This window comes from Bos indicus x Bos taurus, chromosome 5, assembly GCF_003369695.1.
Source record: "Bos indicus x Bos taurus breed Angus x Brahman F1 hybrid chromosome 5, Bos_hybrid_MaternalHap_v2.0, whole genome shotgun sequence".
NCBI lineage: Eukaryota > Metazoa > Chordata > Mammalia > Artiodactyla > Bovidae > Bos > Bos indicus x Bos taurus.
In genome coordinates, this window is record NC_040080.1 from 74,736,051 (window position 1) to 74,808,139 (window position 72,089).

The following is a 72,089-nucleotide window of genomic DNA, read 5'->3' on the forward strand; positions in this document are numbered from 1 at the left end:
GTGAAGACTAGTGATAGTTAAGGGCCTGATGATGAACTTTGGATATCAGGCAAAGAATTTGGAAGATGCTCATGCTATCCCATGGGGTTATTTTCAAGGTTAACAAAATAGGGTGCTCAGAGTGCTCTGTAAGCCATCATGTTCTAGCATGATGTATATCTATATCATTACCCAGCTGGAGATTGATCTGGTGAAAACTCTGTGTTAAACCATGCATTTAACCAGGTGCTAACAGACAATATATTTCTGAAGATCACACAGTGTGTTAGAATTTAGGAAGCAAGGTTGTGGGGAAAGTAAAAAAGCCATAAAATAGATTAAGCACCATGAAGAAACAGACCTGTTTCGCACTTTAAGAACAGAAGTTGCTAGATTAAATGATAAACTCAATCTTTCCCAAACTGGAGCCAGACCTTTAAAAAACTAATCAGAAACTAATGAAACATTCTTCTGTTACCTCACTGAGAAGTTGTTAGGTGGAAAATGACAAGTGACTAGAGGAAACTGCTGTCTGTAAGATCCAACGTCTACTAGAAAATACAGAAAAAGCAAATCTGTGTCACATGCCTCAGTGCACTCTTCTACCACAAATTAACCAGTTTAACAGCATGAATAATTTTTCTCAAAACATCCTTATTGGTTTTATCCTCAGAGAACAGATCATGCCTTTTTTCATTCTGACAAACTTGTCAAAACCTTTGCTACCTGTAATGGAAAATCCCTCACTGATTCATCCCTGTGATTTTTAAGCCTCTACTATGTTCCAGGCTTTCATTAAAGGTTGGCAATCAAAGATCAGTGAGGCATAACTCCTCCTCTTAATGAGTCTTAATTTGGTGAGAGAATAGACATGGGAGTCAAAGGTTACAGTATGCAGTGATAAATGGCATATTGTAAGTATTTTGCAGGTATTCTGGCAGCAAGAAGAATCCAGGGGAAGTATCTGACAAGACCAGAGATGGGAGTAAGAATATAAAATAGACAGATAAGGTCACAAACTATTTGGACGAGACCTCTGTTCTTATGAAGATGGTCAGTCATGTCTTCTGCGAGAAAGGGACACTTGAGCTAAGATCTGACCGAGAGGAGTCAGTTTTGCAAAGAACTGGAGGAGAACCAAGTAAAGGAAGTAGCAAGTGCAAAATCCCCAGACAGTGAACTTGAATGTTTCAGAAACAGAAAGATCAGCAGAGATGAAGTCAGAGTGTTCACGTAGAACCTTTTAGATAAGACAATAAGGTTTATTCTAGGTGCAAAGGAAGCCACTGCTGCTGCTGCTGCTAAGTCACTTCAGTCGTGTCTGACTCTGTGCGACCCCATAAATTTGATCACTTAAAAATTGTATTAAGCCAACAAAAATTGATTTGTTTTTCTCATGTGTCAGAGTCTGTTTTGAAGGTTAAATAGATGAAAATATCATTCTAGTTGGGGGTGTATGAAAAATAAACAAATAAGTAAGTATAAAGGCAATCTATGGAATAGGAGAAAACATTTGCAAGGCACATATCTGGTAAGAGGTTAATTTCCAAAATATATAAAGAACTCATATAACCCAATAGCAAAAACAACAAGCAAATGATTTGATTATAAAATAGGCAAAGAACTTGATTAGATATTTCTCTGAAGAAGACATACAAATGGGCAATAGGTACCTGAAAAGGTGCTCAACAGTACCAATCATCAGGAAATGCAAATCAAAATACAAATCAATATCATCTCATACCTGCTAGGATGGCTATGGTCAACAAAACAAAAGAAGAGATAACAAGTGCTGGTTAGGATGTGGAGAAATTGGAAGGTTTGTCCTGTTTGATAGGAGTGCAAAATGGTACAGCCACTTTGAAAAACAGCATGAAAATTCCTCAAAAAATTAAAAATAGAACTACCATGCTGCTGCTGCTGATGCTAAGTCACTTCAGTGGTGTCCGACTCTGTGTGACCCCATAGACGGCAGCCCACCAGGCTCCCCCATCCCTGGGATTCTCTAGGCAAGAACACTGGAGTGGGTTGCCATTTCCTTCTCCAATGCATGAAAGTGAAAAGTGAAAGTGAAGTCGCTCAGTCGTGCCCGACTCTTAGCGACCCCATGGACTGGAGCCCACCAGGCTCTCCTGTCCATGGGATTTTCCAGGCAAGAGTACTGGAGTGGGGTGCCAATAGTATCAAAAGGGATACTTTGATACTAGGAAGGGATATACTTTGGCTTGCACTTTCTAAGTTCTCTCTGTAATATATGTTGAGGCTGGTTTGGGGGACAGGAGGTGAGTGGGCACAGTGGGACCCATAAGATGTGAGGCTTTTATAGAGATGTCAGTGTATACCAACTGGGAAAGGAGAAGCAGAAGGATTTGGGATGTATTTGGGAGACAGAACTGAAAGGACATGATGGTGAATTTGGTCTGGATATGGGGGAGAAGAAGAAGCCAAAGATAACCCTAGACTGTTGGCTTTAGCAGTTGAGTATGTACTAATTTATCATATCGTAATAATAACTCATGCTTTGTTATTTTTATTATGCACCACTCAGAGCTCTAACCACTATATTACCTCATGTTATCCTCACAAAGAAAGCCACAAAATAGGTACTATTACCATCAACCTTATTATACAGATAAAGGAAGGGAGTAATGGAAAGATTAAACTTACTTGACTTTTAAATTTCAGCTTATGTTTGAATCCAGGCTCTACTCACTCCAGACTTTGTGTGCTTAACCAAGACCTCATTCTGTCTTATATTCCACAGTTTCTCAAGGCTAGAGGATGGGCTGATTTTAGGAGGTGACACGTTACATTTGAGATGCCTTACATGGAAATGTCAGATACATGGTTGGATAAGTGAGTATGGAAGTCAGGGGACAGGTCAGCCTGGAGACATCAGTGGAGTCATGGCACACTGATAGAATTTAAAGCTGTGAGGTTCAACTTGATATATCTAACAGAAATCTCTAATACAGCTTAGTAGATGCTCCAAACCAAGCCTTGGAGTCCTCCAATTTGTATTTCTCAGACAGAAACCCACTTGAGAAACTGAGAAGCAACATTCAGGTGAGGTAGAAAGAACCTCGGGAGAAGGCAATGGCACCCCACTCCAGTACTCTTGCCTGGAAAATCCCATGGACAGAGGAGCCTGGTAGGCTGCAGTCCATGGGGCCGCTAATAGTTGGACACGACTGAGCGATTTCACTTTCACTTTTCACTTTCATGCATTGGAGAAGGAAATGGCAACCCACTCCAGTGTTCTTGCCTGGAGAATCCCAGGGACGAGGGAGCCTGCTGGGCTGCCGTCTATGGGGTCGCACAGAGTCCGACACAACTGAAGCGACTTAGCAGCAGCAGCAGCAGAAAGAACCTCAGAGGAACAAAGATTCCCAGAAACCGAGCAATTAAAGTATTGACTTGTTTTCAGCCAGGCTCTGTCCTCATGGTGGCAACAGGGATGCAGTGGCTCAGGCTATATCCTTTCAAACTTAAGGTTTATTGAAAAAGACAGACTGTGTGCCCAGGGAGCAAATCTTGGGATTCTATCTGACTGGATCTTCTTAAATCATGGGCCCATTTCTGAATTCTGCACCAATCACTGCAACTAGGGATCTCTAAGGTAGGGTCCCAACCATGATATACAGATGAAAAGTGGGGATGCCATCACCCACTGTAGCTTGCGTTTTGTATGAAACTATCACCAGAATTTTGAAAATTACTATGGATGAAAAGTATTATAACGATCTGATTTCTATGAAGACAATTCTTTGTCATCAGTTTCAAAGAATCTCAAAATGTTGTCTTACCATCCAAAGGCTGCTGACACTCATGGTTGCCCGTATCTTAACCCCCAAATGTGACTTCTCATTCTAAGCCTGATCTCAAGTGGGCAGGACTCAACCATGAATGATATGGGTAAATGGAAAATAGAAAATCACCAGAGCCTCATTTCATACCAACTGCTCTGCAAATAGTTCTATTTAGAGGAAATGTAACCACATGATTGGGAAGCCATTTCACCCACTCTCTTGCAAGAGTTTCTATCATAGAAGAGTTTCTGTTGTAGAAAGTAAGTTTAAGAACCAGCCATGGTTAGAATTTTCAACATCCTTGGCAACAGGGGTTTTCTGGTTCCTTCTCCTTCTCTCTGAACACATCCACCCACTCATTTATTTATTCAACAACAGTTTTATTGAGCACTTATTTGGAGAAGGCACCATTTAAGTACTGGAGATACAACAATAAGTAAATCATGCAAAAATCCTTATCATGAAATTTAAATTCTAGTAGCAGGAGACAGGTAACACTAAATAAAAATAATATATAAGTAATTTATATAGTAGTTTACTATAGAGAGGGGGAAAAGGGCTGTGCAGGGCCGTGATAGGAGTTGTACAATTTTAAAGAGGCTGTCTACCTCTCTTAGACAATTTTTTCTATGTCAAGTACCTTTATTTATGAAGAATTTTTTCCTAATCAGTTAAAAACATAAAATCAGTGATGCAGGAAGCACTTCACAGAGGGGAGAGGTGGGGCCTTAGAGGACTCCAGTTTATCAGCCCTGGTTTTCAAAGCCTTCTGGGAGTGCAGGGATCAGAGTTCATTCTTGGGAAAGTGAAATACTCATGATTTATTCCAAATCAGGTGGGATGATCAGTGTTTCAGATGGTAATGAATCTGCCCGCAATGCAGAAGCCCCGTGTTGGATCCCTGGGTGAGAAAGATCTTCTGCAGCAGGAGTGGCTTCCCATTCTAGTATACTTTCCTGGAGAATTTCATGGACAGAGGAGCCTGGCAGGCTACAGTCCATGGGGTCGCAAAGAATCTGATATGACTGAGCGACTAACACTTTCATTTTCGCTTTCATTCCAAATCAGCTGGGATGATGGGCTGTCTTGTTTTAGCAGGTGGGGAGCAGAAGGAGTTGGTAAAACTTTGGACTGAGCTAAAAAGGCAAGTTGCCGGGGGGAGGGGCGTTCTTTACTCCCTTGAGGATTCTGAGGCCCCCATTTGTGCCTCCCGCAGCAAATGCAAACACTTCCATTTACAGCTGAGCTTTTCTGTTTCCCTTGCACACCCAGAGCAACAGAGGGATGGGGCAATACACTCCCCACCTTGGGGACACAGGCAGAAACCATCCACGTTGCTGTTGCTTGCTGACACTATGGACTTGGTCGGGGTATAGAGGAAGCACAATACTATCCAAGGCATGTGGCTCTCTAAGTTATTTGAAATGTTAAAATCAATTAAAATGTATTATTTTTAGTTAGGTTTGGGGAAGTTTTCAAACTTATTTATTAAATAAATGGCCTGACATTTGGGGGTACGTATTTCTGCTTTATTGACTATGCCAAAGCCTTTGACTGTGTGGATCACAATAAACTGTGGACAATTCTGAAAGAGATGGGAATACCAGAACACCTGATCTGCCTCTTGAGAAATTTGTATGCAGGTCAGGAAGCAACAGTTAGAACTGGACATGGAACAACAGACTAGTTCCAAATAGGAAAAGGAGTTTGTCAAGGCTGTATATTGTCACCCTGTTTATTTAACTTATATGCAGAGTACATCATGAGAAACGCTGGACTGGAAGAAACACAAACTGGAATCAAGATTGCCCGGAGAAATATCAATCACCTCAGATATGCAGATGACACCACCCTTATGGCAGAAAGTGAAGAGGAACTCAAAAGCCTCTTGATGAAAGTGAAAGTGGAGAGTGAAAAAATTGGCTTAAAGCTCAACATTCAGAAAACGAAGATCATGGCATCCGGCCCACCACTTCATGGGAAATAGATGGGGAAACAGTGGAAACAGTGTCAGACTTTATTTTTCTGGGCTCCAAAATCACTACAGATGGTGACTGCAGCCATGAAATTAAAAGATGCTTACTCCTTGGAAGGAAGGTTATGACCAACCTAGATAGCATATTCAAAAGCAGAGACATTACTTTGCCAACAAAGGTCCGGCTAGTCAAGGCTATGGTTTTTCCTGTGGTCATGTATGGATGTGAGAGTTGGACTGTGAAGAAGCCTGAGCACCGAAGAATTGATGCTTTTGAACTGTGGCATTGGAGAAGACTCTTGAGAGTCCCTTGGACTGCAAGGAGAGCCAACCAGTCCATTCTGAAGGAGATCAGCCCTGGGATTTCTTTGGAAGGAATGATGCTAAAGCTGAAACTCCAGTACTTTGGCCACCTCATGCGAAGAGTTGACTCATTGGAAAAGACTCTGATGCTGGGAGGGATTGGAGGCAGGAGGAGAAGGGGATGACAGAGGATGAGATGGCTGGATGGCATCACTGACTCGATGGATGTGAGTCTGAGTGAACTCCGGGAGTTGGTGATGGACAGGGAGGCCTGGCGTGCTGCGATTCATGGGGTTGCAAAGAGTCGGACACGACTGAGCGACTGATCTGATCTGATCTGATCTAATCTCAGAAAAAGAAACTGTAAATGGAGTATACATAGGAAAAGATGATCAATTTAACAAGTTGTCAGGGGCATGTAAACTAAAACAATGTGATGCCCTTTACTACCATCAGGCTGGCAAAAATGGAAAAATGCCAATGATATCTGGTGCTACCAAGAACTTGAAGAAATCAACAAAGGAAGAGTTGTGGGGGGAAATTGCCAGTATTTAGCATATCTTCTAACCCCTTAATATTACTTCTAGAAAGTATTCCTATAAAATAAAAGCACAGATCAGGATATACATACAAAGATGCTCATTACAGCCTGTTTTATGTGGACAGAAAAATGAAACAACAAGCAAATTGGAATGGTTAAACCAACTTTGCTGTACTTATTCCTTGGAATATTTTGCAGTTAACTAGTCAAGGCTATGGTTTTTCCTATGGTCATGTATGGATGTGAGAGTTGGACTGTGAAGAAGCCTGAGCGCTGAAGAATTGATGCTTTTGAACTGTGGCGTTGGAGAAGACTCTTGAGAGTCCCTTGGACTGCAAGGAGATCCAACCAGTCCATTCTGAAGGAGATCAGCCCTGGGATTTCTTTGGAAGGAGTGATGCTAAAGCTGAAACTCCAGTACTTTGGCCACCTCATGTGAAGAGTTGACTCATTGGAAAAGACTCTGATGCTGGGAGGAATTGGGGGCAGGAGGAGAAGGGGACGACAGAGGATGAGATTGCTGGATGGTATCACTGACTCGATGGACGTGAGTCTGAGTGAACTCTGGGAGTTGGTGATGAACAGGGAGGCCTGGCGTGCTGCAATTCATGGGGTTGCAAAGAGTCGAACACGACTGAGCGACTGAACTGAACTGAACTGAAAATGAACATATACATATATAGAATGATATCCCTGATGTGTTTTTATCTCTAAAAAAGGGAAAGATATGTATACATATATATTATTGTTGTCAATGAAACTAGAAACATTATGGGAAGAGCTCTAGCCAACCATCACCATAGGATCACTTGGGAAGTTGAAGATAGAGAAGTAGAGAGATTTTTTTTTTTCCTCTTTATGCTTTGATAGCATTTCAGACTTAAAACAAGCATATATTAGGCTCGGCTAATGAACCAAGATACCAGCCACCAGCAGCAACAGTGTTCACAGGACTGAATGTTCCTTAGTATGTCTGCCACCAGTGTCTGTGCCCTTAGAGTGCATAGCAGCCACCCTCAAACCCAAGCCCACACCCCTTTCCACCACCACCCCCACCCCAACTCTCCCAGAGACTCTCCAAGACTCATAGGAAGGTCTGGCCCAGGCATCTATCAAATTACTGCTTTTGCCCTGGGGTCCTAGTGCGTGTGAGATTTTGTGTGCATCCTTTAAGAGCGAAGTCTCTATTTCCCCCAGTCCTGTAGGTCTCCTGTAATTAAGCTCCACTGGTGTTCAAAGCTAAATGCCCTAGGGGCTTGTCTTCCTAGGCGCTGGACCCCCAGGCTGGGGAGCCTGATCCGTGGCTCAGAACTCTCACTCCTGTGGGAGAACCTCCGTGATATAATAATTCTCCAGTCGCCCACCCCAGGAGGTATGGGATTTGATTATATAGTCAGTCCACTCCTACCCATCTCATGGTTCTTTCCTTATGTCTTTAGTTGCAGAAGATCTTTCCTGGTAGGTTCCAGTCTTTTTCATCAATGGTTGTTCTGCAGATAGATGTGATTCTAGTGTGCTATGACAGGTAAGCTCAGGGTCTTTCTACTCTGCCATCTTGGCCTCTCTCTACTCTTCATTTTGAGTTTAATTTTTCCTGCAAATTGATTTTATATACTGTTTCCAGGAAGTGAGATACTCCCATGTCTTGGCTGTGTGACTTTTTTAAATGAATGATCCAAAACTTTCCTCTTCAGTAAAAATGAGGCTATTAACACTGTTTTTAAAAAATTCTCCAGGAATTTCTTCTGTGTGAAATTCATCTTAACATGAACTCAGACCAAGGTTTTTGTTTTATGGGATAAAATATCCAATATGTACTTAAAGCTGGTGTTTCTAAATCCAGGTCTCCTGCAGCAGCAATTTCTTCCAGCCCCTATTTTTATAATTTTTAAAAACACTAATAAAGTATAAAAGAGAAAAGCAAGGGGAGGACCATGATAAAACATGGCCCCAAAAACCCAACAAGGATTCATTAGGAACAGTTGGGAATTTAATTGGAAGAGAATAGGCTTTAGCTGTTGAAAGCACACCAAGCCATGCCATTTGAGAACAGGTGGGAAATTTGAAGCTGTTTATTAGAGAAGAGCTTAGTGGGGAGGGGATGATTAAGCTGAAATGGAAACAAAAGGACGTGGTGAATGCCTGCAAATAGTTAATGTATGGCTGCATCACCCAACATCCATTCTCCCACCCCTCATGGCATGGGACCCTTAACTTTTACCTGGATGCAGTCTACCCCAAATAAAGGCTGTATTTTTCACCTTCCTTGCAGCTGAGTAGGACTCTGTAAGTCCTGGCCCTGGTCTATGCACACAAAAGCTGTGCTTCCAACTTGAAACTTTGAGCTTCTTCTCCCCCAACATACCTCTTAACTAACCCACCTGTCCTGTGGAAGATGGGTCACGATTACTCAAAACCCCAAATTTGGAAACTGGGAAAAATAGATAAATAGATAAAATTCAAGAGGATAGATTTTAGATCAATGTAAATGATTGTCTAATGCTAATAGGTGAGATTATTTAGAGAAAGAGAGGGATGTTCCAGGAGGTAGTCGTTCTTAATTGTAAGGAAATGCTAGGTGGGAACAGTGTTATAATGAAGGTTCTAGTATAACATGCAAAGTTGGACAGCATGCCCTTATTGTTCCTTTCAAATTATGAGAGTCTGTCCTCCTATGAGGGCTTCCCAGGTGGCTCAAGTGCTAAAGAATCCACCTGCCAATGCAGGAGACACAGGAGATGTGGGTTCAATCCCTGGGCCGGGAAGATCCCCTGGAGGAGGAAATGGCAACCTTCTCCAGTTTTCTTGCCTGGAAAATCACATGGAGAGAGGAGCCTGGTGGCCTACAGTCCATGGGATCGCTAAGAGTCAGATACAACTTAACAACTAAGTACACACACTCTCACACACACACAAGCATGCTCCTAGGAAGTCCAGATTTCAACACATTTCTGTGTTGGTGAAAAGGAGATGCTAGAATCTCAGTACAGTTTATTGTTCTGAATCCTTGTTTACACTGCATGCCTGCTTGCCGTGCATTGCACCACTTCAGTGGTGTCTGGCTCTTTGTGACCCCATGGACTGTAGCCCACCTGGCTCCTCTGTCCATGGGATTCTTCAGGCAAGAATACTGGAGTGGGTTGCCATTTCCTCCTCCAGGGCTTGTTTACCTTATCAGTAGAAAATGTAAAACCCTAGAATCATCCTAGGCTATTTCTTCAGCAATGATTCCCTGTAAACCAGTTGGTCACTGAGTTATATCAATTTTACCTCCTAAATATCTCCAAAATCCATTTCCCTTCTCCAGCCTCACTGGCATTGTTTTGTTTTTTGTTGTTGTTGTTGTTGTTTTTTTTGGCATTGTTCCATTCTAAAAATACTTCCTGAATGTCTGCTCTAGGACAATGCCATACTCAGGACCAAGGACATGATGTTGAATAAGACTCAGTCTGTCTTCAAGAAAGATATGTGAGCAAATAGAAAATTACAATATGATGTGGTAAAAGCTATGCTTTGCAAGAGACCTATAACCCAGCCTGAGAGTCAGGGCTGGGGGGAGGGGTCATAGAAGGCTTCCTAGAAGCCTGGAAGCCTGGAAGAGGCAACACCTGAGGTGAGATTTAAAGGCTAAATTATCTAAAACTTCATCCATTAGTGCCACGCGTCCTGACCTCCACTCCACTGCACCTTCTCCACGGCTCCATTATTGCTTATATTTCACCATATGATTGCTTATCTATCTCCATTCCTAAGTCCTAAATTGCTAAAAAGCAATTATGAGTTTTATTGATGATTATGACCCCGCTCATGACCATGAGGCTAGCAGACACTAAGCATTTGATGAATATTTACAGATTGATTGGTTTTCACTTTAGTGAACAACTCTCAGGCCTAGCAAAGGATACGATTCTCCTGACTTCTTAGGATGGGTAGTAACTCATAGCACAGTTCTGCAAGTACTTTTTAGAGTTTCTGCCGCTCCTTCCACTCAGCCTGACAGAGCTTTCACTTTTTGTTCCCGGCACTGTGTGCGCATCTGACCTCTCCAGAACCTCCCTAACAGTGACTCCCATAGCTTCCCTCTCTGGAAGCCATGTGGACCACAGCTACCTGGACAGACTGTGCTCCCTGAAGGTCGACCGGGGCAGGACCAGGGCTGTACCACCTTCTAGCATCCCTCGTGGGGAGCCACAGTCATCAGCCCAGTGGAATGACTGACGGGGTGAGTGTGCTTTCGTACCTCCGTCTCTGGAAACAATGACAGGAGCTCTGAAACCAGCTTGAAACCTAAACATCGCGGCTTGGCTTTTTCTAAACTGGTCTCTGTGGGTAGGTCAAAATGATCATGTTCGAATTTCCAACTATTTTTCTAAGTTGGACCAGAATGAGGCAGTGGAAATTCATTAAAATGCAGTGTTTCCCAGTGTCTGAGACACGCTCCACCTGGGGTTAGGAAGATGATTCTACAAGGTACACAAATGAGCATGTTTTAGTTGAGACTGTCTTTGTTTAAGTTTAATGACCTGTGTTAAAAGTCATATGTTTATTTACAGCCACCTCTGAGTTGGGGCGAGTAAAAATGTATGTTAATTTCAATTCCTTGTTGATGTAAATAATAACACAGATGCTCTTAGAGGACTCAGGTAGAGAAGCACTGTTCTATCACAGGCTTCAAATTTCATACCAACCAGTGACAATCCTGACAGCAGATATGCCAGAGCTGAAAGAAACCTTGGAAGTTATCTGCTCCAATTTACTACTTTATTCACTTATTCACTCAACAAATATATATCCGGCACTTACCGTTTAAAAGGATCTGGATAGAACTGCAGCGAATCAGAGAGGGACAGTCTAGTGGGAGAAATAGATACTAAATCTCAGAGGAATTATAATTAAGACAGGTTCTGTGAAGAAGTAAAAAGTGTATGAAACCATTAATGGCAGGATGATACCTGAATGAAACCTTAAAGGATTAGGAGAAACGAAGCAGGCAGAGCAGGGCTTGAGGGTGGTATTGGGAACAGATCGGGGAAGAGAACCGAGTATGTGAGGTCCTTTGAGGGCGTGTATCTGGCATAAAGGAAGACCTCAGTCGATTACCCATGGAAGCTAATTTCAGTCAGGATTCATCCAGAAACGCAGGCCCAGGAAGTGAATTGACCTGACATTAGCCACACCTCCTGAGAGAAGCAGGGCGCAGGCCTTCGTCCATTCTCTCAAGAGTTCATGCATTCACCTTATGCTAATGTAGTGCCCTGCATTTAGACCCCATTCTGGGTGCTGGAGACCCTCCAGGGAACAGAACAGATAAAGGTCCTGCCCCCACAGAGCCTGTATTCTGACATGGTGGAGAGTCAGTAAGTAAACAAGTCAAACCAAGCACATCAGTGAGAGAGAAGTGGTTTAGAGAAAAGTGAGGGGTGGGGGGGATGATGCTTTGGATGGATGGCCCTCGGAGGATGAACGCAGAGACTTGAAGGAAGTTGGGACAAATCAGATCTCTTGGTCTCACTGAGGGCTTGTTTTTACCACTCCAGGCAATGGGGTAGTACTCAGGCTCTTTCTGTTCTCCCTGTGCTAAGAGCAGAGTCAAACCCTTAGCTCTAATTATAAGCTGCCAGACAAAACATTTTAATAGGAAATGTAGTCTCCTAGGTGTGATCCAGGAGGGATCTGCCAGAAGGAATCTTCCCCTAGGAATGCTAAATTGCTTGGGGATTCTAGAGCATCCTGTGGGCATTTGGGGTATGCAGCTACTTCTCAGTATGCAACCATCACTGGTTCTGGTAAAGTCTAGAGTGGGACCTGTAATCAGAGGGAAACTTTTGCCCTGAGCCCACAGTGACACACCCAATATAGTTTCCTCCCTGTGCACCAGGACACCAGCTCCTCTCTGCTTAACTGCCTTTTCAAAATACTAGTCTTTATTCAAACACACTAAAAACATGCTTTTCCCTTTGGTATTTGAAAAAAAGTTTGTGATTAGACACCAGCACAAGGATATTGCTTTCTTGTTCAGGGATGATGTTTAAAATCCTACAGTGCTTCTGAATTTAGCAGCTTTTTAACTGTTCTAGGCAAACAAAAGAATTCAAGAAACAAAAACATCAAATTCATCAGCAGGGAAGGGACATATGTCTACTTGTGGCTGATTCACGTCGTTGTACAGCAGAAACTGACATGACATTGTAAAGCAATTATCCTCCAATTAAAAGTAATTTAAAAACAACTTTGAATTCAATTACTCCAAAGTATTAGAACATAGGTGAAAGTTTATCCCAAAGGACCTAAAGTTGTCTGATTGGCAAATGTGACTATGTCACGTCCCCTCTAATACCTGGAGTTCCAAAGTAATGAAACAGCCTAAGAATGGTAACCAAGATGGGCAGCTCCCAGCTCTGTGGAAGCACAGCACAAATTCAGCTCTGAGGGTGCCCGTTCCTGGAAAACACTGAGGCCCTGAAGGTGAGGCAATGAGAGGCCATGGATGGTTCACCACTTGCTCTTGGGTCCATGGGAAAGCCAGGGGAAAGATTCCTGACCCCCAAGATGCCAGCTCTTCCAAATATTTCTCAACAAGGAAGGCTGCCGCATTACTGATGGCCTCAAAGCCTGCCCTGGGAAGCCCTAAGTCAACAGCACGAAATGAAAGCAGAGTACCCCAGGCTCCCCACCCCCAAACCCCTCCACTCACCACACCTTTCCCTGCCTGTGGACTTGTCTAATAATGAGGTCCCCAGTGAGATAAGACATAGGGCCAGAGGGAAGACAGAAAGGAGAAGGGGCAAGAAACAAAGGGATAATTTTGGAATATGAAAGAGAAGGGAGTCCCCAGTGGATAGATAAATGACTATGTGATTGAAAAGACTGGATGGTGGGAAAACAATAGAAGAGATGCCAAGGATGAAAACCAAAAAGGCCTTCAAGACACCCTGTCTATTCCTATCACAAAACACCAAGTCCTGGAGTTGTCTGTGTGTAGCAGAGATAGAATGGATGCTTTGTGAAAGTGAATTAGCCATCACACAAATTGCTCTCTGAAACTGCCCATGATTACTATGCTGAAGCAGTATTGTTTGATGCAAAACAATACTCAGGCTGTATGACTCATTCAACTGAAGGGCTGCTGTATGGGTAAGGTTTTTAGATAGTATGGCAAGTTTCCTGTGGTAGAATCTGAACTGCATTCAGACTTCTATTTGGCCTTTAATAACATTCTTAATTACATGGCACCTTGAAGGAACATAATCAAGCTTTAGCATCATTTCCAATTAGTTCCTTGTAGTCTATGTAGCTTGAGTTACCTGTTAAAAGTGTATCTAGTAAACCATTCCAAGCAGTTAGTTTACATGTGCAACCATTTGATCTGATCTGATAGTTACCCATTATACTGAATGAAATTCTAGCATACTGTCTTAGAAAGGACATCCAGGACAAAGAAACACAACTTATTTCATTAAAATCAAAATCTGCTAGGGGCTAAGTTCACACTGGGCATAATTAATTATCATCAAGCCCTACGCTATGCTATGCTTACTCCTTAAGTAGACAATAATTATATACATGGCATCTATGTAAGTCTCACTATATTGTATCCCAGAAATCTGTCATTTTCTTTGAGCAAATATTACATGATTTAATTCTGGTTATACCCTTTTAGATTAAACTCATACAGTGCACTTGGGAATGAGAAAACATATTCAAGATGAAAGCATTCTTTGAAAATACAGAAAATGTGCATATTAATAATAATTAATAAGATAAGATAATAAACTTATCTCCAAAATGCTATTGCATTAAATTCCTCTAGTTGTAACTTGCTGTTAGTACTATGTACAAAATATTTAAAAGGAAATACACTGCTGTAAATTGATCTCTGGCTGTGCTTATTATATTTCAAAATAATAATCAAATCAATCTACTTGGATCCTTGAATTACTTAATACTTTCCAAGAATTGTTTAATCCACGAAAGAAGAATATCCAGTTCACTTATGGCTTTGTAGATTCCTTTCTTTCCAATCTGCAGATAAAGTAGAAATATTAGAAGCAGAAATATTTCATATCTTTAAAAAAAGTACTCAAAGACATGAATTTGGTATACTAACCTCATAAAATGTTCTTTTCATCCTAGTAATGGATTTCATCTCTCTAGCTGATGAAGCACAGGAAATCTAAGAAATTAGCAGTAAATACAGAAATATTGCTCAAGAAGGACTAGTATTCACTCTTCCACCCACTCAACCAACAATTTTTGAGCACATTGTGGGCATGAAATACGCTGGCAAATAAATAATACTTGTCCTCTGTCCTAACAGAGTTTACAGTTTCATGAGGGAGAATAATGATATATTTAAAAAAAAAAAAAAAGAAAAATGAAAATTTACAAACCGCAACTAAAGCTGTGTTTGTAATGCATGACTGTATGATAGGGATTTACAGAAATGACCCTCTTTCAAGTGGATGGTCAGAGAAGGTTCTTTTGGGGAATGACACTTAAATTAAGGTCTGAAAAGGGGGGAGGCAGCAGGTATGTGGGGAAGTGAAGAAAGAAAAGAGGGATTTGGAAAGGATACACAGGTGGAATAATTCAGGGAACCTGAGTGAAAGGTGTACAAATGTCCTGAGGCGAGAAAGACTATGCCTTCCAGAAACCTAAAGAAACCATGGCTGGAGCAAGAGAGATGCTAGAAACACAAGAGATGTGGGAATGATGAGAAAAAAATTTTACTTTTTGAAAAATCGCCCTGGCTGTTTTAAATATTGATGTTGATTCCCAGGAGAAAGCACCAGGAAATGAATATTAATTTCTAAATTATGAAGAAGAGTAAGCTAGGGTCTTGAGAAGACAGCTTGTAGCCTGACTTGGGGTGGAGAGATTGGGAAATGCTGGTCTCCTTTGAGGAGGTGAGTTTTCAAATATGAGCACGAGAATCACTTAGGAGTCATGGGGAAGAAATTCTCCATCTTCCTTTCCTCATCTGTTTTCTCCCACAGAGTCCTATAGGGAAGACCTTGCATAGGAAGGTAGAAATTCTTCCTGTGAAAGAGGCTTTTGTGATGAGGCATGGAAGAGCTGCACACAGAATGTGAAGGTTCCATCTGCAGGACTCACAAGCACAAGAGCTGAACCTCCCTGTGATAAGAGCCATCAATTTAGAGGATGTTTCCTCCCACACCAGATCCTGTGAGGCCAAGACAATGTGGAACCGATCCAGGGCAGTGGTAGCCAGAATCAGAGTATACAGTCAGAAAGAATTCATTCCTTCGTTAAACAAGCATTCATGAAGTGCCTACTAATTGTCAGATCATGTGCCAGACTCATAATAATGAGCAAAACAGAGGTAGCAAATAGATAGTGATAGATGGGAAAATCAACAAATACAAGATCAATAATAGAAGATAAAAATCCAGCAGTTCTTCTTTATCCCAATTTCCCTCCATGTGAAGATTGTTAGATAAAAATAATAGTTTTATTAGCATTTTGTTAGCATTCTGTGTCAGGCACTAATATGAAGGCTTTGGTTATATTAACTCATTCAGTCGTCAAAACAACCTTATGAGGTAGGTACTATTATCACTCTCATTTTACAGGTTAGAAAAACCAAGCATTGAAGTTAACATTCTGTCAATGTTCACATAGTATTAATAAGTGGAAGAGCTGAGATCCAAACCCAGGTATTTTGACTCCAGAGTATGTATTTAAAAGCTACTATATTACACTATTTCTACACTATATATGCACTACTATACTATTTTTTATATTAAAAAACCTGCATAACTTGGAAAAGATATTCCAGCCAAGCCATTCTCCTGTTGAAAATCTTAAATATCCAGTTCCAAAGAAAGATTAGTTCAAAGATTTCTGCTGCTGCTAAGTCACTTCAGACGTGTCTGACTCTGTGTGACCCCAGAGACGGCAGCCCACCAGGCTCCCTGGGATTCTCCAGGCAAGAACACTGGAGTGGGTTGCCATTTCCTTCTCCAATGCATGAAAGTGAAAAGTGAAACGGAAGTCGCTCAGTTTTATCTGACTCTTAGCGATCCCATGGACTGCAGCCCACCAGGCTCCTCCGCCCATGGGATTTTCCAAGCAAGAGTGCTGGAGTGGGGTGCCATTGCCTTCTCCGTCAAAGATCTCTACTCTGTATTATCCTAGGGGAAATACTGGGAATGCCTCTAAAAGCCTAAGCTGATTGACAGAGAAAGACACACAGAGACAGAGAGACTTCAACCTGAAAATGCACAGTGTGATAACAAACAAAAGACGAAAAACTCTGTGTGTGTCTATTTGTGTGTGTGTGTTTTGCTCCCTTTGTTCATTTGTTTTCCAGATTGGAACTGCAAAAGTAAATTCTAGAAATACTGTGTCTAGTTCCAGCCAGGAGAGTAGTTCTGGAAATAATTATTATAGAGAAGACTGCCTATCACTTTTTAAATGGAGAATTTGGCTAGATGCTAAATCTGTCCAGTCAGAAATTATCTAGTATAAATGTAGTTGGCCCAAACATTGCAACTGGAAGAGAGGAGTTCATGAGGATAATCAATACTTGCCAATTCCAATATATCCAAAGTTCTTAGATGCAAAGAACAGTCACAAGGAACTGAATAAGCAAGTCATAGGGCACAATATCAAATATGCCTGTGTCCGGATTTAAAATTTTAACGCTAGAATCCACCTGCCAATGCAGGAAACAAGGGTTTGATCTCTCATCCAGGAAGATCCACATGCCACAGAGCAACTAAGCCCATGAGCCATAACTACTGAGCCCTGTGCTCTAGATCCTGGGAACCACAACTACTGGGCCCTGTGCTCTAGAGCCCAGGAACCACAACCACTGAAGCATGCACACCCTACAGCCCTTGCTCTGCAACAAGAGAAGCCACTGCAATGAAAAACCTGTGCTCTGCAACTAGAGAGTAGCCCCCACTGGCCACAACTAGAGAAAAACCCGTGCTGTAATGAAGACTCAGCACAGCCAAAAATAAATAAATATTAAAAAAAAAAAAAAGATTTAACACTGAAAATGTGAGACCAAAGAAGCCAACCAAATTCTGGACATTACAGAAATTAAATGTCATTAAGGCATTCCTTCAGAGAAGGCAATGGCACCCCACTCCAGTACTTTTGCCTAGAAAATCCCATGGACGGAGGAGCCTGGTAGGCTGCAGTCCATGGGGTCGCTAGAGTCAGACACGACTGAGCAACTTCACTTTCACTTTTCACTTTCATGCATTGGAGAAGGAAATGGCAACCCACTCCAGTGTTCTTGCCTGGAGAATCCCAGGGACGGGGAAGCCTGGTGGGCTACCGTCTGTGGGGTCGCTAGAGTCGGGCAGTAGGACAGAAGTGACTTAGCAGCAGTAGCAGCAGCAAGGCATTCCTTAATGATGAGGCCCTCTCCCCAGACAGCTTGGGCCTACAGGGCCTCCCATAAATAAGGCAGGAATTACAAGAAAGGTTTCTGACTTCATTCCATCTAAGGCACATGCTACCCTAAGAAGAACAAAGAGAGTAGAAGAGGAGAAAAACAAGGTTTGGCAAAATATAAAAACCCATCACTTAATAGCGGCAGTGTTTCCTCTAGAGCTCTGTAGGTTTATGGGATTCATTCTGGTGCCTTGAGATCCATTTACTATAAATGACCCCTAGTAAATGCAAGAGGTTTTCATTTTCCTCACTGTTATAAATATGCCTATAGACCCAGTAGGATAGCCTGATTTCACTGCTAATTCAGATTTCTTTGCTTGGAAGGAGGAATTTACAAAACAATGATTCCCTTTATCTTATATTTCAAGGTATAGTTCCATTTGCAGAAAACAGCATGCAAAACCAAAGGGCAGCAGTTTTGTTCTAAGAATGGCTGCATGATTTGACAGACTCAGGCAAAGCAGTCATGATCTGGACAAGAGGCAATGTATTAGTAGGGCTGGAATAACCAGGGATTGGCTCAAAAACAAAAAAATAATGTGTGTGTGATAGTCACAGAATAGCAAACACAAGGCAACAGCCTAATCATTCACCATTAAGTCAATGGATATTTACTGCATACTTACTATACGCTAGGCATATAATCGTGTGTCTGACCACATAGCATTGATTTTACTTAATTTATAAAAGTGCCCCTAAATGCTGAAAACCGCCTTGGGGCACAAGCAATGGCTCATAACTGTCAGAGACAGCGAAGGAAAATCACAATACTACATGATGAATACTGTGATTTAAAAACAAAAACCCATTCTGGGGACACATCAGAGGCCATCCAACTGAGGGATCCCAGAAGGCTTCCAGAAGGAAAAAACAAGAGTTGCATCTTGAAGGGTGACTAAAATGGAGTGGAAGAAACAGAAAGAATGGATGAGTAGGCAGAGGAAGCCCGATGCTCGAAGGTTGGAGAGAACAGAGATTATTTATTTATTTAATTTGTTATTATTGTTATTATTTTGGGGGCCACATGTGGGATGGCCCACATGTGGAAAAAATAGATGTAATCCTTGAACCTGAATCCCTGGCAGCACGTGGGATCCTAGTTCCCTAACCAGGGATCGAACCTGTGCTCCCTGCATTGGCACTGCGGAGTTTTAAGCACTGGACCACGGAAGTCCAGCAGTGATAATTCAGATACCCTTCTGGTCTCAGATTGTTACCTGTGATATGGCCCCCAGCCTCCAACCCTCAGCATCCTCTTGTTTGCTCCCTTCATGGCACCTATCAAAATCTGAGAGTTGCTGGAACTGACTGAGAGCATTCTCAAAAGAGTTCTGTACAGAAAGAGATATTATCTATCAATTTTTGGTGAATTTCCAGCATCTGGAATAGTGTTCAGCAACACTAGATACTCAGGGCTTGTTTAATGAATGAATCAATGAATGAAATGCAAGCATCAGCTTAGAGCTTTGGAGTTCACAAAGCCCACTGGTTTAATATTAATAGTAGTCTGAAGTATATACTGGGCATTAGTGAGCTCTGTTTAAAACAATTTGATGAAAAAATAAATGTAATCCTTAAATCTGAATCCCCAATATCCACAATGTGTTTGAAAAATCATGAAAATATGTATTGTGTATTATATACACTAAAACAAAAATGAATAATCCCTCTTCGCTGATAACTCTGAGGAAATGAAATAGCTTGGCCAGGGAGTGGACCGCTGTACATGTCATAGTCTCTCACCCTGTACTGTTACAAATAATGACCTCAAATTCTTCCTACAAAAAGAGTTTTACTATACTATAGTCCTCTAGGAGCATGTACTATAGTCTTTTATGAGGCTTCCCAGGTGGCGCTAGTGTTAAGGAACCCGCCTGCCAACACAGGAGACCGTAAGAGATGCGGGTTCAATCCCTGGGTTGGGAAAATCCCCTGGAGGAGGGCATGACAACCCACTTCAGTGTTCTTGCCTGGAGAATCCCATGGACAGAGGAGCCTGGCGGGCTACAGTCTATAGGGTCGCACAGAGTCGTATACGATTTAATGGACTTAGCACAGCACAACTAAGGAATAACTTTGACAGAAAATAAGTTCTATAATATAATTAGAAAATATATTTAGAAAAGTTAAAACTGATGACTTATAAATGATCTCTTTATCTTTCACTTAAAGTAACACTATAAGTAAAACACTAACTTTAGGCACTAAAAAGGTATTTGATTGTTTAAGAGAATCTCTCCTTTGGAAATTGTTGAGAAAATGCAATTGAAAGAAAATTAGTGTTCTAAGTATGGAAAAGAAAGATATGAACAATTTTACAGAACTACTACGTATTAGGCACTTTGACATAGTATCTTACTTAATTCTTCCAAAAACCACATGATGAGATTATTGGTATTGTTAAAGACAAGTTTAGGACTTTATAGTCAATGAAAGAATAAACCAGGATTAGTCTTACTTCCTGCTTCAGTTTTTATCAGTTCAGCCAATTATTATTTTTAAAATATTCAAAATTGCAAACATAAATAATTGGAAATGCTTCACAACTTGATAAGCTAGTTGCAGCTGATGATACAAATTACTTTTCAAACTTTCTACAAGAATTAGAGATACAAATATTCTATTTAACAAGACTTACCAAACTTAAAAATTAATCACATACAATTAATGTAAAGAAACAGAGCTCTCTAATTACCAATTATTATTTAGACTCTCAAAATATTAATTAAAGTAGATGATGAAATCTTGAAACTAATGTACTTTTTTTCTAGTTTCAACTTTGAGAACTAGCAATTAGGCAAATTATCCTATGAATTCAACTAAGCAACTTTCAAGTCTGAGAGTTTTTCTATAAGAATCTTTAAAACATCTTTTTACAAAGAGGCACTTTCCAAATATCATTTAGACAAATACCATGGGATCGAAAAGAGTCGGACACAACTGAGAGACTTCAACTTTCACTTTCACTTTTCAGGGCTAACAAAGATTAAAAACAAAGATTAAAAATAAGATATTTGTGTTATCCTTTGCTTTTTTTCTTTAAACAATTATGCCACCTGAATTATTCATCAGACTTATTAAATGTATAATATTTTACTAGGTGCTGCAAAATACCTAGAATGTTCTCAGAAACAATAAGATGACATTCAAATGTAGTGCTGCTGGGATTCCAGGCATTGGAGTCTGTCATGAAAACTGTTGTAGTGTCGTGTCTTAAGAATGGCTCAAGAAGATGCCAGTCTCGGTGGATTTATAGAGAAACCCTAAACTTTAAAGAACCAGAAAGACTTCTCAAAAATGAAAAAAAATTTTTGTCCAGGAGGTAATAATGAAGCTAAGAGAAAATAACAACTCATTGATCACCTTGAAAGAATATTAGAAAATCAATCCTTATATTGAAAACTGATAAATAAAGAAAAAGAATTACATGTTTCTTTTTAACAGTACAGATTAAATTATTGGAGCAAATGAAATGACAGGTTTTAATTAAAAATATGTCATCATTTGGTAACTTTTAAAAATATCTCATATATTTGCATAAACAGTTGACAGTAAATAAAATTGCACACTATCTAGAAAATCACAATATTTAAAACAGGTAAGAACCAGAATTACATGTTTATTCTGACCTTCTTATATGATAAGGTCCTCAGGACAGCCAAACAATTAGTTAGGGGGAGATTTCTTTACATAATTATCCCTATTTATAAATGAAGGAATAGAATTTTAAAAGCATTATTTTGCAATGTTTTATGAATTAATAGATCTAAACAATAATTATCATAGACTGATAACAGAAATAGAGGTCATATAGTACATTCTAGAAGCTAAAGGAAAGATGGATCATGTGAAGTAGGAAAGGGAAAATATTGAACAAATTCAGACTTCTAGTAACAAATGGGACTAAAGTAGGTTAGATATTACAGACTAAAAGATTTGTAAATTTTGTAAACTTGAAGATATAGCAATAGAAACTATCCGCAATAAAACACAATTCCCCTGGTGGCTCAGAGGTTAAAGCGTCTGCCTACAATGCGGGAGACCTGTGTTCAATCCCTGGGTCAGGAAGATCCTCTGGAGAAGGAAATGGCAACCTGCTCCAGTACTCTTGCCTGGAAAATCCCATGCACAGAGGAGCCTGGTGGGCTACATACAGTCCATGGAGTCACAAACAGTCGGACACGACTGAGCAACTTCACTTCACTTCACTTCACTTCACAATAAAACACAGAAGAACACTGCCATTAACCATAAAAATGAGAACAAGGATTTTGAACAATTTTAGCTCCAGCCACTCTAGGAAACAGCTTGGCTGTCTATTGCATAATTAAACACACACCTAACCTATGATCCAGCCTAGGTGGTTACCACTCCTACCTCTCAAGTGTTTACTCAGCAGAAGTGCGAATCTCTCTCCAAACAAAGACTTGCCTGGCATTTCTCCAGGCAAGATTACTGGAGTGAATTGCCATTTCCTTCTCGAGGGGATCTTTCCCACCCAGGGATTGAACCCCCTTTACTGACTGAGCCATTGGGGAAGTATATAAATATTCTTAGCAGCTTTATCTGTGATAATGAAAAACTGGAAAAAATAAATAGCCATCAATAGATGAATAGATAAAGTGTGGTATATCATTACAGTGCAATGCTAATTGGCAATGAAAAAGGGAGAAGTAATTGATACATTCAATAACATGAATGAATCTCAAAGTAATTATACTGGGTAGAAGAAGTCAGACTTTGAAGAATATGACACATATATAGATTTTCCTCATTTTATAATTGTCTCAAGTCCTGGTAAACCTATTGTTAGTTGAAAATATCTTAAGTCAAAAATGCATTTAAGGGACTCCCCTAGCAGTCCAGTGGTTAAGACTTTATCTTTCAACATGCGGAGTATGGGTTCAATCTCTGGTCAGGGAGCTAATATCGCACATGCTTCAAGGTCAAAAAACTGAGACATAAAACAGAAACAAGGTTGTAACAAATTCAATAAAGACTTAAAAATATGCATAGTATACCTAACTTTCCAAGCATCGTAGCTTAGTCTAGCCTAGCTTAAACGTGTTCAGAACACTTACATTGGCCTACAATGGAGAAAAATCATCGAACACAAGCCTATTTCATGATGAAATGTTGAATATCTCATAGAATTTATTCAATACTGTAATGAAAGTGAAAAACAGCATCGTCGTCTGGGTACAGAGCGGTGGTGAGTGAGTTGGTTGTTGACCCTCATGATCTCATGGCTGACCGGGAGCTGGGGCTGCCGCTGCTGTCCAATATCAAGAGAGAGTACTGTGCCAGGAATCACTAGCCCAGGAAAACTGGAAACACATACCTTTTGTACCTCTATAAAGTCAAAAATCACACCATTGTAAGTTAGGGATCATCTGTAAAACCATTTAGTTTAAATCCTGCTGCTGCTACTGCAGCTAAGTCGCTTCAGCCGTGTCCGACTCTGTGCGACCCCATAGACGGCTCCTCTGTCCCTGGGATTCTCCAGGCAAGAACACTGGAATGGGTTGCCATTTCCTTCTCCAATGCATGAAAGTGAAAAGTCAAAGTGAAGTCGCTTAGTCGTGTCCGACTCTTAGCGACCCCATGGACTGCAGCCTACCAGGCTCCTCCGTCCATGGGATTTTCCAGGCAAGAGTACTGGAGTGGGGTGCCATTACCTTCTCCGCATCCCAGTCTGGGCTTCCCTAATGGCTCAGATGATAAAGAATCTGCCTGCAATGCAGGAGACCTGGGTTTGATCCCTGCAGAAGGGAATGGCTACCCACTCCAGTATTCTTGCCTGGAGAATTCCATGGACAGAGGCGCCTGGCGGACTACAGTACATGGGGTCAAAGAGCCAGACACTTCCACTTTCATCCCAGGCTGCTTGCTCTCTTCCTCAGACTTTCCTTGTCCTGCCTTATGACACTAGTGTGCACACTTTGGTCCAAGCACATTATTGCAGTGCTCTTTTCATTGTTTATTTTGCCTGGAGTCTCACCCCTGCAGACATACAGGTGGCCAACAGGCACGTGCAAAGATGCTCAATATCACTAATCATTAGTGACATGCAAATCAAAACTATAATGAGGTATCACCTCACACTGGTCAGATGACCATCATCAAAAAGTCTACAAATACTAAGTGCTGGAGAGGATGTGGAGAAAAAGGAATCCTTCTACAATGTTTGTGAGAATGTAAATTGCTGCAGCCTTTTTGGTTTTCCATTTTAAATATAGCAGTGTGTACATGACGATCCCAAACTCCCTAACTATCCCTCCCTTCCCTCGACTCTTTCCCCTCTCTGTGAGTCTGTTTCTGTTTTGTAAAATAAGCTTATTTGTATAATTTCTTTTTGGATTCCTATAAGGGATATTATACAGATATTTCCAGAGATTCATTCTTCAGTCAGAATCACCACACCTAGGAATGTCTGCATCCAATAAAAAAAGAGATGACTGGAGTGGATAATAAATGCTATTTCTGGTTTTCTTTTTCTAACTCCAGATTCTACAGACCAAGACATGGATTTAGTCTCAGAATCTATTCCTCGAAAGTCTGCCCAAGATTCAGTAAGAGAGAGAGGAGAGCTTTAAAGCAACCAGCAGAGCCACATAGAAGGGGGAGAAAAGTTTCTGCAACTTGCAAAGCTTTGATTCATTGGCATATTCAAGAATTAATGATAGCCTGAGGTCCCTGGAAGGAAGGGGGAAAAAAGAAGCAAAGTGACAATCACACATCTGGTGGAGGGCACAGCTGCTCTGCTTAGGAAAGCTGCCCCCACGCCTATCTTCCCAAAATTAAAGCAAATGTTCAAAAAAGAAGAAAAGAAAATATCACATGTAAATAAATGTCACCTATCGCATTTTATAACTTCTCCCTCCTAAACTCTGCCCCATCCACTGATTCAGAATTCCACATAGAGAGGCAAATGCCCAGTTGATTTATATTACACATACTTGCTTCTGTAGCCAAAAAGAAAAATTGGTGATGGCCAGAAAAACTAAATGCAAGCCTGTTATTAAAATTAAACTTATTTCCCTAAATCAATATCTGAGGCGACTTTCTAAAGCTCAGCTTAATCTTTCGACTTTCTTTTTTAGAGTTTCACGGAGGCGGTTTGTTTACTCCAGCACATATGAGCCAAATGAACCAAAGCTAATAAGGGTTGTATTGGGAGGGGAGATTAGAAGGAAAGACCAGAATTAGGTGGCCCTCAGGATGGAGAAGGCAATGGCACCCCACTCCAGTACTCTTGCCTGGAAAATCCCATGGACGGAGGAGCCTGGTAGGCTGCAGTCAATAGGGTTCCCAAGAGTCGGACACGACTGAGCGACTTCACTTTGACTTTTTACATTCATGCATTGGAGAAGGAAATGGCAACCAACTCCAGTATTCTTGCCTAGAGAATCCCAGGGATGGGGGAGCCTGGTGGGCTGCCGTCTATGGGGTCGCACAGAGTCGGATATGACTGAAGCGACCTAGCGGCAGCAGCAAAAGCAGGATTGGCTAGGTGATGTGCTCGTATTTGGCCACAAGGGGGAGCCAGCCGCCTTGGAAAGCCTCCACGATCAGCCTGAGAAGGACGGCCTACTCCCATCCTGCAGTAGCCCGTCTCTCAAGAAAAGCTCTTGACAAATTAAGGTCCCTTTAGGAAATGACTTCTTCCACAACAAGTCAAGGAAAATCAGAGTTCCTAGATAGCTCTATGGTTTCTAAGTTTTTGGTCTGAAATATTGCTCGGTTTAGGTTATAACTATTATGTGGTCTCTAGCTATATGAGCTGAAGAAATAAAATCAATGGTGAAAGCAAACGTGGCTTTTGGGAGTTCCAGGTGTCCAGATATACTGTACTGTATCAGACAAGGATTTCTAGTACCTCAGCATCATTAACAAACTTCATTTACAATAATACTACATTAAATTGGATGGCTCTGTGTTTCGTGGTGGCTCAGACGGTAAAGCGTCTGGCTACAATGCGGGAGACCCAGGTTCGATCCCTGGGTCGGGAAGATCCTCTGGAGAAGGAAATGGCAACCCACTCCAGTACTCTTGCCTGGAAAATCCCACGGATGGAAGAGCCTGGTAGGCCACAGTCCGTGGGGTCGCAAAGAGTCGGACACGACTGAGCAACTTCACCTGTACCTTATTATTTTAATGGAATATTAGAGTTTTGGGGAAACAATGCAGCTTATTTAACTTATATGCAGAGTACATCATGCGAAATGACAGGTTGGATGAAGCACAAGCTGAAATCAAGACTGCTGGGAGAAATATCAATAACCTCAGATACGCAGATGACACCACCCTTATGGCAGAAAGTGAAGAACTAAAGAGCCTCTTGATGAAAGTGAAAGAGGAGAGTCAAAAAGTTGGCTTAAATTCATCATTCAGAAAACTAAGATCATGGCATCTGGTCCCATCATTTCATGCCAAATAGATGGGGAAACAATGGAAACAGTGGCTGACTTTATTTTGGGGGGCTCCGAAATCATTGCAGATGGTGACTGCAGCCATGAAATTAAAAGATGCTTGCTCCTTGGAAGAAAAGCTATTACCAAACTAGACAGCATATTAAAAAGCAGAGACATTACTTTGCCAACAAAGGTCTGTCTAGTCAAAGCTATGGTTTTTCCAGTAGTCAAGTATGGATATGAGAGTTGGACTATAAAGAAAGCTGAGTGCCAAAGAATTGATGCTTTTGAACTGTGGTGTTGGAGAAGATTCTTAAGAGTTCCTTGGACTGCAAGGAGATCAAACCAGTCCATCCTAAAGGAATCAGTCCTGAATATTCATTGGAAGGACTGATGCTGAAGCTGAAACTCCAATACTTTGGCCACCTCATGCGAAGAGTTGACTCATTTAAAAAGCCCCTGATGCTGGGAAAGATTGAAGGTGGGAGGAGAAGGGGATGACAGAGGATGAGATGGCTGGATGGCATCAACAACATGATGGACATGAGTTTGAGTAGGCTCCGGGGGTTGGTGATGGACAGGGAAGACTGGTGTGCTGCAGTCCATGGGGTCACAAAGAGTCGGACACAACTGAGCAACTGAACTGAACTGAATGCAACCCAAGTCCCAAAGGAGGATATAACTTAAACACAAACTAACCAAAGGGAACATAAATTTGTATGTTTTACCCTACTGACTAGCTTACCCTTATAAAAATTCTCTGCACTGTAGGCTGGAATTTGGATTACTGTGTACTTTCATGGACCACAAGGAAAAAGATGTCCTGGTATTTTAAAACTGAAAATCTGCTACCAACAGCCCAGAGTTTAAGTTTCATGACCCTGATGCCCAAGGATAGAAAGCTCATTACCTTCTGGCGACCCAAGGACTGTAATAACCTTCACTACCCCCTACTTTGTACCACCTACCAATACAACAACAGGAGACTGGAGACGGCGTACTTAGAACAAAATCCACGCCACAGAAAAGACTCAACACTTCTCACAGAGGCAAGCCAACTAATACTGCCCAGATCCTGGCTTGGTTGTTTTGCTTTGTTTTGTTTTTCTATACTGATCTTGGGTGTTAGAAATACTGTCACTTCTGCCTTCTTAATTAGTACTTTATTGCTTAGGGTGATGGTGACCATACCACAGCGTCAAATAATTTAGGTACCAAAGAAGGACACACTTCTTTTATCATTTTCTTTTCATTGAGACTTTGCCTTGTAAAGGATACAATTCTATACTTACACAAATAAATAAGAAAAAGTCTATCTAAAAGCACTTACCAATATGGGAGAGAAAGAGAAGAGGTAAGAGAAAGTGAGCAACAGAGAAAGAGGAAAAAGAGAGAGAGAAAGGAAAAAATAAAGGAAAGAAGAAAAACAATGACATCCTAGAAAAGTGTTTGGCATATCATTGGTGCTTCAGAAATATTTGTTAAATGAATGAATTAGTTGGGATTTGCACAAAGAGAGACTGATTTGAAAAACTAAATGTTGATCTGAGGCACATCTCATGTTCATTTAGCTCTCTTCAACTTATTTTACATGTCATTCCTTAAGAAATAGTACATAGTGGATGACAAGTTACACAGGATTATTTGATATTGTTTCCCTGGTGATGGATTCTCCATTTGGACTACAAGCCAACAATTAGAAAATCCCTTTACTCACCCTTTGGGGTGAAGACAAAATATGCTATTTTCTAAGTAGATGTCTAGGCTCAAAGCCATATTTGCTGTGCATACTTACACAGCGGCTCAGTTTCTGCCTGAGGCTATGAAAGTCTTCCACAAAGTGCATTTCCTTGCAAACTTGTAATTGGAGTTGACCAAAAACATCTTCCATGAAGAAGGACAGAAGTTGTTCCTGGAATCTGCAGTTTTTCTATAAATAAGATAGGAAAAAATTGCATAAGGTAAACCATGAGCAGCTTTTGTAAAATAAACTAAAATATCCCCCTGATTATTACTTCATGACCATCTGGAAAAATTTTAAATGCAAGGAGAAAAGCATGCAACAAGTAGAAATGTGAGAAAGAAAAGCAACCCCTGGCTTACCATAAATAGCTTTTTTGTTTTCTTTTTTAATAATCGTATATTTTTTATGCGATCTTCCTACAATAAAACAAAGAGAAATAAGATGTATCCAGAATTTCATATGTCCCTTAGGTCTTCATTTCTAAGCAGAGCCTAATACTTACTGGAATCGTTGCTCTGAGGCTTGCTGCCTTGACATAGAGAGTATCGACAGCTTGGGACAGGGTTCCCCTTGGGTAACACCTTTCGGCAAAGGATGATTGCTTGTGCTTAGCAATGGCAAGAGACAGAGTGACAAAGAGCAACCCACATCTCAAAATGCAACTCACCCACATTTCCCTCCACCCCACTCAGCTCGTGTCGCTCACAGTAACCAGACAGTTCTTGTGCTGGTTAGACGGGAGGGTAACCTACTTACTTTAGCCCTCAAGGTCGCCTCTCCAATGAGATGCCGTGAAAGATAACCTACAGTTTAGAAAGAGGAAGATCACTTCAGTTCTAATTTTTTAGAGCTTGCTTCATAATCAAAAAACACTGACCACACCATACTGTGACGTTAAGTAAAAGCTCATATTTACTGGCAAGGTTGGGTCCCTGTTTCCAAAAAGAATTCAGAACCTCAGATGTGTCTCACAACAGATTTCATTATTTTAAAAGCCAAGCCATGCCAGTAAAAAACCCTGATCTCCTGGAGGCTGTGTGACTGTTTTGAAATATGGAAAAAAAAAAAAAAAATCTGCTTTTGTAACTAGTATCCCAGAAAAAGTGTAGAATGAGCAGCCCTGAGAAACCTGCTCATGACCTCATATGGGTTTAACATTTGACCTTTGCCAGATCCTTCACCTGCCCACCCCTACCCCACCAGAAGCCATCATTGTGCAGCCCACCATCAAGACTCAAGAGAAAAAATGTCCAATTGTTTTCAAGAATTTTTCCACCTCATACATTGTAACTCTCCCAACATATTCAAGACTTTTTTTGAACCAGGACCTGGAATTAAGACCTACTTAATTAACCTACCTAATTAACCTATTAATTTAATAAGTTCTCTATCATTTGTCCATGGGCTTCCCTGGTGGCTCAGATAGTAAAGCATCTGCCTACAATGCAGGAGACCCGGGTTCTATCCCTGGGTCGGGAAGATCCCCTGGAGAAGGAAATGGCAACCCACTCCAGTATCCTTGCCTGGAAAATTCCACGGACGAAGGAACCTGGCAGGCTATAGTCAATGGGGTCAGAATCGGACATGACTGAATGACTTCACTTTCTTTCTTTCTTTCTTTCTTTATCATCTGTCCAAGCTAACCACCCAGACTTTTCCTTTAACTCTAAATTTCCAATAGAGTGAAAATTCCTTACCTTTCCACCTCTGAATTCTCAGCACCTACTGTGACACCTCAGGTAAAGAAGCAGCATGTTCAGTATTAGCTGAATAGTACTTCCCTTCCCACATTATGAGATGCTGCTATAACTGCTTTGTTTTTTCGTTTATTCCATTAACAAATTTTTACCAAGCATCTCTCTGTACAAAGAACAGTGCTTAGAACCATGGGCCCACATACTAAAGTAGACGCTCCGTGGACTTCTGTCCTCTACTCTGTCCCAGTTCTTCCCGTGGTGATAAGTATGGTTCCTTCTGCATAGCATCCCCGAGATAAGACATGGACACAGCTCAGAATCATATACTGAGAAGCAGAGCTAGGTCACCAAAGCCCAGAACAAATGGCACCAACCTCAGTCTGGGCAAGTTAACACTAAAACTCTGGTTGTGAGTAAGAGATTCGTCAAAACTAGGAAGAATCAATAAACAGGCATCAGAACACAAGAGTGAATTCAGGGCATCAAAGGAGGAAAGAGAAAGTATAAAATAAAAAATCCAAACACATGGGAGTATTTTCCGCTGTTTCAAAAAGTAGGTGGGTCAGGACTTCCCTGGTGGTGTAGTTGTTAAGACTCTGGGCTTCCCAAGCAGGGAGCATGGGTTTGATCCCTGGTCAGGGAACCAAGATTCCCACATGCTGTGTGGTATGGTCACAATAAAGTATAAATTAAAAAACAAGTATGATTCTAACTTATGAACAAGGTCAATTTTTAAAAAGTGACTTAAAAGAAATAAAACAAGATTAGATTTTTTTAAAAAGTAAGTGGATCTCTTTGGAGAGCCCAAATGTCATTTCCATAGGAGCACCTCTGCTAATTAAGGACACTCCCTCTGAAATGAGATGAGAACTCCTCCCAAAGACCTACCAGAAGACTGTTGATCAGGAGTGCAAAGTGAATTTACTGAAGTTTTATAAGAGTTTGGGAAAAGGAAGAATTGGGTTTTTTCTTTTTTAATTAATTAATTACTTTATTTTAATCACTTTATTTTAATTGGAGACTAATTACCTTACAATATTGTAGTAGTTTTTGCCATACACTGACATGAATCTGCCATGGGTGTACATGTGTCCCCCATCGTGAACCCCCTCCCAACCCCCTCCCCATCCCATCCCTCAGGGTTGTCCCAGTGTTCCGGCTTTGAGTTTTTAACTGGGAGTAGCTTAAAGGATGTTGGAACTGGATGTGCAATATCTTAAGGGTTTCTTGGTTTTGGTTTTGTTTTTCCAAGCAGAGTGTTGCCAACTGTTCAAAGTTCTTTTAGACAAAAGAGTGTGAACATTGGGAATCAAAACCCCAAATGCTTTCAGCAGGCGTGGGATTAACACACTGAGTGGGTAGACATAAGGCAACAGGGACTTCTGCATGGCCACCACACCTAAAGTCTACCCAGTCATGTAGCCTATAGCAATGAAAACACCACACAGAATACTGCCAGGAGCCATACTCTGCCTTGAGCAACTAAAATCCGGGGACCCCGATATGTACCCACAAAACATACATACAACTCCAATTACTAATATTGACAGTCAGCGGGGTTGCTGTTTTTTGACCTCTGATAGTTGCACTTCCATAAATATCTTATGTCTCTCAAATCCTCATGATCCAAGAAAGATCATATATGTCCCAAGAGTGCTTCTGATTTAGCTTTCAGCCAAATTAAGAAAACCAGTCTTTTCATGACTGAAAACTGTGTCACCCCAATGATCACAGTCGTCCTGTACCTTAGTCAGCAGACCTGCCTCGTTAGAGTGCATTAAAGACTCAAATCTGACCTCACAGGATGAATAGTGAAGACGGTACTCAAAGCACAGATCCTGAAGACAATTCCCAAGGTGTGTTCCAAAAGCGTCCTAAACTGTAGAAGAACCATTAGAAGAAGTACACGAGTCCTTTGGGTACCAATTTAAAAGAGAAGTTTCTGCTCGTTTGGATTTATTTTTATTATATCACTTCCACAATTTTCTTCTACAGACTTGTATAAAAATTACAAGGAGATTTGGTTTTGAAACTCAGATCCACTTCTCATTAGTTATTATGGCATTGGGAAAGCTTCAGTTTGTGTCATTGTTAAAACAGGACAATATTACACCTACTGCAAAGGGTTATCATGAGCAAAAAATACAACAGTATGAGTCGAATGGTTAGCACAATGCCAGCTATAGCAGCTCTCTGAAAGTGGTAGCTACTGCATTATTATTTTTCAAATAATAGATATGTCTTAGTCCGTTCAGGTGCTCTAACAAAATACCACACTAGGTAGGTTTCAAAGAACAGAAATTTATTCCTCACAGCTCTTCAGGCTGGAAGTCCAAGATCAACACGCCAGCATGGTCACATTGTAGGAAGTGTTCTGTCCTGGGTTGCAGTCCGCTGACCTCTCACAATATCCTCACATGCTGGAAGGAGTGAAGGAGCTCTCTGGAACCTCTTCTTTAAAGGCAGGAATCCCATTCACCATGGCTCTGCCTTCATGACCAAATTACCTCTCCAAAACACCATCACCTTGGTGTCTAGGTTTCCACATACAAACTGGAGGTAGGGGCAGGGGGAAAAAACACAAATATGCAGACCATGGCAAAATGCATGTGTAACGCTCTGAATAATGTTCAAGCTCATTACAAGCCTTGAGAAGCTCTGAGAAATGGGTGAAGAAAATGAGAAAAGGGAAGGATGAACAGTGATCTGACAGCATTTCAGAAAGTGTGGGCTTGAAGCGTTCCATTTATCCCACACACACCCAGAGGGCAGACTAGGACCAATGAAGTGAATATTTTAAGGCTGCCACTCCTACATAATATACAAGAGACCATTCAAACACTTTATCTGCCCCAATGCACAATGAATGCCCCAGTTCCTAAAGGCCGACATGATAGCCATTTCCCTTGAAATTTAAGTCCCTTCCCATCCAGAAGAATGTTAGCAGCTAGCAGCCTGCTGCTCAAACGTGTCCAATAAGCAAAATGAGCTCACCAGCTTCTGCAGAGAGTCATAGCTCTCTTTGAGTCCTCAATGGTGCATCTGCTCCTCTGTAGGAGGAAAAAAAATGGGGATTTCTAATTTGCTAAATCATTTTGTTGACTCTAAGATGCTTTGTTTTCACATGTTAATATCTCTGAAATCCTAGCCTGTTTTCTAATACATGGAGTCTTACAATTACATCACTGAATCAGTCTGTACAGTCGTCTCTTTCTAACGGTGTAATCACTTCAGTTGAACTGTGTGTGGCTATTACTGTGGTTATTGAGCTAAGTGCTGTTCAGATGCCTTTGGAGAGGTTATCCTATGATTTGGCCTTGACACTAAAGTTAATGGGTTTATAGAAAGGCGCAGAGCAACAGTGGATTACGAACCTGATATTAGGGAAGTAAATATTTGTCTTTGGAAGAATGACCAAAAATACATATTTTCTTGCAAAGCAACAGCCACATGCTAAAAGTTAAAAAAGCATTGTATTGTAGTTTATTCAGCAACATGTTTTTTACTTTCTCTTCGTGGTAAATGAAAGAATACTGCAATTTCCAATATATTGCATCTTAAATTTGTTGATATTTGATGTTTATTGACCTCAAAGATTGGTATGACCCTCAGGATCATAAATCCTAAAATCAACACAGATGTGAATAAGAAGCAGATAGATCTATTTAAACCAGTCATTCAAAGAAAAACAAAAACAAAAAACACTGAAATCCAATGTTTTTCCCAGGATAGAGTCAGGAGATACAGACATGAAATAGTTATAGACAGATAATTTGTTCAGTACAATGATAGCTTGATTCTTGTCCCCTCAGAAATGGTAGGTCCTGCTTTACTGAACCATCCAAGAAACCTGTTTATTTTATATTTACATCCCTATAGGGATGGGTGAGAACAGGTTAGAGGCGGGAAGACGAGTGCTGTCAATGGTCTGCATAGAAGAAAGGGGACTATTCATGTCAGACACATGAGCAGCATAAGGAAGAAACAGCGTGGACATTCACTGAGGGTCTCAGCCTATGTTCCAGGCCTTGTGCTAGGCAGCTGGTACTCTATGTTTTCACCCTTCGTCATTCATTCATTCATTCACCAGGTTCTTAAACTGAGTGCTTGTCATGCCCCAGGCTTATTGGCGGATGTTGGGAGAAGAACGTTTTTATATCCTAATGTTCAGGGTATAACTAAATACTTCCCATTATACTTGAGAATGTAGTTAGTCTTAGAGCATCTGGAATTGCTCCATTTTACAGAGAAAAAAATCTGAGGTCCAGGGAAGTTGAATCACATGCCTGGTGACAGTTCAAAAAGGCAGAGAATTCCACCCATGTTTGTGAGACTCCAAAGCTCGTATGTTTTCCACTCCGTGTGTGGGCTCCCTCCACACTAGAGAGCAGGACACAAGGAGTGTCGGAGGCTGTGGTGGGCACCACAGAAAACAGGAGATGGGAAAGCAGTGCCCTAAGGAAAAAAGAACAAAAAGACAAAACGTAAGGAATAGTAAAGCAAATCTCTGTGATATTTTATAACCCTTGCATATTCACTATAGGAATATCTAATCTTATATCTAATCATAAATATTTTCCTTTACTTGATCTTCACAGTACTTCTAAAAAAGGTAAAGGAGGTCTTGTTTTTTTCTTGGTTTACAGGTAAGAGAGCTGAGACTGAAAGAAGTTAAATGACTAGTCTGAAGGTGCAAAGACAGGAAGCAGCAACCTGGGCTTTGACCCATGTCCTTGAACAGCAAATCCAATGGTGTTTCCACTGTACCATTTTGACCCAGATTAATAAATAAACATGATGTATGATTGAGTTCAAGATCTTTTGATGGGCAGTGTGAGAAAAAACCAACACACCAATACAAAAAAAAAAAAAAAAAAGTATTATCTATTCCAATAGCTATTAGGCAGTATCACATAGCTTTGAAGGGCTTCCCTGGTGGCTCAGCGGTAAAGAATCCACCTGCCAATGCAGGAAATACAGAAATGTGGGTTCAACTTCAGGTTCGATCCCTGGGTGAGAATGATCCCCTGGAGAAGGAAATGATAACCCACTCCAGTATTCTTGCCTGGTAACTCCCATGGATGGAGGGGCCTGGCAGGCTACCCCCACGGGGTCATTAAAGACTCAGACACAGCATAGCGACTAAGCAACAGCAATAGCTGTGTAGGTGTTGGTTATCTTAGCATTTTCAGTTTTGACATGTTGGTGGGGTACATATTGCTCATTTGTTCTCTGGCAATGAACGGCATGACATCCATAAAACCTGCAAAGAGTATAGTACCCTAGCCATGATTTCAAAATAGAAAAGAAGTCATAAGCAGATTTCTTATAATAACCCACCACAATTGGGATGAGAGCAATACACCTCTGCCACTGTCCGCCTCACCCTTAGCCCAGAAGAAAAGAGAGAAAGGACACACCAGGATGCACCAATCCGCGCCTCCTCCAAAGTTTTATCAAAGCACATGGCTTAAAAAGTAGCTTTTCTAACTCATTCTCTAAGTGCCTCAGAAAGAAAAGTTGACAGTAATAACTGTAAGAATTGAGACAGAGTTTAGAGATTGCAACAGTGAAAGTCCTAGAAATAGATGTATCCTTTCCATCCAAAAGTGTTTATCGCTGGTCCATCTCCTCAGCCCTGAGGTTCTGGGGCAGGCAGCATAGTGCCTGATAGATTCTACTCAGACTAAGCAATGCACTTGAATTTCAACTTGCAGGCCACTAGCAGCCTGATTTCTCCCTTAAGGACTTCCTTTAACATTCAGTGTAAAAGTGAAATCCTTTCAATGGCCTAAGGGCCTGATTTGCTATTCTTTTTTTCCTCTCAGCTTCTTTTCCTCCTATTTCCCTCATCCCCCCACCACCCCGCATACCTCTTTAGCCACGAAACCTCCATTCAAACTCACCATAATGCCTGTATTTCAGAGCCTTTGCACTGGCTCTTCCCTCTGCCTGAAATCCTTCCCTCCCCTAGATATCTATATGGCCAGCGCTTCTAAGTCTTTCAAGTCTTTGTTTAAATACCACCTTCCCAGCTGTTCTTTCCTACGATCCACTGGGGGCTAAACTTTGTCCCTCCAAAATTCATATGTTGAAGTCCTAACCCTCAGCACCCCAGAATATGGCTGTATTTGGAGGTACAGCCTTTGAAAAGGTAATGTTATATGGCAGCCTAGATGGGAGGGGAGTTTGGGGGAGAATGGATACATGTATATGTATTGCTGAGTCCCTTCTTTGTTCACAGGAAACGATCACAACATTGTTGCTTAATTGGCTATAACACAATACAAAATAAAAAGATTTTTTAAAAGATGTAGTCAAGTTAATTAACTGTCTGGGAAGGCCCTAATTCAATGTAACTCCTCCCCTCATAAAAAGAGATTAGGACACAGACATACATAGAGGATACTTCCCTGGTGGTTTAGACCGTAGAGAATCTGCCTGCAATGCAGGAGACCCAGGTTCGATCCCTAGGTCAGGAATATCCCCTGGAGAAGGGACCAGCTACACACTCCAGCATCCTTGCCTGAAGAATGCCATGGACAGAGGAGCCTGGCGGGCTACAGTCCATGGAATTACAGAGAGTAGGACATGTTGCTGCTGCTGCTGCTGCTGCTGCTAAGTCGCTTCAGTCAAGTCCGATTCTGTGCGACCCCATAGATGGCAGCCCACCAGGCTCCCCCGTCCCTGGGATTCTCCAGGCTAGAACTGGAGTGGGTTGCCATTTCCTTCTCCAATGCAGGAAAGTAAAAAGTTAAATTGAAGTTGCTCAGTCGTATCTGACTCTTAGCGACCCCGTGGACTGCAGCCTACCAGGCTCCTCCGTCCATAGGATTTTCCAGGCAAGAGTGCTGGAGTGGGGTGCCATTGCCTTCTCCGAGTAAGACATGACTGAGAGACTAACACAACGATACATGGACGAGGGCTTCCCAGGTGGCGCTAGTGAGACAGAGGAGCCTAACAGGCTATAGTTCATAGGGTCACACAGAGTCAGACACTAAAGCGACTTAGCATGCACACGCACACACAGAGGAAAGACCATGTAAGGACACAGAGAGAAGGCGGCCATCTGTAAGCCAAGGAGGGAGGCCTCAGAAAAACCAATCCTGCTGACATCTTGAGGTCAGACTTCGTCTCCAGAACTGCCACTCAGCCTGTGTGCTACTTTGTTATGGCAGCCCTTGCAGGCTAATACAATACCCTAATGAGAATTGACCCTATCTCAGCTCCTCTATCTCCATTTTCTGTTTTATTTTTTCCAAATCTCTTGTCATTGTCTAACATACCTTTCACTTATATATTTTGTTTACTATCTATCTCCTTTTGCTAAAATCTAAGTTCTATCAGGGCAGGGAATTTTTTTCTGCTTGGTCATTGCAGTTACTTTGATTCTATTAATAAATATCGACTAGCATATAGTATGGAGAAGGCCATGGCACCCCACTTCAGTACTCTTGCCTGGAAAATCCCATGGACAGAGGAGCCTGGTAGGCTGCAGTCCATGGGGTCGCTGAGGGTCGGACACAACTGAACGACTTCCCTTTCACTTTTCACTTTCATGCATTGGAGAAAGAAATGGCAACCCACTCCAGTGTTCTTGCCTGGAGAATCCCAGGGATGGGGGAGCCTGGTGGGCTGCCAACTATGGGGTCACACAGAGTCAGACACAACTGAAGCGACTTAGCAGCAGTAGCAGCAGCAGCATATAGTATGTGCTCAATAAATACTGTTGGATTACTGATTACACTCCCATCATCACCACGGAACACTCAGTGAGGAGAGAGAAGACCAAAAGACAGTCAGGGCTCTAAGGAGGAAGGAGAAAGAAATTTGGGTGCTGACCTAAAGATAATAAACTCTGCCTCAGCAGTTCGACCCACTTCTAAGCTATGTCGGGCAGCCACAAGCAGCTTTTTATCTTCTCCTTTTACCTATAAGATCTTCAGAGGCCACAGTGGGCTCCCCTTCCGCCTTCGATATTGTTTCCTGTCTCTCCTCTGCATTTCACACCAAACCAGACGCGTAGGAGGATCCAATCAGCTGAGCATCTCGACTTGATGCGAACCTCTCATGCAGCTCTGCGTTGGGGATGCTAGCTACTGCTTTTTGTTCTGTGTCTTTCTCCTACACGCCAGCTATTCACTTTACTGCAGTTAAATGCATCTGTGTTTTGGTATTACCAGCCTGGGTGGTCTCATTAGTAGGAACCAGCTAATGAGAGGTCTCTTATTCTTACTTGTTTTTGATGCTAGTGTCTTCCAGGGATTCTGTCTGAATCAATGTATTTGTTAATTCCTTCAAAATGCCATATATATACATACATATATATGTGTATATATATAAACTATTCTACTGCTCATAGCAGATCTTATCCATAAGATAAGCAGTATTAATTTATATACATATTAGCTTCCCAGGTGGCTCAGTGGTAAAGAATCTGTCTGCCAATGTAGGCAATGCAGGTTCGATCCCTGGGTTGGGAAGATCCCCTGGAGAAGGAAGGCAACCCACTGAAGTATTTTTGCCTGGGAAATCCCATGGATGGAGGAGCCTGGCAGGCTACAATCTATGGGGTCGCAAAGAGCTGGACATGACTTAGGGACTAAACAACAACAGGCGATATTCCAGATGCTAAGCAAAACAAACCAAAAGGCTAACCCTCACAGAGCTTAGATTCTAGTAAGGAATTGGCTCAGCCCAGGTACCTCATGCATCTGCCCTCACAATCTGTATTCCAGCCACACTGGGGACCTCTGATCTTCCTCTGAGCACTCTGTCTACTTTCATGTTTGTTTGTTTTGCTCACCATCTGAAATAGTGCCTGGAACATTGCTATAGTTTAGTCCCTAAATCATGTGTGACTATATGGTTCCCAGGTGTCGCTAGTGGTAAAGAACATGCCTTCCAGTGTGGGTTCGATCCCTGGGTCGGGAAGATCCCTTGGAGGAAGGCATGGCAACCCAATGATGTTTTCTTGCCTGGAGAATCCCATGGACAGAGGAGCCTGACAGGCTACAGCCCATAGGATCACACAGAGTCAGACGTGACTGAAGCAACTTAGCATGAATGTGTGTGTGTATACATATATGTCATTTTGAAGGAATGAATCAAAGAATGAGCCAGACATTTAAACCCCATAGAAATAAGGGAGGCACTGTGACTCAGACAGACATTCTTGCCGAATATCCTTAGCAGCTGTAACAAGAAAAGAGTTGAAGGAAGGGTCACACAAAAGAGAAGCAACCAATACACATAGCTGAGAGGAGTCAGCAAGACTTGGGTGTAATAGCTCTCCCGTCCTCTAGTGGGCACAATAGCCCGACTTGGACCGGGTTCACATGTGCCAGGCGTGGAAGCAGCAGGGAGACGGGGGAGGCTCAGCAGGAAGGAGTAAGAGTACTCCTGGGCCAAAAGGGAGAAGAAAGCCTTTTAGGTACTTCAGGTAATGCTGCATGTTGACCTAAATGCCTCTCTTTCCCGTGGAGAAATCTATTGTGGAAATAGGATTTTTTTTTTTATTAAAAAGTATTTATATTTTAGAAACCACTGCTTTCTATTTTGCTTCGTTGCAGGGTCATACATTTCCACAACTTATATATGCCAGAAACTGACTTTACTTATTGTCCATGAAAGTGAAAGTGAAAGTTTCTCAGTCCTATCTGACTCTTTGTGACCCCACGAACTATACAGTCCATGGGATTCTCCAGGCCAGAATACTGGAATGGGTAGCTTTTCCCTTCTCCAGGGGATCTTCCCAACCCAGGGATTGAACCCAGGTCTCCCACATTGCAGGCAGATTCTTTACCAGCTGAGTCACCAGGGAAGCCCTTTATTGTAAAAAAAAAAAAAAAATGATATCTAAACTAGTAGACTCCATCCTGCTACCGGGCCGGAGTTGGGAGGAGAACAGAAGAGAGAACAGAGATATACAGGTCAGAATCCCAGTGGAAAACATACTCAAGCTGGGTAATGGACAAGAGTTATTCTTTTAATTGATGTATAGTTGATTTACAATATTGTGTTAAAGTATACAGCAAGTAACTCAGTTGATAGATATAGATGTATAGACATAGATAGATATGCACTTCCTAGGTGATGCAGTGGTAAAGAATCTGCCTACCAATGCAGAAAACACAAGAGATGCAGGTCCAATCCCTGGGTTGGGAAGATCTCCTGGAGCAGGAAATGGCAACCCATTCTTGCCTGAAAAATTCCATGGACAGGGGAGCACGGCGAGCTACAGTCCATGGGGGTCACAAAGAGTTGGACATGACTGAGCACACACACACACACACATGATAGATATAGATATCTCATATTATTTTCCATTATAGGTTATTACAAGCTATTGGATATAGTTCCCTGTGTTATACAGTAAATCCTTGTTGCTCATCTATTCTATTTATTGTAGTGTGTATCATTAATCCCATACTTCATTTGTTCCTCTTCTCCTTCCCTTTCCCCTTGGTAACCGTAAGTTTTGTTTTCTATAAGTTTCTGTTTGGATTCATTTGTATTGTTTTTTAGATTTCACATATAAGTGATACCATATATTTGCCCTTCCTCTTCCTGATTTATATCATTTAGTATGATAATCTCTAGGTCCATTCATGTTGCTGCAAATGGCAATATTTCACTCTTTTTTATGGCTGAGTAATATATATATATATATGCAACACAATATTAAATTAACAGTATATATATATACTGCAGCTTCTTAAACAAATCATCTGTCGATGGGCACTTGGGTTGTTTCCATGTCTTGGCTATTGTAAATAGTGTTGCTACGAACATTAGGGTGCATGCATCTTTTCAAATTAGAGTTTTCATCTCTTCCAGGTAAATGTCCAGGAGTAGGATTGCTGGATCATATGGTAATTTTAAGGTTTTTAAAGAAACTTCCATATGTTTTCCATAGTGGTTGAACTAATTTATGTTAAAAAATTTTTTTTGTTGATGTACAGTTGATTTACAATATTGTGTTTGAAAAAGAGCTTAATAAGGGATTGACTTTTTTAAGGTGTGGAGAGGGTTTAAGGAACCCTGTAAAGAAGTAGTGTGATGCCCCAAAGCTAACAATAGCTGGAAGCCCTTTAGGGACCAGGATTGAGAACAATTTCTTGATCTAGGAAGGAGAATTATATGGACGAGAACTATCTGCACGAGCTGAGGTTTTGGGTAGCAGCAGACAACCAACCTGCAAGGCAACTTGGATGGAGGGCTCCAGAAGAATATGTATTTTAGCTGTATTGTCTTCTTTCAGGCTCCTTATTTCACTTGCCAAATGCAATCAAAATCCAGAAAGTCAGCACATATAGGGAGCAATTCATGTATGTCAATTTCTCTGGAGACAAAGCAGAGTGGGAAAGAACAGATGATGGATCTAGAGGGCCAAAGTAGCAAAACCCATTCCTCTTTTCTTCAGCTCCCACTCTTGACTTTGTTCAGATGAGAAATGTTTGTCTGCAACACAGGAAATACTCAGAATCTCATCAACAACACCATATGGAGGATGTCAATGTGGTCATAGTCCCACCTGAAAACTGAAATTTCAGCCCTCTTTAGTACTCTTCATATAAGAGAGGAGGGAGGAGGAGAAAAGAGGACAAAGAATGAATTAACAGAAACCATATCTACTATAATTCCTGCTTTTATAGCTGTTCACAGGACTCTAACAATCATGAATTCCTTCTTCCACCACCCATTCCCTTTACCGTCTGCCTGCCCCTTCACTGCATGCAGTCCTTCATCTGATAAAGGGACTAAACCTCATTCCTTCAGAAATGGGGGTCTTGAGGATCCTGTCTCTTTGGGGTTGATGCAGTTTTTTATTGACCGTCAATAAGTCTGGGCAAGTTGGCAAGACAATCAAGTGAACCTCTTTGGTCCAGTTACAATCTACCTAGCCCGCAGGATGTAGCAGTAATACAGTTTCCTCTTGGCAATTAGGATCAGTCATACCAGCCTCATCTGAGCTTTCCCAATGGCTCAGAGAGTAAAGAACCTGCCTGCAATGCAGGAGACACAGGAGACTCAGGTTCAATTCCTGGGTCAAGAATATCCCTGAAGAAGGAAATGGCAACCCACTCCAGTGTTCTTGGAGAATCCCATGGACAGAGGAGCCTGGCAGGCTACAATCCATGGGGTCCCAAAGAGTCAGACATGACTTAGCACGATGCACAACAACAGTCCAGACTTGTCTAGCTGTTTTGTCGACAACAATAAGCATTCCTTAAAGATAAAGTCACTATGCCGGGGGTTGCCTCAGGGACAATAGGACCCTGGCTTTCAACCTTGATATCACTGCATTCTCCTCATTTGATTTAAGTGTCTGCACTCAAATCTTGAAATTTTAACCTCCTTTCAGTACAAAAATCACTGTCTTCAGTTATTTCAGTACAAAAATCATCATTCCTATATGAAGCACTGCATGCTACTGAATATTATGGTGTAAATGAAGGGACAGGAGAAAAACTAAAGGCTTACTTTTCCTGTTAGTGAATCTGATCTATACACAGCTCTTAAGTTCCAGGCCACCAAGTCGCTGAGTCACACTCACACACAGTCACACTCTGGCTCTAACCTCATCTATTTCAGTTCAATCACCACTTTCCTTTTAAAAATATATATATATTTATTTATTTATTTTAATTGGAGGATAACTACTTTACAGTATTGTGATGGTTTTTGCCATACATCGGCATGAATTGGCCACAGGTATAGATGTGTGCCTCCCATCCTGAACCCCGCTCGCAACTCCCTCTCCACCCTAACCCTCAGGGTTGTCCCATAGCACCAGCTTTGGGTGCCCCTCCAATGATTGCACTGGCCTTGTTTCTATTCTTACCTTCCTAGAACTATTCTCCACCCAACAGTCATGAGTCATATCAAGTCTTCCCACACTTGAAACCCTCAAGGGGCATCTCCTCAATCCTAAATGCTGGTTAGGGTCTCAGGGGGCTTGTGTCTCATACAAGCTCACAGATAGTCTTCTTAAATACCTGAATGTTGCCATCTGCTGCTGGGGAAGTAGACACCCAAGGCTTCTGCCAGGGCCAAGAACGAGCCATGCCAATAGTACCAGCCAAATGCTAGTCACTGCCACTGATGCCAAAAAAATAAAAGAGTTGCTACAGCAACTGCCAGTGATTATGTCAAGGTTCCCCATGAGGAATTTGGACTATCTCATGTCACTGTCACATTTCCAGCACTGCTCTCCAGACTTGGACAGGATCCTGGCACCATATTCCTTATATCCATTGGCATTCAGAATTTTTAAATCTCTTCATTTCAGACTCTCTGTCATAGGACGGAAGCATCTGTGAATCCAGTCTTAAAGGTATTCTTCCACTGATGGCTCGATTTCTAGAAGACTGGGCAAAAACAAGTGCAGTACCAAATTTTTCCCTAGTCATTACCCTGAGACTTAGTTGGAAGAAGAGAGAAAAGAGTCCTAAAACTCAGCTTAACCCATAAATAATTCTCATCCCATCATCCTGGAAGCTTAGCTTCGGTACCTTTCAGCATTTGGAGCCAACACCAAAAGTATTAACTCTGCTTTATCCACAAGTGAACGTGCAATTTACATATGTGTTCACAATCAGCATTAGTCTTTTTTTAAAGTGAAGTATAGTTGCTGTAGTTGCTTATTGCCAAATTCAGACTGAAATTGAGAAAGTGGAGAAAACCACTAGACCATTCAGGAATGACCTAAATCAAATCCCTTATGACTGTACAGTGGAAGTGAAGAATAGATTTAAAAGACTAGATCTGATAGACAGAGTGCCTGATGAACTATGGATGGAGGTTCGTGACATTGTACAAGAGACAGGAATTAAGACCATCCTCAAGAAAAAGAAATGCAAAAAAGCAAAATGACTGTCTGAGGAGGCCTTACAAATAGCTGTGAAAACAAGGGAAGCGAAAAGCAAAGGAGAAAAGGAAAGATATACCCATTTTAATGCAGAGTAGCAAAGAATAGAAAGGAGAGATAAGAAAGCCTTCCTCAGTGATCAGTGCAAAGAAATAGAGGAAAACAACAGAATGGGAAAGACTAGAGATCTCTTCAAGAAAATTAGAGATACCAAGGGAACATTTCATGCAAAGAGGGGCACAATAAAGGACAGAAATGGTACGGACCTAACAGAAGCAGAAGATATTAAGAAGAGATGGCAAGAATACACAGAAGAACTGTACAAAAAAGATCTTCACAACCCAGATAATCACGATGGTATGATCACTCACCTAGATCCAGACATCCTGGAATGTGAAGTCAAGTGGGCCTTAGGAAGCATCACTATGACCAAAGCCAGTGGAGGTGATGGAATTCCAGTTGAGCTATTTCAAATTGTAAAAAATGACGCTGTGAAAGTGCTGCACTCAATATGCCAGCAAATTTGGAAAACTCAGCAGTGGGCACAGGACTGGAAAAGGTCAGTTTTCATTCCAATCCCAAAGAGGCAATGCCAAATAATGCTCAAACTACCACACAATTGCACTCATCTCACATGCTAATAAAGTAGTGCTTAAAATTCTCCAAGCCAGGCTTCAGCAATACATGAACCGTGAACTTCCAGATGTTCAAGCTGGTTTTAGAAATGGCAGAGGAACCAGAGATCAAATTGCCAACATCCACTGGATCATGGAAAAAGCAGGAGAGTTCCAGAAAAACATCTATTTCTGCTTTCTTGACTATGCCAAAGCCTTTGACTGTGTGGATCACAATAAACTGTGGAAAATTCTGAAAGAGATGGGAATACCAGGCCACCTGACCTGCCTCTTGAGAAACCTCTATGCAGGTCAGGAAGCAACAGTTAGAACTGGACATGGAACAACAGACTGGTTCCAAATAGGAAAAGGAGTACGTCAAGGCTGTGTATTGTCACCCTGCTTATTTGACTTCTATGCAGAGTAATGTTGGGCTGGATGAAGCACAAGCTGGAATCAAGATTGCCAAGAGAAATATCAATAACCTCAGATATGTAGATGACACCACCCTTATGGCAGAAAGTGAAGAGGAACTAAAACGCCTGTTGATGAAAGTGAAAGAGGAGAGTGAAAAAGTTGGCTTAAAGCTCAACATTCAGAAAACGAAGATCATGGCATCTGGTCCCATCACTTCATGGCAAATAGGTGGGGAAACAGTGGAAACAGTGCTGACTATTTTTCTGGGCTCCAAAATCACTGCAGATGGTGATTGCAGCCATGAAATTAAAAGACACTCCTTGGAAGGAAAGTTATGACCAACCTGCTGCTTCTAAGTCATTTCAGTTTTGTCCGACTCTGTGAGACCCCGTAGATAGCACACCACCAGGCTCCCCGTCCCTAGACAGCATATTAAAAACAGAGACATTACTTTGCCAACAAAGGTCCATCTGGCCAAGGCTATGGTTTTTCCAGTGGTCATGTATGGATGTGAGAGTTGGACTATAAAGAAATCTGAGCACAGAAGAATTGATGATTTTGAACTGTGGTGTTGGAGAAGACTCTTATGAGTCCCTTGGACTGCAAGGAGGTCCAACCAGTCCATCCTAAAGGAGATCAGTCCTGGGTGTTCATTGGAAGGACTGATGTTGAAACTGAAACCCCAATACTTTGACCACCTGATGCGAAGAGTTGACTCATTTGAAAAGACTCTGATGCTGGGAGGGATTAGGGGCAGGAGGAGAAGGGGACGACAGAGGATGAGATGGTTGGATAGCATCACCAACTTGATGGACTCCAAGTTTGGGTGAACATGAGTTTGGTGATGGACAGGGAGGCCTAGCGTGCTGCGGTTCATGGGGTCGCAAAGAGTCGGACAGGACTGAGCGACTGAACTGAACTGATAGTTGCTGTACAACATTATATAAGTTACAGGTGTATGATATAGTGATTCATGATTTTTAAAGGTTATACTTTGCTGCTTCTTCATGAAAACACCAACTGGTAGATGACGCCGGTCCTGTGGGAGGACCCGCAAGCTCCGGGGGCCCTGGAATGGGAGGCTGCGGTGGCTTCCACGGAGGCTTAGGCAGTGGCGTCCGAGGCAGGGGTCCTGGCCGGGGTCGGGGCCGGGTCAGAGGCCGCGGATTTCGTGGAGGCAAGGCCGAGGACAGGAGTGGCTCCCGGTAACCAAGCTGGGCCTCCTGGTCAAGGACATGAAGGTCAAGTCCCTGGAGGAGATCTATCTTTTCTCTCTGCCCATCAAGGAGTCTGAGATTATTGACTTTTTCCTGGGCACATCCCTCAAGGATGAGGTTTTGAAGATTATGCCTATGCAAAAGTGGACCCTTGCTGGCCAGCGGACCAGGTTCAAGGCATTTGTTGCTATCCGGGATTATAACAGACATGTCAGCTGGGTATTCTAAGGAAGTAGCCACTACCATCTGTGGGGCCATCATCCTGGCCAAGCTGTCCATTGTCCTCGTGCGAAGAGGCTACTGGGGGAACAAGATCGGCAAGACCCATACAGTTCCTTGCAAGGTGACTAGCTGCTGTGGCTCCGTGCTGGTGCTCTTCATCCCTGCCCCCAGAGGCACTGGCATCGTGTCCGCCCCTGTGCCCAAGAAGCTGCTGATGACGGCCGCCATCGATGACTGCTACACTTTTGCCAGGGGCTGCACTGCCACCCTCGCAACTTCGCCAAGGCCACTTTTGATGCCATTTTCAAGACCTACAGTTACCTCACCCCTGACCTCTGGAAAGAGACAGTGTTCACCAAGTCTCCATATCAGGAATTCACTGACCATCTTGTGAAGACCCACACCAGTGTCTCCATGCAGAGGACCCAGGCCCCAGATGTAGCCACCACATAATTTTATAAAGAGAATAATAAAGTGAATGAAACCAGAAAAAAAAATAAAGATTATACTTCATTTATCGGAGAAGGCAATGGCTACCCACTCCAATACTCTTGCCTGGAGAATCCCATGGACGGAGGAGCCTGGTTGGGTACAATCCATGGGGTCGGGAAGAGTTGGACACAACTGAGTGGCTTCACTTTCACTTTTCACTTTCATGCATTGGAGAAGGAAATAGCAACCCAATCTAGTATTCTTGCCTGGAAAATCCCAGGGACAGAGGAGGATGGCAGGGCTGCCATCTGTGGGGTAGCACAGAGTCAGACACGACTGACGTGACTTAGCAGCAGCAGCATACTTCATTTATAGTTATAAAATATTCACTGTTTCCCATGCTGTACAATATATCCTTGTAGCTTATTTTATACCTAAGAGTTTGTACATCTTATTCGCCTGAACATTGCCCTTCTCCCCACAGGTAACCACTTCTTTGTGCTCTATATATTAATCATCATCAGTCTTGACCTCATCCTTCAGGAGCTTGGCAAACAATTGGTGAGTGCCCTGTAAAATAGTTCCTGGTTTTTTGGAGAGGAAAGCATTTTAGACTGCTGACCACCGACTTCCACCTTCTATGGAGAGACCTACACAAGCTTCAGTGCTGGTGTTGTTTGTCCATTCTTCTAGACAGAACTAGTCCAACTTTTATCTCTTCTCTCTTCTCTGTACTGCTGCACAAATCTTGACAATGTCCAGTTTTGCCCTCATGTGTGTGTCATCTTCCACTCACAAGACTTCTCTATCAGGGCTAAACTCCACTAGCAGATGAGACTCCCCAAACTCAATCAGCTTCCACTTTCCTTCCTGACTCACGGGCGAACTGGAGGATGCCCTGCCTAACAGGCTCTACCTAGAACTAAAAGCAGTTCATCTATAGCAACAGAGGCAATATGTATTTCTCCTCCAGCATCATTCTTTTCTTTTATCCACAAACTGCTAATGATGCAGATGAATTCTTTTAAATTTCTTACCTTTTTACTTTCAGAATCACATGCTGAATCAACACAATAAATCTATATGAGTAATACAGAAGATCCCCTAGAAATCAGATAGACCTAGCTTAAAAAGGTCCAACTACTCAAAGTGACACAATATTTTAAACATGTTTCTGATTCAGTTTTCTCACCAGTAAAAGGGGATAATACTAATAGCATCTCATTTGCTTAGAGTCAGGAATAAAATCATTTATACAGCTTTCGGACCCATTTAGCAAATAGGAATGATTACATGATGATCATGATGGTGATGATGGTAGTGAAAACATTAACGGGGAAAAAAGTCACAAAGCCACAAGATTTAGGATATCGATGTGTTTATTGAGACTAAATAAACATAACTCCATAATTATTATCATAAATATTACTATTCACCTTATAATTAAGTAGAAATATTTTATAATGCTTCCATAAATAAACCCATATTATAAAGTGACATAAATAATAAGACATGTACTTATAACAATAAATTAATTCATAAATATAAAGTATTGATTATGGAAATGAAGTTATTTAGGGGCTTTTTCTAAAGAGATAGAAAGTAATCTTTTTTGTGGGGAAATAGTTAAATTTCTGTGTATAAAACACTGACTACAATAAAAAGTTATTAATATGCTTGGAAGGTCTAGCTTCTGATCGTATGGATACAAGTCACATTGTTCTCATTTTGAAGCTAAGTCGGGGGTTTTTTTAGAATTTACACAGGACTGTGGAGTTTGGCTCCCCCTTTTCCTTTTGATAAAACCTCAGGGGATCTTATTGTTTAGCAGGTGAGAAAGGTTAGTAACCCATTTTCCAGCCTTGGTCTACTTGAGCACATTCACGTTTCAGGGTTGTAAACAGCAAGTTCAGTTCTCCAATGACTTTAATCTCTCCACTCTCTCCAAGCTGTGAAAATAAGAACACACAAGTATTTCAGCATTTATACCATGTTTTCTAAAGAGAAACAAATTAGAGAGAGATGAGATGGTTAGGTTGTTGGAACAGAAACCAAGTTTTAACATTTTATAAAAGATTAGTGATAATACCCTTTTTCAAAATATATGACCTGATCTGAGAGGGCACCTATGGGCATCAGTCTCAGCTGGTTGATGTGTTAAATCACTGCTGAACCAGAGCAAGCAGGTAGAGGCTGTTGGGGGATCTGGGGGACCCAAGCACCACTCACCCCTCCTTGCCCTGCCTCTGAGTCCCATGACTGCTGTGACCAATCAGTTAGTATAACCACTCAACTCCAATAGTCTTGAACCAAAACTACCACATGTACCAAAACATGTGGACTATTTCTGTTTCCACTTTCTTGACCAAGGTGGGGAAAACAAGTTTTCACTTTTGTGGGGGAAATATCAAATGTCTCCTATCTAGTTGCTTTAACAGTGAAAGGCCAGATACAGTCTAACACCCTTTCTTTCCTCCTCCTTCCAAGTAGTAGGCAAAAGTCTTTTAAACCCCATGGGAGAGGGAACACAAGTCTAAATCCCCTCCTCTGAAACTTGTCTAATCTATTAAATGTGCTCAAGATTATTTCAAAGAAAACAGCAACCCTAAGTCATCATTGTCCTCTAGACTTTGGTCTTTCTCTTCCTGCTTTCTTCCATCTTTCTACCTTTCGATACTTCCTTTGACATAACGACAAGAGATATTTTTTTAATATCTCAAAGACTCCCAAGATGATAAACAATTCTACTATCTGTTCTCTGTTCTGCTACAGCCTGCTTTCTACTTTTCTTCAGTGACAAGGGATTACTATCCCCCCAAGATGCCCTCCCATTTCATAGTGCTGACCAGTGTTTACGCATGCTGAGATTTCTCTAAATAATATTCCTCTCTCACTAGGCTTTCTGAAACTACAGGGTAAAAAAAAAAAAAAGCATAACAACTCATCCACATGGCAACTGATTGCTAATGTGTAAGTCAATTCCTTCAAAATGGATTAAGAGCTTTAAAATCTGTTTTCCCACACAAATCACCATCAGCTTTTTGTCTCCCACACTCCACTTTTCTAAAGACAACAAAGTAAGCTCATATGAGGAATTTTTCACACCAGAAATGCAAAGTACTTCTTGGCTATGGCATGCTAATATTCAGCCCTCTGTGTCTAGCTAATCGTTCTATGACAAGAGAATTTATCTTCACAATGAAAAAAACAAATCCTTAAGTTATCAAAGGAAGACATTGACAATGTTCATTAAATCACATTCAGGAAGAGATACTTTTTATTTAAAAAATCAAGATGGAAAAAAGGGGGAATTGAGGTTATGCTTGTTACTGAAAATTCCATCAACCAGAGCATTCTTGTTTCTGAGGTTTAATTGTACCTGCCTACCAAATCCTCACTTTTGCTGCTGCTCATGGTAGCTCTGGTTTTTGGATGAGTCACAGCAGCTGAGCTGAGCCTTCCCCTGTTGTTCTTTCCCCCCAAATAGGCCACCCGACAATATCATTCTCTGTCAAAATATACACTAAACTATATCAGATAGATGCTCATTAGCACATTGTCAAGGGAAAGAATAGACCAGGAAAGAAGGAAAAGGAAAGAGGAAGAAAGAGGGCTTCCGGTGTGGACATTCATTTCCCTACAATGAATCCATTACTAATAGTAATATTTCTATTCTATTTGATACTGTGTAAAAGAGACTGGGGGGACATTCACTCTCACTTTTAAATTAAAACCAATAGCTGCTGGGTATTTTAATAGTTAAATATAAGTATCAAACCATTCCAGAAATTCATCCTATGTGAAAGTCCAGCTCTTTTATTATGGCTGTTCTAGGTATATTTCTCAAGTTTTACATCATCATGTGAATGACTTCAAAATTCTTTCAAATAAGTTTTACCCAGTTTTGGGTTTTGAACAAATGCTTCTTCAGACTAAATGAATCAGTAGGTATCTAAAATTTCCCTAAGAACTAATGAGACTAAGTATAATATCCAGCACTTCTGGCCTGGATGGGATTCAGAGGTCCTGCAGTCTATTCTGACTCTGACACTGGCCATCCCTAGCACATGGGTGACAATAAGTCAATGTCTTAAGTTCCCAGCCAGTTCTAGAATTTGCAAAATTTGGAAACTGACTTATAAACATGTAGACACATCTACGGAGAAGGCAATGGCACCCCACTTCAGTACTCTTGCCTGGAAAATCCCATGGATGGAGGAGCCTGGTAGGCTGCAGTCCATGGGGTCGCTAAGAGTCGGACTCGACTGAGCGACTTCACTTTCACTTTTCACTTTCATGCATTGGAGAAGGAAATGGTAACCCACTCCAGTGTTCTTGCCTGGAGAATCCCAGGGATGGGGGAGCCTGGTGGGCTGCCGTCTGGGGGGTCACACAGAGTCGGACACGACTGAAGTGACTTAGCATAGCATAGCATAGACACATCTATACTTAATGTGCACCTGAATAATCAACCCAATGGCAGGAGAGTCAAGTAAAAAATCATGACGTGGGAGAAAAAAGGAAAGAAAGGGAAGAAAAACAATATTTGTCTCTTCTATCAAATGATTTAGTACTAATAGTTGTTAGTAGTACCTTTTTCACTGTGTTCTTCAGATTCTGTACATTTCTCTGGATGTGCTGGTTGTCAGACTCAACATGCTACAAAATGGAAATGAGAGTAACAAGTTTAACATTGTTGTACTGAAGATTTTGAAACTCAGCCTTCCTAACTGAAGTATGTTACAATTCATCTGGAATTAAAGTTCTTAGCAATTTTGCCCACAATGACCTAGATATCAATAGTGACCTAGATTTTCTGACCTCTTCAATTCCCTGGGACACCAAAATCCAGTCATTTCCCTTACACGGGACCTCACTTCACCTCTGGGCAACCCTAATGAGGTTGAAGTTTGTGGAAAGAGCGGAGTGGTTTATGCAAATCCTGTCAAGAATAAAACCATAACGGCACCTCATCAAAAACATGGGCTCAGAACAAGAAACCTACATAAAACATCTTATGTGAACAGGGCCCTCCTCAATAAATAGTAGGCCCCTTTTGCTCAGCCTACTCCACCAAAATATTTTTCTTAGTTTTCAATATTCAGAGGCATCAAACTCACGCACCTCTGATTTTGTCACTTCCATTATCAAAAGGGCAGCAGTCTTCATCCACCCACCCACTGCCGAATATTAAATCTTGTTTCTCCCTTTCTCTCTTTCCCATCCCCTCCCTCCATCAACTTATATTCAGTGAATCCATTTGCACCAATAGGTATTTTTCCTTACAGCTCCCAACACCTTTCTCATCTCACAGAGTCCAAATCGCTTTTTCCCAGGGACAAATGAGCCTCCTGTGGTCTATCAGACCCTGCCCATCACAATCAACTCAAAATGTGACTCAGTTAAAGCAAAAGCAAACAGGTTGTGATGCCAAATGATTTCTGTAATGGTGTGACAGAGGCACCTCTCACTACCAGCATGGAAGGGGCACTGGGGTGGGAAGGAAGAGGGTTCTACACAGAAGAAAGAGGAAAGGCAGGCACTGGGAGGATTGGACTCAGGCTGGAGAAGAACTTACACATTGGCTTAGCTTTTTGCTGAGCCTGGAGAAGAAGGGCACCACCTTTTCCATATAGGGGTGGAATTTGTCAGATTGGGGGAACAGCACCTCTTCAAGAATAAAGTTCAGCACCTGCTTCAGCACGTAGCAGCGCTTCGTCACCTGCTGGTGAAAGTGAAACAGCAGGGCTCAAATTAGGCGACATCCACAAGACCCAGCCCATCCTCACCACCACTCCAAGTAACCACAAGTGGCATCATGCCTATGGCTTACATGGATTCCGTGGAACAATTTGTTCCCAATGAGACGAACATCTGTGATGTTATCTGCCAAACTAGCCTAGAAGAAAAGAAAAGACTAAGTGCCTGGACATCATAAAGCTAGAAGAAATGTCTGTAAGCAAAGCTGTACTCTGTCCCCTCTTCCCAGAGCAGCACTGTGAAGACTAAAGAAAGGATTCTTTAGTGCATGGGTTTAAAATGATGCTCAGGGGTTGAGGGGAGGGATAAATTAGAAGTTTGGGAGTAACATATATACACTACAATGTATAAAATAGACAACTAATAAGAAGTTACTAAATAGTACAGGGAACTATACTCAATATTTTATAATAACCAATAAGGGGAAATAATATATAAAAGAATATGCATATATTATATATACACATATGTACGTATATTTATATATATATATAGACCTGAATCAGCGTGCTGTACACTGGAAACTAACATGACCCTGTAAACCAGCTATACTTCAAAATAAATTTAAAAAATAAGATAGAACAGTATAATGTACAGCATAGGTAATATAGCCAATATGTTATAATAACTATAAATGGAGAATAATCTTTAAAAATTGTGGATCACTATGCTGTATACCTGGAACTTAAATAATACTGTCAATGAACTATACTTCAGTAAAAAAGAAAGAATGGATTTAAAGCTCCTAGAATAGAGCTCATAACATAGTAAGTGCTCAAAAATGTCAATTTCTTTCTCTTCAAAAACTAAAAGAATGCTTAGAGAAGTAAAGGGAACCATAAACAGTCAGATGGGTTACTACATGGCCCCTTTGGGGGTAAAACTGAATGTACATTTCCTAACAGGCAAATGGAAGGGCTTGAGGTAAAGCTTGATCTCCAAAAAGTCTTAAAAGAGACATAGAAAATGATGACAGGTATACCAGCAGCGATTAATGTTCATCTGTTAAAGATCTTAGATGTCCTCTGAAGAAATTTTAAGAACTATTCAGGTTCCAAGTAGATAAGATGCAAAAGAGAAAGACTGAGATGAGTACCTTCTGAGCCAGAGTGAAGGTGTGGTTGAAGATGTAGGGCTCCTGGAAGTCGGACTCGTTGAGCCTACAGTGCGACGTGATGGGTGCAGCCGCTCCTCTCTGGGCGCACAGCACCATGACAAGGAGGCAGCCAGCGGCCAGAGTGTCCCTGAGAGGAGAGCCCACAGATTTCTGCAGGGCAGCCATCGTGGACAAAGCAAACCTGAGCAATGGGTGACTAGGGAAGAAGAACCTGGTATCAAGAGAACGAGAAACAAAATCAACATTAAGGGAAAAAATTAAGTATCCAGAAGGAATAGACCCAGCAAGCCAATCCTACCAAGTTCGTTGGAGGACTTACCTGTATCGAGGCTTCTGCTTGTGATAGGAAAGTAGAAGCTGCTGCTTTTATAGCCCCCAGGACACCAAATTGTGTGTGTGAAAAATATGACATCAGCAATTATCTAATTTCCAGTGCTGTCTTCTGAGAACTACCTAACCACCGTAGGAGCCCACAGAGCACCACCTCCAAGCCTTCCCACCTTGATACGCCAGCATTTCCCTAAAACGTCACTATTAGGCCTGGGGCGTGCTTTTACAGACAAATCCCAGAAAGTTTCTAAACCCTACATACTTTTCAAAGAAAATGACTGCTTTGTCTTTGTAGATTCCAGGTTTAGTTTAAAATTTTCTGATCTCCTGTAGTGAGTAAGCATTTTGGTCACGGACTCATTTTCCTAGCAGCTTCATAGATTCTTATCTCTTTAGAGGTGATCAAACAAAAAAGACCTATATCCTTTACTTTAAAATAAGCAGTAATGACAGCTTGGAGACAATTCCATTTTTTAAAATTTTATGTCCTTTTTTAAAAAATATGCTGAATGCTGAAGAAGACTTAAATTTTAAAAGTAGCAGTATTGGCTAACATAATTTTCCTCCCATTCTATGGCATTAAGTGACCAAACAATTACAGTAGATGCAAATATATCTTAAATTTTTCATTAAATCATAATCAATACCAATTTAAACTTGAAAATATTAATGCTGAACAATCTGATCAGTATTTGTCTTAACATGCAAGTATTTTAAGAATACAGTCAAGTAGTTCATTTTACCTGCACTCATTCTAAACAACACACAAGTCCCCCCCCCAAAGGTTTCCAAAAACCTTATAACACTTTTTATTATATACATGAAAGTCTAAAGAAGAGAATCTGGCAATTTAATGATTACAGGTGGTTTTTATTAAAATACATTGAACTCTAAATAATACCTAAAACTGAAACCTTCCCAAGGAGGTGGGAAGAGGGAACAAGGGCCCTGATCTATTGTTACGGGAAGGAATGTAAATTCGTGCAGATTAGTTTGATCAGATTTTTCTTTTTGCAACAAGCGTGGATCAGGAGCATCAAAGAAGGCATGTGAATAATTGTAGAAATTTGAGCATTTTATGAGATTGCACAGGCCTTCGGCAAGGAGACACAGTGAAGAGTTAAGACAGCATGAGAACACTGAGCATTTGGGAAGGTAATTAAAAGGGAAGGTTAGGGAGAGTACATAAAAACCATACCATTATACCCACTGTACAAGTTTGCTTGAGCTGATTCATGAATGCCAGATGAGAAAACTCTTCTTTTCCAATTTCCTGCTATATATGATATGACCATTTTTGTCCAAAATGCTATATAATTATATTAGCATTCGAGTTAAGAGTTAAGCTCTTAACTCTATGCATAGTTTAGTTCTCTATATAGAGTTAAACTATATAATGGATTAAATTAGGCTTCTGTTGGTTTGCCTGGGAACCTTACAAACATACATAATTTTGTTCCCAGCAGAAAATAAATTCTGACATTATTGAATTATATGCTCTTAGAGAAAAGTCTATCCCTCTCTTTCATCTTTGTATCTCTAGCACTTAGAACAGTGCTGTATACATAGGAAGGACTTAGTAAGAGCATATTGAATGAATAGATAAATAGATTAAATAAGTTACTAAGTGTCTTTGGGAACCTGCATGGAGGTAATTTGGGAATTGCCTTCTTTTGTTGGGGTTTGACCCAGTGCTACTTGCCAGATTCATCAGTGTTCCTGTATAAGGAATAAATAGTTGTGAAACAAAAATAGAATGTCAGAAAATTGCAAACCAGTCTTTAGTAGCAGCAATACATGCATTGTTCATTATGTGGCCCTGATGAACAATCATCTCATTAGTAAGATAGTGTTAATGGAGCCAAGATCTTAGATTTTAGTGAGCTTGACAAAGCCTACTAAGGGGAAAGTCTGCTCTAGGGCTGTAGGTGGATTTCCAAACCATCATACAAGGAGTCTCACAAGTATGTGCTATTAGGAGAGACAGTAGATACATCATAAAACTGCTTCTGTGAAAACAACTATTCATAGAGACATGTGTGTGCTAAATAATTACAGATTATTAATGTGTCTTCTCTAAAGTTATTTCTTTGTGAATTTTCAAGTCTCTCCCAGAAGCCACACTGGATAAAGGGCAGCCGCAGCATCATGCTCCCTGACCCAAGACAGATAGACTGTACCCATGGTTGATCTTAGCTACATGCAACAATCTGCCTGGCCTAATGCAGATTGGCCAGGGGTAACCAGAGTGTGAGTGAAAGATTAATAAAGAGAACCATTTCTAGTCTCCAGCCAGAGGCAGGCTTTGTGTCTCATTCAAACACCATCCCAGCACCTAGTGAAGGAGGAAACAGACAGAACAGCCTCCATCTTGAAAGCAGGACTCCATCTTGGGCTGGACAGTGGACTTTGAGCTATATGCCCAGTATCTGTGGAAATGACATACCAACTGGAAAACCAGGCACCCTGGATGGAAGAGCCCCAGGGCTCATACCTCGACTCTCTGTTGCCTAAAAGAATACCCTAATTATCTGTGTAACTGAATAGAATCATAAATTCTATTATGCTTATTGGGGTATGACCACAGGCCTATTGATAATTGTCCACTATTAACTGCCTAGGCTTAAGGCATATGAATCAGGGGTTAACTTTGATTGTATCTTTCTTTTCCTTTGTTCAGACTAGTTTCAGGGAATTTGGGGAGGTGGGTTTGGGCACGTAAACTTACGGTATATAAGGTTTTCAGAAAAACTGGTCAGGGTCCTTGGCTAAGAGGAGATTCTGCCTTGGGCCCGCCAGTGTAATAAACTGCACTCCACTATCTGCATTGTCCTGAATGAGTTTGTTTCCCAGAACGTGTGGCTACAACATTTGATGGGCGGGGGAACTCCTCACTTTGAGGAGACAAGTCCCATTTGGGACTACTCCAAAGCCTTGCGGCTCGAATCTTCTAGAGGGGGGAAGGTGCCTCACCCTTCTGGAAGGATTCTGCTTCTCAATGCCTGGACCTTTCATGTTAGCAAGTAGTGGACGGCAGCAGGGGAACTGAGTGCTCAGGTGAGGAGGAAACCACCCGGTAGGGTGGGAGAGGGGACCTGATCACCCCCGGGAGGGATTAGAAGGGGCACAGACCCACAGGAGCTGGAATAGGCAGGTGGCAACGATTGCTTGGTACACAAGTTGATGAGCGTGTTAGAGCTCAGGAAGGAAATTTGTGAAGGTCATTTAGGAGGTGGTGTCCACGCCGTCTTGGGAAAAATTATTACCAAGCAACTGCCAGGGGATTTTTAGGAAAAGAAACTTGGTTTTTTTGTGCTTGTATTCTGCCCTCCCCAAGGAGGTGTCCCATCTGCTATGAAATTCTTGACCCCTTCGGAATTGTCAGGCTAGAAGGAGGGGGATACATAAGTGAGTACGAATTGGCTTTTCCGGAGACGGCCTGAGACATGGGATATTTAACCCATCTGTATTTTCATCCGCACCTGATCAAGCCCACCAAGGCAGAATGAACTTTAAAAGTTAAAGGAGAAACAGTCTTGGACCACGTGGTGTTCTGGTTTGGCTGTGCTGACCGGCAGGTGAAGACATGCCAATCCCCCATCTCTCTCTGGGATCTGGCCAGGTAAGACTCTTCTCACCCCAATTAGGAAGGAGGCAGAATGGCAATTCAAGTGTCATTGAGTGGAAATATCAGAAGTACATAGGGTACTGAGAACTTTGTAGACAGAACGAAAAGGAAAAGTAGAAGAAGGTCCGAGAAGGTAAGCAAGATGGGGGGAAGTGAATCTAAGGCAGTTTTATTGGAGCGCATGATTAAAAATTTAAAGAAGGGATTTGGAGGAGACTATGGGGTGAAGATGAAGCCTAACCGCCTCCACATACTCTGTGAGGTCGAATGGCCCCCTGTGGGAGTAGGATGGCCACCAGAGGACACCATGAACTTACAAATAGTGGAAGCAGTCTATACAGTAGTCACAGGAGAGCCAGGACACCTGGATCAACATCCATATACTGACTCATGGCTAGGGTTAGCTCAAGACCCTCCTACTTGGACAAGGTTCTGTATCCAGAAGGGAAAGGGAAAAATATTAATGGCACAAACATTGACTGATGATAAAAAAGGAAATTCTACAGGATTTGGACTGGGATGACCTGACCCCTCCCCCATACTGGATAATGACGTGCCTGCCTCCCAGTGCTCCACCAGGACCGGAGTCCGCCTTAATGCCCCATCCAGGGCCAGGTGAAGTTGCTGCAGCAGCCACTGCTCTTCCACCAGCTCTCCCGGAGTTCGTAGAGCCACCATTTCGGCAGGCTCCAATCCCAGCAGTGGAGACCTCTGGTCAATGCCCCCAGAACTCCACCTCAGCTGGACCTCCTAGATTGTATCCACCTCTCCCGGTGAGTACTGATGGGAAGGGGGAAGAAAACACAGCAATTAGACAGAGGCTGCACTCTGCCAAGGAACAGGGGGAAAGAACCCCGCTACAGATGCCCCTCAGAGAGCTACAACAGCCTCCGGTTCAGGACGCATGGGGCACTACCATCAGCCCCCTGTAGCCTAGTATTACCAGGCATTTTCCTCTACCGATATATTAAACTGGCAGAGACACGCTCCACCAAACTCAGAGGAGCCACAAGCCATGATTAGGCTAATGGAGACTATTTTTCGAACCCACCGCCCTACATAGGATGACATAATCCAACTACTAGTCTCCCTTTTCAGCACTGAGGAAAGACACAGGATCCTGAGGCCAGAAAATGGTTAAGAGAAATGGCACCTGAAGGTATTGCAAACCTACAGCAGTGGGCAAAACTAGCTACCCCCGATAAGAGGCCCAATGGGAACGGTAACACAGAGAAAGGGAGGGGCCACCTGGAGAGATATCAGGTGACTATTTTACAAGGTCTCAAGAGGGGGGCCCAAAAAGCTATGAGTATCGCAAAACCCTCCCAAGTGATTCAAAGGGAAAGTGAATCACCCTCTGAGTTCTGTGAAAGACTGTGCGAAGCCTATAGACTTTATAAGCCAATAGACCCAGCCAGAGGCTGCTGGGTCTCAGATGGTGATAAATGCAGCCTTTGTATCTCTAGCCTACTCTGAAAATGTCAGGTAGGGGGACACCAAATGACTCATGAATTTTTATACATCCCTGAATGCCCAGTACCTGTTAGGAAGAGACTTGCTGTCTAAATTGGGGGCACAAGTGACCTTTCTCCCCAAGAAAGACCCACTGTTCGAGTGGGCTCAACCACCTATTTACTCTTCCTCTCAGTAACCCCTGAAGATGAATGGAGGTTGCACAGTCTCCCAGCAAGGAAACTGGAGGGGCTAAACAGTCAAGAGAGAGTGTTAACTCAACAATTCCCTGAGGCCTGGGTGGAAGACAACCCACCCCCTTGCCCTCCAGTGCAAAACAAGTCCCACTGGTAATAGAACTCAAACCTGGTACAATCACATCAGCACCCGCCTTGGGCCTGCCAGACCTTGCTAAGCCGTTTACTCTTTACTGAAAAGGACAAGGTGGCTATGGGAGTGTTGTCCCAGATTATGGGGACATGGGACAGACTGGTGACTTATCTCTAATCAGCTGGACAATATTGCCACTGGGTGGCTGGGATGCTTACGGGCAGTTGCTGCAGTTGCCTTACTGGTCTGGGAGGCAACCAAGCTGACTTTGGGCCAAGATTTGTTCATAAAAGTCCCGCGTGAGGTCAACACTCTCCTGCGAGGGGACCCCTATAAATGGCTGTCAACATCCCGGATTACTCAATACCAGGGACTATTATGTGAGAACACCCATGTTACTACTAAGCCTTGTCAGGCCCTGAATCTGGTCACTCTCTTTCTTATGGGAGAAGGTGGGCCCTCATATGATTGCAAGGAAATATGCCAGCAGACCTTGAGAGACCAGCCAATCCCAGACCCAGATTTGCTTCTGTACACCAAGGGCACCAGCCTGGTGAAACAAGGACAAGGACTGTCGGGATACGCAGTAGTCATGGAAGAAACCATCGTTGAGGCTAGCTCTCTGCCATCACACTGGTCCACTCAACCGGCTGAACTATATGCTCTAATCCAGGCCCTCCAGCTGTCAAAAGGACAGAATCTCAGAACTGCACTGCCTGCTCACAGGTCAATGCTGCCTCTGGCACAGACAGAAACCTCCAGGGATTCAGGTAAAATGCTCGCTGTCCTTTGAACACCTGGAAGTGGACTTCACTGAAATGAAACCTCACTGACACTACCATTACCTGCTGGCCATAGTATGTATGTTCTCGGGATGGGTAGAAGCTTTTCATACCTGGACTGAAAGAGCATCAAAAGTAGCCCAGTGCCTGCTTAGGGAGATAGTTCCCAAATTTGTATTTCCTACCAGCATTGGATCGGACAACAGCCTGGCTTTCATAGCTGATTTAGTATAACAAGTAAGCAAAACTTTAAACATCAAGTGGAAATTACATACAGCATATAGGCCCCAGAGTTCTGGGATGGTGGAAGGAACCAACCAGACACTTAAAGAGACACTCTCCAAGTGGATCTTAGAGACTGACTGTTCCTGGGTGGACTTGTTTCCGACGGCTCTGCTCAGACTCAGGATGACCCCACAGTCCCATGGCTCTTCTCCGTACAAAAGTGTGTATGGGAGGCCCCCTCCTGTAATAAAACAGGTGTCAACAAATTTGCCTCAGGTAAGGGGCCTTAGAAAGCATCACTACGAACAAAGCTAGTGGAGGTGATGGAATTCCAGTTGAACTATTTCAAATTGTAAAAAATGACGCTGTGAAAGTGCTGCACTCAATATGCCAGCAAATTTGGAAAACCCAGCAGTGGTCACAGGACTGGAAAAGGTCAGTTTTCATTCTGATCCCAAAGAAAGGCAATGCCAAAGAATGCTCAAACTACCACACAATGGCACTCATCTCACATGCTAGTAAAGTAATGCTCAAAATTCTCCAAGCCAGGCTTCAGCAATACGTGAATCGTGAACTTCCTGATGTTCAAGCTGGTTTTCGAAAAGACAGAGGAACCAGAGATCAAATTGCCAACATCTGCTGGATCATGGAAAAAGCAAGAGAGTTCCAGAAAAACATCTATGTCTGCTTTCTTGACTATGCCAAAGCCTTTGACTGTGTGGATCACAATAAACTGTGGGAAATTCTGAAAGAGATGGGAATACCAGACCACCTGACCTGCCTCTCGAGAAACCTGTATGCAGGTCAGGAAGCAACAGTTAGAACTGGACATGGAACAACAGACTGGTTCCAAATAGAAAAGGGAGTAAGTCAAGGCTGTATATTGTCACCTTGCTTATTTAACTTATATGCAGAGTACATCATGAGAAACACTGGACTGGAAGAAACACAAGCTGGAATCAAGATTGCCGGGAGAAATATCAATAACCTCAGATATGCAGATGACACCACCCTTATGGTGGAAAGTGAAGAGGAACTCAAAAGCCTCTTGATGAAAGTGAAAGTGGAGAGTGAAAAAGTTGGCTTAAAGCTCAACATTCAGAAAACGAAGATCATGGCATCCGGTCCCATCACTTCATGGGAAATAGATGGGGAAACAGTGGAAACAGTGTCAGACTTTATTTTTTTGGGCTCCAAAATCACTGCAGATGGTGACTACAGCCATGAAATTAAAAGACGCTTACTCCTTGGAAGGAAAGTTATGTCCAACCTAGATAGCATATTCAAAAGCAGAGACATTACTTTGCCAACAAAGGTCCGTCTCATCAAAGCTATGGTTTTTCCTGTGGTCATGTATGGATGTGAGAGTTGGACTGTGAAGAAGGCTGAGCGCCGAAGAATTGATGCTTTTAAACTGTGGTGTTGGAGAAGACTCTTGAGAGTCCCTTGGACTGCAAGGAGATCCAACCAGTCCATTCTGAAGGAGATCAGCCCTGGGATTTCTTTGGAAGGAATGATGCTAAAGCTGAAACTCCAGTACTTTGGGCACCTCATGCAAAGAGTTGACTCATTGGAAAAGACTCTGATGCTGGGAGGGATTGGGGGCAGGAGGAGAAGGGGATGACAGAGGATGAGATGGCTGGATGGCATCACTGACTCGATGGACATAAGTCTGAGTGAACTCTGGGAGTTGGTGATGGACAGGGAGGCCTGGTGTGCTGTGATTCATGGGGTCGCAGAGTCGGACACGACTGAGTGACTGAACTGAACTGAACTGAACTGAACTACCTAGGCTTAAGGCATATGAATCAGGGTTAACTTTGATTGTATCTTCCTTTTCCTTTGTTCAGACTAGTTTCAGGGAATTTGGGGAGGTGGGTTTGGGCATGTAAACTTAGGGTATATAAGGTTTTCAGAAAAACTGGTCAGGGTCCTTGGCTAAGAGGAGACTCTGCCTTGGGCCTGCCGGTGTAATAAACTGCACTCCACTATCTGCATTGTCCTTCTGAGTGAGTTTGTTTCCCAGAACGTGTGGCTACTACACTAGAACAGTGCCAGACACATGGCAGGTGATGAATGATGAATATTCACTGATACACGATTATACTCCTTCCTGACTCATTGGCCGATGCTTGGAAATCCACAGTCCATTCCTTTAAAGTACACATCTCTCTAGAAGCAGGACTTTAGGTAGCTCAGGTAAGAAGTTTTGTATTCATCAAACTCCTCAGTACAACATACATGAGTGTTGTTCCATATGAGGTTCCTTCTGTGTGTGTGTGTGTGTGTGAGCTGCTACCCTCACTGTTCTCCTTCCCTCTGCACCCATCATCCACCACCACCCCTAAGCCTGCTATAAACAACTGCTCTCATGTATTTGGCATACATTTGTAAATATATTTTCATCCTTGTAAACTGCTGTTTAGTGGGGGTGCCATTTTTATTTTATAGAAATGGTTCTCTTTCTTAACCTTTCACTCACACTGTGTTCTTGCAACCTGTGTTGCTGTGTGTAGGTCCTGTTCCTAACATGACATTCTATCCTGTGTCTCCATGTTTTATTATTGGTTCCCACGTTTTATGACTTATTACTTGTAAACCACCTCTGCTTCACTGCTCTGCAGACATCACAGCACTAAGCAACCTCATTGCATCCAAGTCATTTTAATGGTAATTTTGGAGAGTATTTTTGAAATAGTTACGCAGAGAGTATTTTTGAATAGTTACCCAGGAATAGGTCTACTGGGCCATAGACATAACCTAATTTACTAGACACAGCAGAGTCAGTATTTATTCAGTATTTATTCTCTTCATTTACTAGACACAGCAGAGTCAATATTTATTCTCTCGTATCAGTGAAGTAATATTTCTGTTTTCTAAGATACACGCACACACATGACATCATTCAGGTCTTTTTAGAGGTTTAAAAAGGCATCTCATTGCTAAAATTAGCATTTTTCATATGTTTTCAGCCACTATGTCCTTTTTTATAAATCGATTGTTTACATCAATTGCCCATTTTTTTAATGGGCTTTGGTCTTTCATTGTTATTGTTAGTGATAATTTGTGAATGTACCCTATATATTTTATGTATTATTTTCTTTTGGGTTGTAGGCATAACAAACTCTTCTCCCAATTTGTGTCCTGCCTATTAACTTTGTCTACTTCTCCTTTGTTGAACAGAAAATGTGATTTGGATGTCATCTTAAATTTCTTTTTTTCATTGTATGATTTGTACTTGCCAAGGTTTTGTGTAGAAAGTCTCCCTTCATCCTTAGGTCACAAAGATATTTCTCTGTCTTTTCTTGTTTTCACCCTATAATTTTGCCTTTCACAATCAGGTTTTTAATGCCTTTTGTATATGATGGAAAGTAGGGGATCAGTTTTATTTTTTCCACTTAATGAGACAGTTTTCCCAACACAGTTACTAAAACAGTGAATCCTTTATCATATGTGAATTTCTCATTAATAAACAGTTATCTTTGAGCTCTCTGCTTTTTTCCCATTGATTTATTTGGTTTTCTCTTTTTGTTTTTGAGCCAGTTCCATATTTTTTATTACTGAGTCTTTATATCTAGACGTCTACCCTCTTTTCTCTACTTTTTCAAGGCTGGCTTAGCTATTCATGAACTTTTGGCATATATTTTACATAAATTTTATAACAGACTTGTCAAGTTCCTGGAAAAATGCTGCAGAAACTTTAGAATATCGTTTAAGTTAAAGACTAATTCAGAGAGAATTAGCATCTTTAGAATATGAATTCATCCCATTCCAGAGCATTTACCATCTCTCGGCTACATAAATAAGATCTTCTTTTATAACCTTTGATAGTGTTTCCAAATTGTCTCCCTGAGGTCTGGTTATATTTTTAATTCCCAGCTACATCACAGTAGAAGATATTAAGCTGTTATTAATCACTTTCCCTTGGTGGTGAATGAGTACCAACTTGGCTTGGAGACAGAGATTATGGGATGCTCATTTCCTAAAAACAAAATGAGTATGCGGTTTTCTTCAAGGTCAGTAGAGAGGAGAGCTAGAGGTATCCAGCAAAGAACAAGCTAGAGACTAGCTGCTGCTGCTGCTAAGTCGCTTCAGTCGTGTCCGACTCTGTGCAACCCCATAGACGGCAGCCCACCAGGCTCGGCCATCCCTGGGAGACTAGCTAGGGTCCCTAAACATGAACTTTCTCTGCTTTTCAGTTCTGTTCGAAGATATAGCCCTGTCAGCACCCAGGACAACTTCCTACCGTGTCCACCCTCCTTCTTAACACTTTACCCACAAAGACACTTGTCAACCATAGGCACCTTTCTCTCCTTCCTGAAGACTAAACCCTATAAGTCTGTACTTTACCTCATCTTAAAGGGAACTTACCCACGGGGATGTCATAATATAAATGAGTACAGTTCCCTCTCTAGTAATACCAAGTACTCAAACTGACTTAAATGATAAAAGAAAGTAATGTTTATGCAATTTCTCACTACTCTAGGGCATAATCACAGAATTTGGCATTGTCTTCTTAATGTCTGTCCTTTACTAGCATAGATTTTTTTTAAATCTGTAGATCCATCCCAGTCTCTCTTTTCATTGATTATTTTAACTAGTAAATCACTATTTAAAAATCCTAATTCACACTTGCTTATACCACCAGATATTCAAAGTCATTGCTAATTACCTATTATCTGTGAATCTTTTATCCCAACTCTCTAATCAATTTTAGGATTATCAGTTTTTCTCACAATCTTTTACCCAGCTTAAATTGTATTTTAAAATGTTGCTTTAAAAATTCATATTGAAAATTCTGTGTATCTTAATGCAGTTTTACCAAACTTTCTCAGTCTCTAATGGGAAAATTGTGGGCCAAGTAAACTAGACCTTTCCTAGGTTTTCTTGACCCTGTTGAACTTGTTAAAATCCAACTGATAAAATACAGTTCCAATTCTGAGGTAATTTGGTTTTAAAATATCACAAATGTCAGTCCTGAGAAAATGCCTCCTTTCCTTTTTCTTTGTCTCTGTCCTAATTCAAAGGCTGTTTGTGCTATAAATAGGGTGAAGCATTACCAATTTAGGTTAGTTGGACAAGATTTCACTCTAAATCAGTGGCAAGTCTGAAATGCAATATGTTTTAAAAGTGCCATTTTGTTATTACTTCCAAATTCTTAACAACCAGGCAAACTAAGCTAATCTATTTCAGTCTCTTTAACAAATATCTGTTTTGTTTCTATTAGAATATAGTACCAAGTCAGGATTCTTGAACCCATGTTTAATACTTTTTAAAAATACAGTAATAGTTAACATAGTAATTTGGTTTAGTAGCCTTAGGATTTATTTGAAGTGTGAGGAAGTACTTTTGAGAGGAAACATAAGAAGTAACTAAATACTGACCAGAGAACTAGAATTGAAATTGACCTCATGTTAGTTCATGAATGCAGCTTTAGAGAAATTAGAAGTACCTACAGGCCCTTCAATGAGTAGGGAGGGAATTATATATAAGAACCAGATGGAAATAGTATTGTAATACTTAAAAGGCTAGAAGAGAGGGGAGTTAACAATAAGTAACAAACGAGTGGAAACATACAGCTGAATGGGTCAAAGAGGAAATATCTGAGTGAGGCTTACCAGGAAGTAGAGCAGCGACAGTAATGTGTGCTGGATGAGAAAAGGGGGAATCTGCTTTATTTATTCACTTATTCATTTGCCCATTGTAACATCAGCTCCATAAGAGCACAGGTTCTCTGTGGCACTGTGCTTAGAACATAATTTTCTATGTGTATGTTCCAGTAATGAAAGTTTTAACATCACTATTCCTCAGAATCAGTGACACCTTTTCAGCAGTGACCCTGTCCACATTTTCTCTAATTCAGACAATAATTTCCAGGGCTGTTTCTGTTCAGTTCTATACTTCTCAAGAAGGCTTGACCTTCACTCTCTATTCAGGTTTCTCTTCTTAGGTTATGGACAAAGCCAAGGCCATACTTGTTGATTTCTAGAGCTTATCCTACACATCCTACATCTAGTCTCTTTTCAAACATACTCTCTCCAAGCATGATAATTCCTACTTCTTTATCTTCAGAACTCAGTGTAATAATGACAGCTGAATATCTGCCATGTGCCTAGTACTGTCTTGGGCTTTGGGGGATGCAAAATGACTAAGACATGGCCCTGACCTCAAGAAGCCTATTAACACAATTGATTTTATAACATTTTTAATTCAAGTGCTATGTCCCAGGCACTGGACGGACACTAGGGGTGCACAAATGAATAAGGTGAATTTATTGCTTTCGGAGCACTCAGAGTATAATGCAGATGGTGATTACTCAAAGAGAAAAATAATATTCTATGTAGTATTAACCTACAAGTTAACATTAAAGGAATAAAACATGTTATAATGGAATTATAATCATTCCAGTAGAGGTGTCTGATTAGAAACTGATACTGGAAACTCATTCAAGACTGCAAGATGTTGAATCTGAGTAAAACGGTTAATATTATTAATTTTGCGATCAGTTTAAAGAATGGAAGAGGGTTTCCTAAGGAGAGGAAATGAGAGGGAAAACAAACCCTGGTGAAGGGGCTGATAGAACTGAAATGACCAATTAGATTAGAATGGAATGGTTTGAGAAATGGTGGCAAAGGCGAGGTGGGGGTATGTAGTGTAACAGCAGCTTTGAATACCAGCCAGAACAGTCTGAACTTGAGACAGTGGGCAATAGAGAGCCATTACGGATCCCTGGGTGGGAAGATCTCCTAAAGGAAGGCACAGCAACCCACTCCAGTATTCTCGCCTGGCGAATCCCACGGACTGAGGAGCCTGACAGGCTACAGTCCGTGGCATCTCAAAGAGTTGTACATGATTGAAGTGACTTAGCATGTACAGACAGTTGTGCATGGAAGGGACTTGTATAAAGCAATAACCTAAAAAGATAGCCTGAGAGTTATCGGAGCATGAATCCAAGAGGCAGAAACTGGCATCAAGGAGACGAGCTAGGAGACTGTGACAGCAACAGCTGGGGTACTGGTGCCATAAGAAACCGTGAAGACAGGGACTCCCTGGCAGGCCAGTGGTTAGGACTGCAGGGGGTGTGGGTTCTACCCCCGGTCAGGGAACTAAGATCCCACATATCCTGTGGCATACCCCAAAAATATATAAATAAAATTGTTAAATGTTAAATAAATAAAATTTAAAAACTTTTCAAAAACACAAAATAAGCAAACAATGAAGAGAATGGTCAGAAGCCAAATATACTTGAGAGTTAATGCTAGTTTGAGTTTGTGACAAAAAAACTATTTAATATTTTCAGACAATTCGGTATAAAGAAAAAAAATGTCAGCTACTTAAAGTGTTTTAGGAACGAGTGATCTGTGAGGCATAGTCCCATAGAGTGCTGGTGATCAGCCTGAATGGTCTGCCTAACAGTTGGCATATCCAGAGTGTAGAGGTGCCATATGTCGGGGGAGGGGGGCCCTGAGAAGCTGCAGCCACTTAGGAGAAAGAGATCAGTGAAATAGGAAACGGTGACTCTGAGGGAAACTTCGGCCAAATTTAGAAGCTTTGGAAGGAATCATTAGACTGCTGCCATTGATTGTATCTCAGCAGCCCAAAGGCTTCTAACCAACTTTCTCCTTTTAGTTGTTCCATGAGCCCAACAGATTCCATTCTATTCTCAGGGATTACTCCTCCTCTACTCCAGCTGAAATGACTGGGGTAGGGGGGCAGAAGTGGATGGGGTGATGGGATGGGTAACTAATTGGAATAGAGATGAAACATGGCTTCCCCTGTGGAATGGAGTGCAGTCGGGGGAAAGGATAAGAATGGCATGCTGGGGGCACAGAGCTTATATGTTTTGGAGAGAGGGGTAAAAGGGAATTGTTGGCTCCTGGATTTTGTCCTCATAGAATTGACCTTCTCACCTAAGACAGAGATCTGCTAAGTGAAAACTACTAGAAAACAAACATTCTAGTTGCTTTGACAGCTTCTCAACCGAGCCTGGGAAGGAGCGTGAACTGAGTAAGACCAAAACCCTTCTACTCAGACACTCAGACATCTGGAGGCAACTGAGTAATGAAAACAGACATCTTCAGCTTCAGTGTAGACTGTCCTCATCTCCACACGTTCTCAACAGAGGGAAGCCTGGAGGAGAGTTGTTTATGCTGAATTTGACCCCAAGGCAGGACTTTATCCAAAAGCATCAAGGATAGGACAAGAGACGTTCTTGCTTGAGGAAGATCTTTGACATGACCTTTTAAACTCTCTTTCATACAAACACCCCTCGCAGTTCACTGTTGGGCTCTTCTCCCCATACCCAATCCTCCAGCCCCACCCAAAAGCTCTCTTTTGGGGGTCCCTAAGAATTGAATTAAAATCCTTTAACCTGGCTTCATCTTGGTCTCTGAATCTGATTTTTTCTGCTAACCACTTAGACATTTTCAGGCTGTTCTCAGCCAACCATGAAAATATGCCCCTGTTGGGCTTTCAGAAACTCTGCCAGATCCTGAGACTGAGAAAAAAAGAAAGGACATTTGATGATGTCAGTATAGTTTCTGTTGGAAGGAAAAGAGGCGGTTTATCTGTGGACAGCATGACTGAGTCACACGTTCTAGTCTTTCTTTCCTTTTCCTCATTAATAACGGGGTCAATTGTTTGCATTTCTCAAAAACTACTATCTTCAGTTAGAATTGATTTGAAGCAAAAGTGTGGAATAAAACAAGGGTGCTTTGGGACCTTCGACTCTTCCTTTCCACATCATTTCATTCACCATCTCTCTAGGTCCAACTTCTTCCCCAGACTCTTTTATATCACACTAAGTCATAAATCATAAAACTAGTATCAACCATAATTTTCAGCTGCTGCCTATGTTTTATCTCATTTGCTTTTCATAATAACCTCTCAAATTATGTTATTCCAAATTCTGCAGAGAAGAAATACGAGGATCAGAAAGCGAAATAACTTTCTCCAAGTCACACAGCTACACAATGACAACTTTGGAGCTAATGAAGGGTTTTTTCCCTCCTCATGCTATCTCAGAGTGAGGTGTCAAGCTAAATGCATCTCCAATGATAGGATTTCAGGTATTAGTGATCCAGGCAAAGCAAAGATTTGGTTAGCAAAGAAAGCTTCCTGGAATCCATGAATCTATACCACTTTCTCTTCCACTAAGTCACATGGTACCTTGTGTTCATTCCTATCATGGCACATGTGAATTTGAATGTAAACTGCCTGACTATTTCTCTATCTCCCCAACTACATGGTCGATTCCACCAGAGCAGGGAGCATGGACAGGTCAGTTTTTATTTGCTTCTCCCTGTAATTCCATTAAATACTGTGGTCTGTCTGAGTCCGTCTGTCTGTCTCTCTCTCACATACATGCACATATTCTCCAACACTTTATAGGCATGGCCTGGAGTAAAATGAAAAGAACAAGAAGTGAGGTGATGGCTATCCTACATAACATCCAACAAATGACATGATTACTCAAACTGAACCAAGAGAGTATTTTTAATAGGAGGTCTCCCTCTACATTAGGTGCAGAGATTGAGAGAGAATGATAAGGAAGTAAGAGTGCGATGGATATAGAAAGGAGATAAGGAACAAACCACCCCCTTCCTTATTTTGTGAAGGATAAAGTCTGCACCTATGTGATCCCAGCCTCGCTGTGGTTCATTCTCTGAGCTAAGATCAGACCTGGAATTTCACTCAAAGAAGTCTTCTCAAAAAGGATGCTGTCTTCATGTATCACAAAAGTTATCCAGTTCTTACCACCATGTGCAGACACATATGCCCCCAGAGTGACCCAACTCCAAAGACTGCCCAGGTTCACAGCTTTCCCACTCTCTGCACAGTTATCAGGCCATCCTGAGGGCACTCTAGATGAAAAACTGAAGCTGTGAGTAATTGTTCGTCAAATCCATTTCACCTGCCTTCACTATTCAAGCTCATTTTAAGACTTGCGTGTCCTCCAAGTGTCTTGTAGCCTAAACAATATTTGCCCAAGTGGTTTTCCAGGAACGTGAAATCAGCTGTGTCTAGTCGGAACTGAACTGGTTGAGACTAGTTAGGACCACGAGCTCTCCAACTGGACATGCGTGAGGATCAACTCATGATCATTTGACCTTAGAGAGGCCAAAAACTCCACCCTCAGATGGTGCTAAGCACCTCTACATTTAAGCCTGGAGCTTAATTACACCTGCCCAGAACCACAACCACTGCACCTTTTTTCAATCACCTTTCCCCAGGCTTCCCATGCCTCAGACCACTCTGCAGCTTCATTCCTCATCCCATAAATACCCTGAGCCCCCAGCTTTCAGGGAGGGGGATCTGATACTTGTTCTCCCATCTCTTCTCTTGACTGCCTTGGGAATAAACCCTGCTTTTGCTCCAAACCCTGGCACCTCAGGATTTTGTCTTGCTGCGCTCAGGCAAACAAACCTGGCTGGATAACAAACCCACAAAGGCAGCCACAGCTCACCTTCTTCACTAGACCTGTTCTCTTCCACCTTATGTTGAACCCAGACTGTGCAGGGTGCCCAGCGTTTCAGCTGTGGAGGCACAGCCTCAGCAGAAACATGCCGTGCCCTGGACCTTACCTCCTGTCCCAAACCTTATCAAAAATTGTTTCCACTACCCATTGTAGCAGCAGGTAATTATTTGAAACAATTTGTTGTTACTGTTGTTGTTGTTTTTTAGTCACTAAGTTGTGTCTGAGTCTTCTTGACTCTGTGGACTGTAGCCCACCGGATTCCTCTGTCCATGGGATCTCCCAAGCAAGAATATTGGAGTGGATTGCCATTTCCCTCACCAGGGGATCTTCCCAAACCAGAGATCGAACCTGCCTCTCCTGCATGGACAGGCGAATTCTTTACTACTGAGCCACAAGGGAAGCAACTGAGACAGTAATGGCTAACTAATCTAAGCACTAATAGCTAAGAAATTCTAACTGCCAATAAGCATTTTTGCATAAGTCTTTAACATTTTAGCTCAAAGGAATGACTGGTGGGAAGCTGATACAAAAAGACCGGCTTGTAGAGGAAAGAGTTTGGATACGTGTCTCTGGGCAACTTTCTTTGCCTCTTATGAATGTGTTGATCTAGGCCTTATCCTGACCCTCTGACTTTCTTAAAACATTAAAATTTCTGTGACTTCTTTGGAAATATTTGTGGTTGGCTGCATTCACTGTAGTTGAGATAGAGTAGAGGATTTTTCTTATATTCTCACATAAGATCCCAGAATGTACGACTGCATTATTTGGCACCAGATTGACTTGGGGGACTTTATAGCATGCATACTACTTTATAGCACCCATACTACTATGGGTCACTCTGGTGGCTCAGATGGTTAAGAATCTCCCTGCAAGGTGGGAGACCTGGGTTCGATCCCTGGATTGGAAAGATCCCCTGGAGAAGGGAATGGCTGCCCGCTCTAGTATTCTGGCCTAGAGAACTCCATGGACTGTATAGTCCATGGGGTCGCAAAGAGTCAGACACAACTGAGCAACTTTCACACACTACTGGGTAGCCAGGATGTCCAGAAAATCTCTTCCAGAGACCCTTCTGAGAACCTGTTCTAATATCATGTTTGCCTATGGGATTCCCCTGCATCACCCTGGTGGTTTAGTATTCTCGACAATGACATACACGATGAAGGGGATTGAAGGAAAGAACTGGAAGCCAGCATCACTTAACCTCAAGAGCCACAAATGCTTCCTTCTTTCATTTTTTCACACCCACAACCAAAACTCTACCTTGATCGTTTGAGATAATCCACTTTCCTAGATGTCTATATTTGTCACACGAAGTTGCTAG

The 72,089-nt window shown here is 41.7% G+C and overlaps 2 protein-coding genes and 1 pseudogene across 3 annotated transcripts; 1 reads left to right on the top strand and 2 right to left on the bottom strand.

The window, feature by feature from the left end:
* Positions 1-14,225: 14,225 nt before the first annotated feature.
* Positions 14,226-28,868, bottom strand: IL26 (interleukin 26). Its single transcript, XM_027543611.1, has 5 exons — positions 28,698-28,868; positions 28,555-28,611; positions 28,247-28,381; positions 14,715-14,780; positions 14,226-14,629 (listed from the first exon to the last, which is right to left on the bottom strand). The coding sequence occupies exons 1-5, from the start codon at positions 28,866-28,868 to the stop codon at positions 14,543-14,545; spliced, it is 516 nt and encodes a 171-aa protein (XP_027399412.1). The 3' UTR covers positions 14,226-14,542.
* A 16,951-nt stretch (positions 28,869-45,819) lies between these two features.
* On the top strand, positions 45,820-46,732 carry LOC113893537 (annotated as a pseudogene).
* Positions 46,733-48,028: 1,296 nt separating this feature from the next.
* IL22 (interleukin 22) lies at positions 48,029-53,879 on the bottom strand. Of its 2 annotated transcripts, XM_027543612.1 has the most exons (6): positions 53,864-53,879; positions 53,524-53,755; positions 52,501-52,566; positions 52,246-52,392; positions 51,261-51,326; positions 48,029-48,616 (listed from the first exon to the last, which is right to left on the bottom strand). In XM_027543612.1, the coding sequence occupies exons 2-6, from the start codon at positions 53,707-53,709 to the stop codon at positions 48,509-48,511; spliced, it is 573 nt and encodes a 190-aa protein (XP_027399413.1). In that variant the 5' UTR covers positions 53,710-53,755; positions 53,864-53,879; the 3' UTR covers positions 48,029-48,508. The 2 variants fall into 2 exon arrangements, with proteins under 2 accessions (XP_027399413.1, XP_027399415.1); XM_027543614.1 differs by lacking the exon at positions 53,864-53,879 and having other exon boundaries at positions 52,246-52,389; positions 53,524-53,709.
* Between the last annotated feature and the right edge of the window lie 18,210 nt (positions 53,880-72,089).

Coding starts and splice junctions, on each gene's coding strand:
- IL22 (XM_027543612.1), bottom strand. CDS start 53,709: ATGGCTGCCCTGCAGAAATCTGTGGGCTCTCCTCTCAGGGACACTCTG. Junction 52,567..53,523: donor CCTTCACTCTGGCTCAGAAG/GTACTCATCTCA, acceptor CTTTTCTTCTAG/GCTAGTTTGGCAGATAACAT. Junction 51,327..52,245: donor GCAAAAAGCTAAGCCAATGT/GTAAGTTCTTCT, acceptor TCCATTTTGTAG/CATGTTGAGTCTGACAACCA.
- IL26 (XM_027543611.1), bottom strand. CDS start 28,868: ATGTGGGTGAGTTGCATTTTGAGATGTGGGTTGCTCTTTGTCACTCTG. Junction 28,382..28,554: donor AAACAAAAAAGCTATTTATG/GTAAGCCAGGGG, acceptor TCTTATTTATAG/AAAAACTGCAGATTCCAGGA. Junction 14,781..28,246: donor GGCAGAAACTGAGCCGCTGT/GTAAGTATGCAC, acceptor CTAATTTCTTAG/ATTTCCTGTGCTTCATCAGC.